The sequence below is a fragment of the Caretta caretta genome, chromosome 5, assembly GCF_965140235.1.
Source record: "Caretta caretta isolate rCarCar2 chromosome 5, rCarCar1.hap1, whole genome shotgun sequence".
Lineage (NCBI taxonomy): Eukaryota > Metazoa > Chordata > Testudines > Cheloniidae > Caretta > Caretta caretta.
In genome coordinates, this window is record NC_134210.1 from 125,900,045 (window position 1) to 125,960,992 (window position 60,948).

The following is a 60,948-nucleotide window of genomic DNA, read 5'->3' on the forward strand; positions in this document are numbered from 1 at the left end:
AGTTTCCACTGTGTTTCTGTGAATGGATTCATACCATCCTAGATAAGTGGGCATGACAGGATTAGATTAAAGAGGCAATAAATGTTGATTTCACCTAACACAGACAAAAATATTTCCATTGAAAAGCGATTGAAATTTACAGGTAGGCAGAAAAAGAAATGCTGCTTGGAAACTTGCAGTCTCATTTCAGGATATTTACTTTGTGTACATTGACAGTGTGCGTTTAGCAGTTATAAAGCTTTAACTTTCTGAATCTCAACATCTTCTGCCATGAAAAATTGTCAGACCCACAGAATTTCCCACAACTGTAAAAATGTACATTGATAAAAATAAATGCTTAAAAACCAAACATTGATATTATCTCTCAAAAAAGAAAACACTGAATTCTGCCAACCTTTATGTAAGGCTATTAACTGTGTATATTCAAAGAGAAAAGGAGGACTTGTGGCACCTTAGAGACTAACCAATTTATCTGAGCATAAGCTTTCGTGAGCTGTAGCTTATGCTCAGATAAATTGGTTAGTCTCCAAGGTGCCACAAGTCCTCCTTTTCTTTTTGCGAATACAGACTAACACGGCTGTTACTCTGAAACCTGCGTATATACAGACACACACCTAAATACCATACTGCCCTCTAACGGTCATTGTGGAGAAAGTAGCTTGATCCTAGCTAAATTAAAAAGGACATTGTGAACAAAAAGTGTCACTTCTGAAAAGCATTTCACTGCTATAGATGAAACATCAGAGTGACAGATCTGGGAGTCAGCATCTTCCCCCTGTTTTCATGTTGTTTATTGTGCACATGTGGCTGTACAGATTTTTCAAAGGGGATTTGGGTAACTAAGCATAGTATTTTCAGGGGCAGCTAAGGTCTAGCTGCTCAACAGTACCTAAAACCCCAACTCCCACAGATTTCAGCACCGAAATACCTCTGAGGACCTGGGCCTAGGTGACTTAGAATCCTAAGCCCTTTGGATTTAGGATTGCACTCCAGCTGCTAAGTGCTTAAGTCACTTTTGAAAAGGAGACTTGGGAGCCTAAATCACATAGGATACCTTTTTTCAAACGCACCTAACTCCTAGTCTCCTTTGCAAATCTCAACCCTTTGGCAAAGCCAGTTGCATGCTTTCCCAAATCAGGCACCTTGCACCACTGAGGGCAATCAGATGATTGCCATAGAGGTCAGTGGGTGCAGATCTAGGCCTGTCCATTACAGTCTGCCCATGTGGATCTCTCACACAACAGCAAAGAATTTTATAGTATAGGAAGATGATCATCAACTCACACTGAGCAGGGCAGCACCCAAGCCTCATTTGTTTTAAATTTGAGAGAGACAAGGGAGGTGAGGTAGCATCTTGTTGGACCACTGTCTGCTGGCAAGAGACAAGCTTTCACACTACAGAGTTCTTAGTCAGGTCCGACTCTTAAAATTCTCACATGTGGAAGAGTTAACAGTGGCACTTCAAAGTCTAAGGCCATATTCTGCACTGAATACACCCAAGAGGGCTAGCAGCAGTAAACGCATCTCGCTCCCCTGTAGAGCTTTCCATCAGCCCATCTGAAAGCACTTTACAAAGGAGGTCAGTAGCATTATCCCCATTTTACAGATTGGGGAAACAATTTACCCAAGGTCACACAACTGGTCATGAGCAGAGTCAGGAATAGACCCCAGACCTCAAGAGCCTCAGTCCAGTGCTCCATCTGCTAGGCCACACTGCTTCACATCTGGAGCAGATTCTCCTCAAGGAAGAGCAAAAAGCAGCTGTGGCCATCTAGTCTTTGCTCAGACATCTCCACACTGGGGCCTAGCTCCCCAGCATCTAGGCCATTGGCACCGTGCTCCGGGGCTGGAGCACCCAAGAGAAAAAAAGAAAGAAAGGTTGGTTCTGAGCACCCACTGGCAGCCCACCAATCAGCTCCTCCCCCTCCCCCCAGCACCTCCCACCCACTGCAATCAGCTGTTCCTCAGCATGCAGGAGGTGCTGAGGGAGGAAGGCCAGGACATGCTCAGGGGATGGGCAGAAAAAGGTGGGGCAGGAAGAGGCGGGGCCTTGGGGGAAAAAAGGGTGGAGTGTGGGTGGGGCCTGGGGCAGAGCAGGGGATGAGCACCCCCCCCAGCACATTAGAAAGTCAGTGCCTCTGATCTGTGCAATTCCAGACCCGCACATCAATTGCGCAAACAATTATACTGAACAGCAGCGTTGCCATGGCCCTTTTCCTGGGTGCGAGCTATTTTGTAAGTGCTCAACTTTCTGGAGCAAACAGTGCTGTGCGGGGGCTTCCTTGGACAGCCTGAGAGATCCCTGCTGAATGGTTTCCAGCTCAGAGACACCGGTGCCAACTCCACACAGGGGAGCGGCCTGTGGATTTGTACAGGCCTCACAGCAAGGAAGAGACACGGGTAGGAAGGAGTGACGCCGCTCCCAGACAGACGGAGTTCACAGTTTTCTGCTCTGTGGCAAACATATTGCCTTTATTCCTCGCATTGATCTACTGGAGCATTACCTGGGCAGACAACAGGGTGGAAGTCACTGGCACCAACAACATGTGGTGACCTGACGTGTTTGTGACACGTCCCTCTGAAGTCAAAGGCATGGCATGTGCTGGTTAGCCCATGGCACAGTCAAACAGGCAGCTAGCAGGGAGCCGTCAGTGTCCCCAAGGGGCATGCCACATGCCAAGAAACACTGCAGGTCTTTCTGCAGAATTTTGCAACTCCTGTAACTGAAGATTTCAAAGCAGTCTATTATGTGTATGTACAGCCCCAAGCACAAGGGGTCCTGACCTCAGCTGGAGCCTCTGGGTGTCACTGCAATACAAATACTAAACAGCCTTTCCTTCTCACAACACTCAAGAGGAACAGAAGACGTATCTCCATTTTACAGATGGGCAAGCCGAGTCACAAAACAGATCGACAGTCTGTTTTTCTGCCATCCTGCTGCTTAAGGCTCTACCAGTTAGGAAACAACTCCCAAAGTTAGACTATGGGGTAAACTGCTGCCATGCAAGTTAGCAGGCAGATTTCCTGTGCGGTATTAAATAACAGCATTTCCAGCACCTGGCTGAGGTTACAACTTACGCCTGGATGTGTAACAAATATGCCAACTCCTGTGCACCGAGTAACCCAAGCTGGGCATTAGTGGGTTACTAACTCATCTTCTTCCTAAGCGAAACCTGACCCTATTAGAGCAGCTGCCAGGGATCTCTGGAGAGAGGCATCACTAGAAGCTGTTCTCCAGTGGACTATAAACGTGAGCCTTGGAAAGATAAAGAACTCTTTCCCTAAGAGCCTCCTCACCGGGAGGCAAAACGGGACACTATGCAATCAGATCCTCACCTGGTATCAGTCAGCATAACTCCACTGCAGTCAGAGCCGAACACCCAACATTGACCCAAGTGTTCCGGCAGATTCTCAGATCTGTCCATGGACCTGGATGTTTGGGGGAGGTTTGACACCAGAGGAGGAAGTTTCCTTCTAGGACTAGAATTTTTAGCATACCAAATGGAAACTCATCCCTCTGACCCTGGGCCCCAGCAAATCTACGCCAGCCCTAGTGACCCTAATAAAACAGGGTCATGACTCACAGTTTGAGAACTGCTGAAGCCTAATCTATACGGATGGGTCACTATGACATTCCAGGGGAATGGGGTGTTTCTCTCCTGATCAGTAACTTGGTGGAGTAACTTTTGATGGGCACCTGCAGAGGTGGTGTCAGTTTTAACATGCTAATCACGGAGGGGAGAAGGCCCCAGTCCCGAGAGGCCCTTGAGCACATGCAAGTGTTACATGCTTGGCTGGATCAGGGCTCCTTTGAACCGGGATTTTTAAAATCCCTAGAGCAGCACTGGCCAAGCAGGCCGGGAAAGAAGCTGTACCAGCCAGCGTGACAGGTGATAGATGCCCACTGCCAGGGAATGGAGGTGGTTAGGCTCAGAGACAAGTGGAGCCGAAACACCAGCTCTGACAGACTAACGGAGTCGGCGCGCCCTCCACAGCCACAGAGTTACTAGGTGGAACGCTCCGGTCTCTCCTCCCCTGCACAGACTCAGCCTGAAAATGGGTCACGCTGGTCTACAGAGCAGCGCCAATTAATTAGCCTGGGCCACGTTCTCTGCTGGCCTACCTACGGCCAAGCCAAGGCCATTAGAGACCTTGGCAGATCGTGTCATTGGTAAGAACCACGTTTCGCTGACTCTCTCCAAGCTGCTCTGGCTGCACACGCTGTGCATTTGTCTAAGGGTAGGAGCATTACATCTTTCCTGGGTTTTTTCTTCTGTTGAAGAGCAATGAAACAAGCATGGCTGCCTCCCAAGCAGCCAGCCAACAGCAGCGGCTCTCGCCCCTTTCAGCTTTTCACGAAAAACGGAAAAATGACACTGTCCCAGGGCAGCACCCTCACCCTGCCCCTCCCTCACGGCGGCCCTGCAGGCCCTCCTAGGTGACGCTGCACAGGCCAAACAGGCGTGAGACAAAAGTCCCCACCTGGGGTCTGCCCTATTTGAGCCCAAATAAACTAAAAAACAACAAGTCTATCCCTGCTCTTCCCCAGCCTCTTGCTGTCACTCAAGCTGCTCACTCTACTTGAGTGCAGAGTCCTCAGCCATCCACCACCCCCTGGGTTAGGTGCAGCCTCTTCCTTTATCCCCTGTAGCACTCACTAGCAGCCTGCAACTGCTGCTGTCGCTGTCCTGGGGGGAGCTCCTCCCCCCCAGGAGCACACTGTCTACTGTCCTTGGCCTGGGGAGCATTTCCCTTCAGGAATTTCCTGCCTCTAGGATCTCCTTCAGCTGAGCCCAGAGAACCCTTTATCAGGCTCATTAACTAGTTAGCTGCCAACCAGCCACCTGCACATGTAATTACTTCCAGGTGGATCTGAGTTGGCTCATTCTCCCTCACAGGAAGGCTGGTCACTGAGGCCTATTAAAGGGCCAGCCCATGACATGTACATTCTGTCACAGCTGGTAAAGGCTATATAGCGTTGTGTGGCAAGCCCTGAAGGAGGCAGAAGATTGAGAATCTTTCACACGACGAAGAGTGTATGTGGGGGACGGAGATGGAGGTTAGCTTCATGCAGACAAAGGGGACGAAAGCCAGTCTTGGCTCGGAGAAAGAATGAAAGACACCAGCCATGCATCCTGCAAACCTGCCCAGCTCTGCAGCAGAGCGAATCGTACTGCTTGTTGATTGCAGCTGATTTGGGGAAAAGAAAGTTACAAATGTCATGAAACTATTGGACATTTTGAATGTATTTCCTCCCCTGAGTTTGGGGGGTTTTGGGGGGGCAAGGGGGAGATATTTTTCTACAAATTTTAAAATTTCATCTCCCCATTCTTCCTCCTTTTCGCCACTCAGTGCAATAAAACGCACAACATGCAGGAGGGTGGGAGTCAGGGGGCCTAGCCCATTAATTTTCCTTTTTCCACTCGGTCATTTTTCCAAAGTTGGAGATATGAAAAGCGATGGGGACGGGGGCGGGGGGGGGGGGGTGGAGGGGAGGAGAAAGGAAGGAAAAGGAAAGAGTGAGGGAAGAGAAAGAATGAACCTAGACCCCACTCTGTTGGGCTCAGTGGCATTCCAACAAAAGCGGGGGAGGGGGGGGACGGAGCAGTAAAAGCAAAAATCCAACACCACAAACAGCGTTTGGTTTTAGAAATTCTCCCTTCATTTTTCTACTGGAAATGAACCAATACCACCATTTTGAAATGTCCCCGCCACAAGCAGAATCAAAGTCACGTTTCCATGTGAAAAATTTCAGTTACAACTAAACTCCATTTTTTTTTCTTTTTTGGTAGAAAACCTATTTCAGGTGAAGAATTTCAACCAGCTCTGGCGACCAGCCTCCGAGTCTGGTGACAGACCCCTTCCCTGAGCTCACCAGGAATAAGGAACTGCCCAAGTCCCACCATAAGCAGTGGATCTACAGATGTTCTGGCCTACTAGGGAACAGTAAACAGAGTCATTCCAAAAAGAAAAGGAGGACTTGTGGCACCTTAGAGACTAACCAATTTATTTGAGCATGAGCTTTCGTGAGCTACAGCTCACTTCATCAGATGTATACCGTGGAAACTGCAGCAGACTTTATATATACACAGAGAATATGAAACAATACCTCCTCCCACCCCACTGTCCTGCTGGTAATAGCTTATCTAAAGTGATCAACAGGTGGGCCATTTCCAGCACAAATCCAGGTTCTCACCCTCCGCCCCCCCACACAAATTCACTCTCCTGCTGGTGCTAGCCCATCCAAAGTGACAACTCTTTACATAATCAAGTCGGGCTATTTCCTGCATAGATCCAGGTTCTCTCACATCCCCCCCACCCCCCCCATACACACACAAACTCACTCTCCTGCTGGTAATAGCTCATCTAAACTGACCACTCTCATAAACCACTCATAAACCATAAACCATTGGCGATTCCAATGTGAGGCTCTAAGTAGGGATGATCCAGGATTAAGTGTCCTTACACCAAGCAGGTGCTGTTACACACTGACTCTGTGTGTGTTTGTAAATGGGCTGAGTCCTTACCTTACCCTACACTGCCAAAACCAAAACTGGTTTATGTCATAAACCAGTCGGAGAACACTTCAATCTCTCTGGTCACGCAATCACAGACATGAAGGTCGCTATCTTAAAACAAAAAAACTTCAAATCCAGACTCCAGCGAGAAACTGCTGAATTGGAATTCATTTGCAAATTGGATACTATTAATTTAGGCTTAAATAGAGACTGGGAGTGGCTAAGTCATTATGCAAGGTAGCCTGTTTCCCCTTGTTTTTTCCTACCCCCCCCCCCCCCGATGTTCTGGTTTAACTTGGATTTAAACTTGGAGAGTGGTCAGTTTAGATGAGCTATTACCAGCAGGAGAGTGAGTTTGTGTGTGTATGGGGGTGGGGGGGATGTGAGAGAACCTGGATCTATGCAGGAAATAGCCCGACTTGATTATGTAAAGAGTTGTCACTTTGGATGGGCTAGCACCAGCAGGAGAGTGAATTTGTGTGGGGGGGTGGAGGGTGAGAAAACCTGGATTTGTGCTGGAAATGGCCCACCTGTTGATCACTTTAGATAAGCTATTACCAGCAGGACAGTGGGGTGGGAGGAGGTATTGTTTCATATTCTCTGTGTGTATATAAAGTCTGCTGCAGTTTCCACGGTATACATCTGATGAAGTGAGCTGTAGCTCACGAAAGCTCATGCTCAAATAAATTGGTTAGTCTCTAAGGTGCCACAAGTACTCCTTTTCTTTTTGCGAATACAGACTAACACGGCTGTTCCTCTAAAAGAGTCATTCCAAGGAGTTTTGGTGTGGTGAGAGGAGGGTTACAAACCTGGGACATGAGTGCCATCTAGTGGGATTGCTTTTTAAAATCGAACATTGCCCACACACTACAAAAATGCGGTGAGGACATTGGACTGTGAACATAAGTCTATTTTTAGGCCTGCTAATGCCACCTTCATGATCGTTTCTATTCTCTTCTTAGGTCACCCAGCATTGCCATTGCTAGAAAATGGTCTGGAAAAAAATCTAGACGATGCACCATATCCTGTGTAGCTGGGAGGACACCAACTGAGATGTCTAATCTGCACTATACTGACTTGCTAGTGGCAGCAATATTCAGCTTGAAAAAGCAGTCTCTGGGGGAAATCCAGGAGGTATTTCTGGTCCTGCTTTGAGCAGGAGATTGGACTAGATGGCCTCCTGAGGTCTCTTTCAACCCTGATCTCCTATGATTCTAAGGTATGTTGGTGCAGGGCCCAGCCCAATGGGCCCAGTCATGGCTGGGCCTCCACGCACTACTGGAGTAATAATCAAGAGTTTACAGCGAAAGGTTTGGTTAGTTTTAGTACTGGTCCCCTGGAGTGTCCTTTTAATAGCTAAAGATTAAGGCTCCCAATCAAGGTGAAATATACCTGGCTGCCAGCATCCTCCTGCTCCAGGTAATCTTCCATAACCCAGCCCCACACACTGCTGGCGATATGCCACAGTGTTAAGCCACAGCCCTCCACACCCCCAACCAGCCCCTCCCTGCTGGTGATGCTGCACTCCAGGCCTTACCCACAAGCCCCTCCTGATGCTGGAGCACAGTGCAGACCCACTGCTCCTACTCACCTGCACGCGCTATGGGGCTCTGCTGTGAGCGGCCTCTGGAGCACAGACTTTCAGCCCCATCTCCAGCCTGCTCTCCACCACCAGGGCTGCAGCAAGTGCAAGAGCAGAGACCCAGGGGCCGTGGGGAAGGTCTGTCAGATACAGCGTTCTCCTTCCACAGGGCAGGAGCTGCCTATGAGGGAGGGTGCTGTTTAGTAGTTGTGCGTGTGCTTTGCACGTTTGAGGCCCTGCATTCAATTCCTAGCATCCACAGCCCTTTCTGACCTGGATTGTCTGCCCCCCACCACGTCCAACAGGGGCAATCTGACCCCAGAGCCCCGGCCAGGGCCAGTACAGAGATCAGGGAGGGGGGAGGAAGGGCTGAGCCCTAGGAAAATGAAGAGGAAAAGGACAGCTGCTGTTTATAAACTACAATTACCAGCTGGAGAAAGTTAATCCAAAGCTACTTCCGTCCCGACAGGGGAGGCTCCTGCCCCACTAGGCTCATCTTCGCTGCCTTTCCCCCTGCCCCCCCAGTCTGAGCCTCTCACATCACTCCTGGTTCAGGCGTTGCCCCCATTTTACACATGGGGAAACTGAGGCACAGGGTAGAGTCAGTCATTTGGGCAAGGTCATACTGCGAGTCTGCTGCCAAGCCTCGTTGCAGTGCTGGGCCCTCGTCCTGGCTACCCAGACTCTCAGCGTGAGTGCCGACCGCCACCCACACCCCGGCGGTCAGCGTGCAGGAGGCAAGAGGTGACTAAATTAGCAACACTCTGCACACTCGATAAACAGCGAGTGTCGCTTGCGTGCATTTGTAACTCAGACTCCTGAGTGCTCAGCTTAAAGAGATGGCGTGCTGACACCCCACCACCCCCACCCAAACATTCAGTCTCCCTCACACCTACATGCTAGGACTACCTGAAGTAATAACAGCCCAAATGAATAGTTTCAGCATCCCACTATAAAAACTGTTCCAGCATCACTGCCCTGACAGACTCCCCCAACGGGCAAACACACTCTCTCAGTCCCCCTCACACAGACATTGTTATTGTTGTTACTTCTTGGTCGAAATGCGCAATGCACATATATTCTCTTCTTTTGAAATTCGTTAAGGATTCCAGTGCTGTTATTTTAGTTTCTTGATGGGTTGTACATTTCATAATTTTATTTTTATTCTTAAATTTAATTCTTTGAGTTCTAAATGCCTAACGTGTCCTGGCTGGAGTAATTATCATGGTTACTTTTATTACCATATTGTGCTTTGTCATTCATTATTGTACGACTTTTAAATCATAGAAGATTAGGGTTGGAAGAGACCTCAGGAGGTCGCCTAGTCCAACCCCCTTCTCAAAGCAGGGCCAACCCCAACTAAATGAATTTCTCAAGCCGGGCCTATAAAAACCTCTAAGGATGGAGATTCCACCACCTGCCTAGGTAACCCATTCCAGCACTTCACCACCCTCCTAGTGGGATAGTGTTTCCTAATATTCAACCTAGACCCCCCCCGCCCTCTGCAACTTGAGACCATTGCTCCTTGTTCAGTCATCTGCCACCACTGAGAACAGCCAAGCTCCATCCTCTTTGGAACCCCCCCCTTCAGGTATAAAATCCCCACTCACTCTTCTGCAGACTAAAGAAGCCCAGTTCCCTCAGGCTCTCCTCGTAAGTCATGTGCCACGACCCCCTAATCATTTTCATTGCCCTCCGCTGGACTCTCTCCAATTTGCCACATCTCTTCTGTAGTGGGGGGATCAAAACTGGATGCAGTACTCCAGATGTGGCCTCAGTGCCGAAAAGAGGGGAATAATCACTTCCCTTGATCTGCTGGCAATGCTCCTACTAATGCAGCCCAATATGCCATTGGTCTTCTTGGCAAGAAGGGCACACTGCTGACTCATATCCACACTGAGTCCACACTGCTGGCTCAAATAATATCCTTCTAGAATGGACAACTTGCTTGTACTCAACTTAGCAGTGCCTGTTTTAAAAAAAACAAACACACACAGTAACAGCAGACATGCAGTTTTTCCCACCAGAGCCCTGCCTCATTCAGTGCACAGGATGGTCATTGCTGACTCTGAGGAGACAATATTGAACAGCTGCTCACATTGTTCAGTGCTTGGCTTCCAGCCTTATTTACTGCACATTATTCAAACACTGCTCTGAACACAGAATCCAAGTTCCTCAGGGGCTTTTCTATGGTGCTGAACACGACAGCATCTGAGTGCTTCACAAATATTAATGTATTTTTGTAACACGCCTGTGAGGTGAGAGGGTCATATTATCCCCATTTTACAGATGGGGAAGTAAGGCACAAAGAGATTAAGGTCAAAAGTACCACTAATTCTGGGAACGCAGCTTGAAACGCCGAGTGGCGGCTTTTTCAGAGTACTTCATGTCATGCAGCACTTTCCATGTTCAGCACACAGCTCCCATTGGCTTGGCAGCAGTGAGCACTTGTTACTTCTGCAAATCAGGCCCCAGGGTTTCAAGCTGGGCACCCAGGAAAAGAGGCACACACAGTTAGCGATGATGCAGGGTCCTACAAACAGTCTCCTTCACTGCAAAGCCATGGTTCAGCCCCTGAGCAAGCCCAGCCTCTGCACTGAATGAGGCAGGGTGTAAGAACCCAGGGACCTAGAACCAGGGTCTGAGGCAGGTGCTGCTTCCTCATCAGGGCCACCTAGGGCTGCTGCTGAGAAACGCTGAGAGGCTAACCTCTGCTGGAAGTCCCACCCTAAGGGGCATGAGTGACAGCTCTGTGATTCCCTGAGTGGCTGGCACTGTCCATATAAACCAGGAAGCCATTTCTGGTAGTTGTCTGAGCAATGAAGACCTCTGGTATGCTTCTGCCTCAGACCCTGCTTTCTGTGATGCACCTGGATCCCAGGCTCTCCACCATGGCCCAGCTCCTGATGCTCATCCTGATTTAACATCTTTGACTTAGGACCATTGCTAACCCCGGGGCAAGACCCTGGCCTGACAGATTCTCACCTCACACTCTTAATTTGGTAACAGACTTAGACTCTGAGGTTTAGACCTGGCCCAGCCTCAGAATGATCTTTGACTCTTTGGTCCAGATACTGAGCAGCGCACCCCGTGCCCACAGGCCACTCACCACCCAGCCCTGACACAGGGCTCCTGTGGGAAAAGCAGTACAGTATAGGATCAAGGAATTAAGACTTATCATAATGCAGATGCACATGGCGGGTGGGGGGGGGGGGGGAGAAGATGTAGGAAATCTTAGTTCTTGGTATTTAATATTTGAGTGCTTGGCTTTTCACCATAATGTTCTTTTAACAGGTTTTTTTGTTTTGTTTTAAAGCGGGTAGTGAGGGGTATATCTAATGAGAGTGTGAATCACTGTCTCCACAAATTGCGTCCATTGGTCTGTTTTGCTTTTGGTGGCCCTCGTTGGCTAAGGCTCAACCCTCGCTTTCAATATACAGAAGCGTTTAGCAGGAGACTGTGCATTCCTCACTCTTGCTGGTGAGCACTTACATACTGGAGTAATCCCATTGATTTCAGAGAGACTGTTTGTGTAAGTAATAGCTCCTACCAGGAGCTGGGGGTGTACTGTAGACTAGAGCCCAAAATAGCTTCCCCCACCCCCAAAAAAACCCAGCCTGTGCAGAACTTCATAATGGAAGTTATTTCCCCAGGTGAACCAAACACCTTTGCAGGGGCTGTGCAAGGCCTAAGCACCATACAAGTCCTGTTTTGAGGGTTTAAGTGTGGCTTATGTGAGGCACTGACTTTCCCAGCTCTCTGCAGAGCGTGACTTGACCCCAAGTGAACAGTGGCATAGAATTTGTGTCACTTTTCTGTACTCAGGGACACCGAGAAACAGACACTATAAAATATTCAAAGAAGTCATCTTTAAGTCTCCTTAACTGGAAAGCATTTGTGCAATTGCTGCCCTGGTTTCAGAGGAAAACCTACTCCACCCTTAGCTATTACCTCAGGGTTTGAAACTTGAGGGGCCAGGAGTCAGCCTTGGTGCACTGTGGAGAATCTCTTCCACTTGGGAGAAGACGCTTCAACTCCCTTCAACTCCAGAAGGCCAATGGCATTTTGGGATGTATAAGTAGGGGCATAGCGAGCAGATTGAGGGACGTGATCGTTCCCCTCTATTTGGCACTGGTGAGGCCTCATCTGGAGTACTGTGTCCAGTTTTGGGCCCCACACTACAAGAAGGATGTGGATAAATTGGAGAGAGTCCAGCGAAGGGCAACAAAAATGATTAGGGGTCTGGAACACTTGAGTTATGAGGAGAGGCTGAGGGAGCTGGGATTGTTTAGCCTGCAGAAGAGAAGAATGAGGGGGGATTTGATAGCTGCTTTCAACTACCTGAAAGGGGGTTCCAAAGAGGATGGCTCTAGACTGTTCTCAATGGTAGCAGATGACAGAACGAGGAGTAATGGTCTCAAGTTGCAGTGGGGGAGGTTTAGATTGGATATTAGGAAAAACTTTTTCACTAAGAGGGTGGTGAAACACTGGAATGCGTTACCTAGGGAGGTGGTAGAATCTCCTTCCTTAGAGGTTTTTAAGGTCAGGCTTGACAAAGCCCTGGCTAGGATGATTTAACTGGGAATTGGTCCTGCTTTGAGCAGGGGGTTGGACTAGATGACCTTCAGGGGTCCCTTCCAACCCTGATATTCTATGATTCTATGATTCCCTCGTGCCTGTTCACACTTGGCTAATTCTAACCAGGCTAAGGCAGATCATTGCATTCCACAGGTGCCACCTCAGGGCCCAACCCTGGGGTCCTTTGTGAGGGCTTGATGCTGCTCAAAGTTAGTAGTGACTCCACCCCTCCAGTCCTTACTCAGGCAAGCCTTCCACTGATTTCCAGATGGACGGTCGGTCTGCAGCACAGGGTAGTTGTAATCAATACATTGTGTCACAGTTCCAGCTGCACCAGAGGTCCTGATGCTGCGTTCCTGATCGGGAGTTTTAGATGAATAAGGAATTCAGTATTGTGTGCGCTAAGGCAGGCGAAGAGGAGCTCTTACGAGACACATTGCTCACTGAAACGACAATTAATGGCAGACATGCCAACACCAGAGCCAGGACATTAAGAATAAGCACAGATGAATAGCTGGGGCTCTGCAAATCCATGGCTGGATACCTTTGTTTGGCCCAGGGTATCCTGTCCATCACATTAGAAGTACAAGGTCTAAATATTAATCCCAGCCCGGCTGCTAGTGGTGGGAATCTGCTGGCTAATACAGTACAATGGAAGCTGCTGAATCCAAGAGGCCATAGAATCATAGGATTGGAAGGGAGCTTGAGAGGTCATCTAGTCCAGTCCCCTGCACTCATGGCAGGGCTAAGTATTATCTAGACCATCCCTGACAGGTGTTTGTCTAACCTGATGTGATGAAGCGGGACTGTTCTTAATGTTTCCTCTGAATATTGTGGGGGTACCTCAGTTTCCCCTAGGCAGTTAAGTATCTAGGTTGTGGGATAAGGGTGTATGATCATTGCAGAGCCCTAGAGGGCAGGTGTGTGCAGAGGTCTGGAAACAGGGAATGGCTGATACTGTGTTTCCTGGCAACTGATGGCCTGGCCCTTCCCCCTGCAAGGTGAGAGCTAAAGGGTTGGAGAACAAAGGAATCTGGTGACCTCCTGGCCCAGGAAAGGGACAAAGACCAGAGAAGGGGGGGGGCTGGAGAGAGTTTCAGTTTGGGGCTAGCTGGGGACATGGAGTGAAGTGCAGACGTGGTTGTCTGGCTCACTGCCCCCCAAAATGGATTCAGCTGAGGGGTCCTGTTCTCTATACCTACAAGCTCTGTTTTAGACCTTGTTCCTGTCATCTAATAAACCTTCTGTCTTACTGGCTGGCTGAGAGTCACATCTGACTGCAAAGTTGGGGTGCAGGACCCGCTGGCTTCCCCAGGACCCCGCCTAGGCAGATTCACTGTGGGAAGTGCACGGAGGAGCAGAGGATGCTGAATGCTCCAAGGTCAGATCCAGGAAGGTGGAAGTTGTGTGAGCTGTGTGTCCTGAAGACAGGCTGCTCACAGAAAGGAGACTTCCCCAGAGTCCTGACTGGCTTCATGGGGAGCAGTTCCAGAGCATCTCCCAGGGACTCCGTGACACCTGCTCTTAAAAATCTCCAACGGTGAAGATTCCATAGCCTCCCTAGGCAATTTATTCCAGTGCTTAACCACCCTGACAGTTAGGAAGTTTTTCCTAATGTCCAACCTAAACCGCCTTTGCTGTGATTTAAGCCCATTGCTTCTTGTCCTACCCTCAAAGGTAAACAATTTTTCTTCCTTCTCCTTGCAAGAACCTCACATACTTGAAAACTGTTATGTCCCCTCTCAGTCTTCTCTTTTCCAGACTAAACAAACCCAGTTTTTTTAGTCTTCCCTCAAAGATCATGTTTTCTAGATTTTTAATCATTTGTCATGCTTCTTTGGACTCTCTCCAATTTTGTCCATCCTTCCTGAAATGTGGTGCCCAAAACTGGACACAGTAGTCCAGTTAAGGCCTAATCAGCACAGAGTAGAGCAAAAGAATTACTTCTCATGTCTTGCTTACAACACTCCTGGTAATACATCCCAGAATGATGTTTGCTTCCCCCCCCCCCCCCCCCCAACAGCGTTACACTGTTGACTCATATTTAGCTTGGGATCCACTATGTCCCCCAGATCCCTTTCCGCAGTACTCCTTCCTAGGCAGTCATTTCCCATTTTGACTATATGCTACTGACTGTTCCTTCCTAAATGGAGTACTTTTCATTTGTCCTCATTGACTTTCACCCTGTTTACTTCAGACCATTTCTCCAGATCATTTTGAATTATAATCCTATCCTCCAAAGCACTTGCAACCCCTCCCAGCTTAGTATTGTCCGCAAACTTTAAGGGTACTCTCTATGCCATTATCTAAATCATTGATGAAGATATTGAACAGAATCGGACCAAGAACTGATCCCTGCAGGACCCCACTCGTTATGCCCTTCCAGCAGGACTGTGAACCACTGATCTCTGGGAATGGTTTTCCAGCCAGTTTTGCATCCACCTTATAGTAGCTCCATCTAGGTTGCATTTCCCTAGTTTATTTATGAGAAGGTCGTGTGAGACAGTATCAAAAGCTTTACTGAAGTCAAGATACCATGTCTACAACTTCTCCCCCCCCCCCAAAAAAAGGTTTGTTATCTTGTCAAAGAAAGCTATCAGGTTGGTTTGACATGACTCGTTGACAAATCCATGCGACTGTTACTTATCACCGTATTATCTTCTAGATGTTTGCAAATTGATTGCTTAATTATTTGCTCCATTATCTTTCTGGGTACAGAAGTTAAGGTGATTAGTCTGTAATTCCCCAGGTTGTCCTTAATTTCCCTTTTTATAGTTGGGCACTATATTTGCCCTTTTCCATTCTGGAATCTCTCCCATCTTCCATGACTTTTCAAAGATAATTGCTAATGGCTCAGATCTCCCCTCAGTCAGCTCCTTGAATATTCTAGGATGCATTCCATCAGGCCCTGGTGACTTGAAGACATCTCATTTGTCCAAGTGAATCATATATTTTTCGTTAGCTAATGTACCAAGCAGGCAGTATCTGCAAGGACTTGAATGACGCAAAGAGAGAAATTCAGAAATAAGAAAGGGTATTTTGGAGGCTGTTTCTATCAGTAGGACTGACATATAGTTTTGAATAGACGTGGACAAGGAGTGGAACCACAATGCAACTGAATTATACAACATATGTGAATAGAGAAGGAGACCTCTCCCTATTTAAATAGGCCACCAGTTTCCCATACAAAGCTCTACCTTCATCCCACTATAACTTTGCATCAGAGCATTGAATTGTCCAGATGATTATTATATTTACTCTGAATACAGAGGGGAATGTTTCTGCAAAGTTCAAAGAAAACTGATCAAAGCATTTTTGAGTTACAGGATGTTCAGAAAGGATCCTGACCACAGTTGCCAACTTTCACGCGGTAAATAAATACCTCGACATTCACAATATGCAAAAATCAAGCTAATCCCATTTCAAAACAAGGCCAAAACAAGCCAATCCCTAAGAACCCCAAACACTCTATGTAACTAGATCCCCCCGGCATGCAGTCTGGGACTGCGGTGGGCCTGCTGTGCGCCCCTGACTCTCTCCCCCCTTGCCCCTGCTTGCCAGGAGCAGATTAAAAAAACACAAAAAGAAAAAACCCAGCAACAAGCTACAATCCCAACAAACTACAAGACAAAAAGCTCGCCAACAAGAACTCACATGCCAATTAAGCCCAAAAAAAGCCCAATTTCTGTTCCCCCCCCCCCACAGGTTTGGCACGTCTGATTCTGACATAATTATTTATTTTTGTCTAATATTTCTAGTCTCCCTTTAGCTTAGAAGAGGCTTGGTCCTACCCCTTCAAGCTTTCCACAGAGTTAACGTTCTTGAAACCCCATACTCCACCCGTTTTTGAAGAAAATAGCCTGTAATTAAGCAGAGTTATTAAAGGTTTCTCTTTGTAATTCCCAGTTCCACGCCATTGATTTCAGGGAGAACTTCAGGATCCTGAGCTCAGTTTTTGCAACTGATTTCCCTTACAGCCAGAATAGGTAATGTGTGGGGGAGAACACATTGGCTAGTGGCTTAGGAGTAGCCTACAGCTCCCTGTTGGCCAGGGGTGAAAGTAATTTGAAGGATTTACCAGTACAACAGAGTCCTGAACAGGGGGGCAGGGCCTAAACCAAAAGGGGGCAGGGCTTTAAATCCCCAGGCCCTTTAAATCAAGATTTAAAAGGCCCAGGCTGCGGTGGCAGCAGCTGGGAGCCCTGGGCCCTTTAAATCACTGCCAGAGCCCCATGGTAGCAGTAGCCAGGGCAGCAATTTAAAGGGCCCGGGGCTCCAGCCACTGCCAGGAGCCCTGGGCCCTCTGAATCGCCTGCCTGGGGAAGCTGCCCCCTGCCGGTACGGTCAGTTGTGTACTGGCTCTTGCCAGTACACCGGACCGGCTTACTTTCACCTCTGCTATTAGCAGAGTTTTCTTCAGCTTAAAGAACAGAGACATTTCTGGAGTGAGGGGCCTCGAGTTCCGGGGCCTCGAGTTCCAGCCCCTACTTCTGCATGTAGAAGGGGAGGTAAAGTACCACACTCCCATTATAAGGTGGATTTTCACATCCCTTGTAATGCAGGGAAATGGCATATGCTTAAGGGCATTGAAAACCTGGGCTCTGAGTCAGGCTTAGACCCAAACCCCACTACTGTCCAGACACAAAGCCTCTCAGGGGATGTGGGCCTGCAGACTCACCCAGGTGTATGGGGCTGGGTCATGCTGTGGTGCAGGTCCAAACCCACTCACTTTGCAGTGTAGATGTAGCAGAAGCCCAGGTCACCAGGCTCATGTTCACAGAGTCCACTAATACTATCCCACGATCCGCTAGGCCTGCATGTGCGAGCCTTTCTGGCCCCCAATTTTCCACGCAACTCCCAAGAACTGGGAGCAATCTCCTGGTTCAAGTACAGCTGCTTGGCATTTAACCCTTCCTCGCCACATGACCTCCTCATCTGTAAACCAAGTTAACCCTCCTGTGTGTTTGCAACACCTCTCACTAATAAGAGCTGCTAGCTGGCCAGAGGAACAGAGCAAGAGTCTGGTCAGTCTGTGATGAGAGCAAGACCTAGGACCTCAATAAGGTCATGACAAACAAGCTTGTGCACACAAGCAGCTCAGAGAGTCCAGCACCACTGGTGAGCCACTGGACCAGCAGGAGCAAGTCAAGCACCTCAGAGACCATCTTGGGAGCGAAGAATGTAGGCCACACAAACACAGGAGGCTCTACTCACCGCTGGACGGCACTGCCTCCTGGTGGTTCTGGGGATTACCTCTGCAAGGCTGACACCCCTGCCTGTGGTTGGATCCAGAGTGATGGAGCGTTTCTCCCCCTGCAGCCCCTCTTGCTCTAAGAGCTCTCGCTTCCCTTTTGCGACTTGGCCGGCCAGATCGCCCAGCAGTTTCCCCTTCCGGGGTGGCCTTTCAAGGTCCCTCTCCACAGGCAGCCCTCATGCCCGCTGCCCTGATATTGTCACTCCTGTAGTCTTCCTATCCACTGCCCTCAATAATACCACTCTGTGCTGGAGGGCAGAGGAACCCAGGCCTGCCCTCTACTCTGGCTCCAGTTCAGAGGCCTGTAGCAAACAGTCAACATCTACACCATCTGACTGCTTTCACCCACCATTCCCTCCTACTGGGCTGCTTCTCCCTTACCTCAGGGAGAGAGACTGCAGGCTTCTGTCCTGCTGCCTTTTTACCGGCCTTATTTATAGAAGCCCAATGTGTTCCCTCACAGGTGAACTGCCTCCTAATTAGCTCCCTCCACACAGCCTAATAATGGGCTTGTCCCAGGCTGGCCAGCCCTTTGAGACAGCGGGGCTTAGCCTGGCCTCTGACTTAGCAGGTATCCTGCAGCCTCACAGATGAGATGAGAACACAAGGGCTAATGAGTGACCCGAGCCGGGTGTAATGGGGTTTGATTAGGCCCTGACCTCAGCTGCGGTGGCAAAGCGGTAGAGCACTATTTAAATAGAGCCAAGCCCTCACTAGAGGAAGGAAGACTCTGGAGGAAGAAATATCTATTGAATTCTGGGAAAGGGGCAGGTATGAGCCCACCCTTATCAGAAGGCCCCTTCCCCAGCCTTAGGGAAGGAGCCACTAAACCCAGGGTTCAACTGATCACGCAGGACAACAAATGATTAAACAGAGATTGAAGTGAGTGTCATAGGTTCAAAATTAGGAATCCAGAGGGGGACATTGAGCAGAGAACCTGGACAGCGCCCACTGCTCCTCAAAGGTGTCTAGGGAGCCAGCAGACACCACCCAGAGGAACTCTGCCCAGATGCGTGAGACCAGGGAGGAGCGGAAATAGGCCCCCACAGTCACAGAGCACCTCCCCATCCAACATCCTCCTGCTGGTGTTGTAGATGGCCATTTTGGCCAGGGGCAGGAGGAGGCTGACGAGGAAGTTTCACGTCTTGGTGGGGCCATGGACTTTGGGGGGGTGTATATGAAAAGGTGTGGGGAAAAGTGCAGCTAGAACTTCAAAAGAAGGTTCTGGAGGAGCCGGAAAAGAGGCTGAAACCTGGTGCGTTCCAAATAGGCATGTGCCAGGGTCTGCCTCACACCGCAAAAGGGACAGGCGTCGGGGACGGGGGTGAACAGCGCCAGGCACACACCCGTGCTCACGGCTCCATGGAGGAGCCACCAACTGGTATCCCCGGCGGGCCATGGGACTAAGGTGGAATACAGGCTGGCCCACCGGGGTTCCTCACCCTCCACAGGTGGTAAAAGGTCCCGACACTTAGTTTTGGGGTAGGACACGAGGGTGAGGAAATGAAATGTGTAGAGCACGAGCGTGTATAGTTGTTTCCTAGGCATGGTTCAGAAGTGAACTGCCTGCAGGTCACGTAGCCGGCTTGGGTGACAGAGGGGAGGGGGTGACTCATGGGGCAGAGGCCCGCTGAAAAGGTCCAGAGGGCCAGAGGTGAGGGGTGGGCAGGGAGCACCCTCCTGCAGGACCTGCTCAAGGAAAACCCGATAGGTCTGGAGGGAGGAACAAGGGGAGGTTTCCTCTGGGAAGAGCCTGAGGAAGGCAGACTGAGCCACCCCCAGAGAGCAGAGCAGGCTCCTGACTAAGGGAATAGGCTGGAATAGGGCAGACGAGCTATTAGTTATAAGTAGGGCCCTTCGTTTTCAGTTTTTATTTTATTTAATTTTTCCAAGGAATGTATCAGCGTTTATTACTACAACAACAAAAACAGGCGAAAATCCGTGCCAAAAGCTATTTTAATCATTTTTCTGGGTAAATATCGGGGCTTATTTTGGTGGACGGAAAGACAGGGGGGAAAGTATGCCGTAGATTAATGCTTTGAATGCCGTTCATCAATGTGGTTTGCTGCAGAACTAGAACAGAACTCAAAACACAACGCCACCGCTGAGTCTAAGAAAACGATACGTCTCTAATCCCCAAATACAACTTTTCATCTTAATAAACAGTTTACTGTTGTAGGCTTAGACCTATTAGCCTATACATATTTACATGTAATAATTGGATCACCCCATTTGCAGCATGTACACTCAACTTCATCCTATTCTCCTGGCTTTTTTTTTTAAATGTTGAATACTTCCTTGTGTTCTGAAACAGATTTTAGTTTTCTTCCCATTTTAGTGCATCAAATCTTTAAACTGTTGTCTGCTAACAGCTTGAAACCTGTACGTGGTGAGTGTGAGATTCATCAGCACGTTCAGATGCGCGCACACGTCAGAGCTTGTGGGCCTGTTTGTTTATTGGGTTTATCTTCTAGACTAACACATAGCCTTACTTCAACAGGCAGCTTTGCATATCCACACAGACTAATGTATTATCGTAAAACATATATCTCATGCCAAGCGTTGTATTTTCCTAATAAAACAAGTTATTCTTGTATAGTTGAACGATACAAAAGTAGAGGGAAAATCAGAAAAAACAGAATAATACTTTTTGTAAAACCTGGGGAATTTTTCGGTAAAAGTCGGTTTAAACTGAAAACGAAGGGGCTTGGTTATAAGAGGAGCTCTGCAGTAGAGAGACTCCTCAGGAAAGCTGCTGGAATCCCCGGGGAAGAGAGGTGGTAGGAGAATCCTGCTGAAGAATACACAAGCTGGGAGAAGCTCTGCAGGGGCCAGGAAAAGGGGCCAAGAAACAGGGGACTTTAGGGAAGCCTATGAGGGTCAGAAGGATTATTAGTATGGATATTTTATTTGGACTTTGAGTTGGACCTTTGGTATCCTCGGAAAGGGACCAAACCACTGTGTGAGGGGGCCAGAGGGCTGAACCACAGAACACCTAGTGAGTGAGTCTGGGGAAGAGACCAGCTGGGGGTGGTCACTGTGGCTGAGAAAGTGGCCACCACAGGGGTTTGTGAGAAGGGAAGCCCCCTGCAATATGTCCAGGCCTGATAGGGCACGGTAGGTGAGGATGTGCAGTTACAGGGCTCTTCAGTTTAGCAGAGAAAGGTGTAATGTGATCCAATGGCTAGAAGGTGAAGCTAGACAAATTGATGCCAGAAATGAGATGTAAATCTTTAATGATGAGAGTAATAAACCACTAGAACAACTTGCCCAGGGTCATGGTGGATTCTCCATCACTGACAATTTTTTAATCAAGATTGGATGGCTTTCTAAATGATACACTGTAGAAATTTTTGGGGGTAGTCCCATAGGATCCGTTATACAGGAGGTCAGACTAGATGATCACAATGGTCCGTGAGCCGTTCTGTTTATGTGACAAATCGGAGGAACTGTCCCAGATTGAGGTGTCAATAGAGGAGGTTTTGGAACAAATAGATAAATTAAACAGTAATAAGCCACCAGGATCAGATAGTATTCACCCAAGAGTTCTGAAGGAACTCAAATGTGAAATTGCAGAACTACTAACTGTGGTAGGTAACCTATCATTTAAATCAGCCTCTGAACCAGATGACTGGAGGATAGATAATGTGATGAAATTTTTTTTAAAAGACTCCAGAGGAGATCGTGGCAATTACAGGCCAGTAAGCCTGACTTCAGTACTGGGCAAACTGGTGGAAACGATAGTAAAGAACAGAATTATCAGATACATAGATGAAAACAATTTGTTAGGGAACAGTCAACACAGCTTTTGTAAATAGATCAGTGAGGCATGATTTCCATTAGAATTCTCTCAAGGGGTCAACAAATGTGGACAAGGGTGATACAGTATACTTAGACTTTCAGAAAGCCTTTGACAAAGTCCTTCAAAGGCTCTTAAGCAAAGTAAGCAGTCATAGGATAAGAGATAAGGGATATGATAGAGGTCTATAAAATCAAGAATGGTATGGAATAGGGCTGTCAATTAATTGCAGCTAACGCCTGTGATTAAGAGAAAAAAAATGAACACGTTAATTTTTGTAATGCGTTAATCGCATACTTCTGGGTGGAAAGGGAGGCACTGGCGGTGGGGGGCTAAAGTCCCAGCCCGCAGCTCCGTGGGCACCCCCAAGCAGGGCTGGAGCCCAGAGCCCATGCAGAAACCCCAGAGCCCCCAGAGCACCTGCAGAAACCCATAGACACTGAAATCAGCTCTGCATAGGAAGGCTCAGCTAAGGAATTGCCCAGGACTCATGTGCACACCCCCCTCTAAAGGATAAACCCCAAAATTTTACCATCTTGCGCTGCACAGAGATCTGTACAGTGTAAGCCCATAAAATTTGCCTCCTCCCTCAATGTGGAGAGGAATACGCACAGCTTTCTGTCCCAAGTTATGATTTCCACACACACTGGATTTAGACAAAACACAAACAAGTTTATTAACTACAAAAATTAGATTTTAAGTGATTATAAGGGATAGCACACAGATCAAAGCATATTACCCAGCAAATAAAACAAACACGCAATCTAAGCATAATATTCTAAAGAAACTGGTATAAATAGCAGATTCTCACCCTACATGTCGATTTAGGCACATTGCAGAGATTTTTGAAGGCAAGCTGCACTTGCTTGCAGCTTAAAACTCCAGTTATTCCTTTCACAGGCCAGACACCCTCCAGCCTGGGCTCAGTCCTTCTTCCCTAGTGCTGTCTCTTTGTTCCCAGGTGTTAAAGCAGTCTCTTTCTTGAGCGGGGAGTGAAGAATGAACCACAATGATGTCACTCTCCTGCCTTAAATAGTTTTTGCATATAGCGGGAATCCTTTGTTTCCCCGTTTGATCCCCACCCCCGGTCAGTGGAAAAAATACTAGTATTGTCATGGAGTCCAGAACCAGGTGACCTGGTCACATGTCCCTGCAGCCACAACTCAGAGGCTGTTTGCAGCGTCTCCAGGAAGGCTTCTCAGGACGGTGAAAAATTAGCATCTTCAAAGACCTATTGTTTTTCCGTAATGGCCCTTTCCAAACGGCGGTCCAGACTGATTGCATTCTGTCTAGTGGGTGTTCCCCAGGTGTAAACACATTTGTAAGGGATGCATAGACAATATTCCTAACTTCAGATACAAAAATGATACATGCATACAAATCAGATAATCATATTCAGTAAATCAAGACCTTTCCAGTGACATCTCATATGACCCATATTGCATAAAACACATTTTAGTTATGCCATAATTATATCATAACCATATCTCTCTGAAGAACATGGGGCGTGGTGTTACTTGGGGTATTTGTCTTATAACACAGTCTTTTTTCTGCAAGTATAGCTGGCCACGCCAGACTGTTTTCCTGGCTCAGCTGAAGTATCAGTTCAAATAGTAGCAGTGGATGTGTTCAGTCCAAGGCTGCCAGACCGGGCTGTGCAGAAATGCAGGGTGGTGGTAAAGAATGTGTCTCCATCCTGCATTTGCATCTTATTGACTTTTGTCTCGAATTTCTGGATGGTGATGCACGTGAACTTCTCCTAGGATAGGAACTCTAGAGGGTCAGTTAAATTCCAGGGCAGGGCATACTGGTTATGTCTGCCTCTCTAGCACATGACCCCCTGCATACAGAGATGTGCTGGTCAGTCACCAGACACCGAAAAATCTCCTGAGCACAGGTGGATGGCTCGCCTCCGCTAGCCTGGAACAGAAGTTCCCATTCCCACTCAGGTGCCCCGCGGATAACAATGCTTCCAGAGCTTGTCCTGCCTGAAAGACACTAAACTGGGAGGAGAGGTAGATATGCTGGAGGGTAGGGATAGGATACAGAGGGACCTAGACAAATTGGAGGATTGGGCCAAAAGAAATCTGATGAGGTTCAACAAGGACAAGTGCAGAGTCCTGCACTTAGGACGGAAGAACCCCATGCACCGCTACAGACTAGGGACCGAATGGCTCGGCAGCAGTTCTGCAGAAAAGGACCTAGGGGTTACAGTGGACGAGAAGCTGGATATGAGTCAACAGTGTGCCCTGGTAGCCAAGAAGGCCAATGGCATTTTGGGATGTATAAGTAGGGGCATTGCCAGCAGATCGAGGGACGTGATCATTCCCCTCTATTCGACATCGGTGAGGCCTCATCTGGAGTACTGTGTCCAGTTTTGGGCCCCACACTACAAGAAGGATGTGGAAATATTGGAAAGAGTCCAGCGGAGGGCAACAAAAATGATTAGGGGACTGGAACACATGATTTATGAGGAGAGGCTGAGGGAACTGGGACGGTTTAGTCTGCGGAAGAGAAGAATGAGGGGAGATTTGATAGCTGCTTTCAACTACCTGAAAGGGGGTTCCAAAGAGGATGGATCCAGACTGTTCTCAGTGGTAGCAGATGACAGAACAAGGAGTAATGGTCTCAAGTTGCAGTGGGAGAAGTTTAGGTTGGATATTAGGAAAACCTTTTTCACTAGGAGAGTGATGAAACACTGGAATGGGTTACCTAGGGAGGTGGTGGAATCTCCTTCCTTTGAGGTTTTTAAGGTCAGGCTTGACAAAGCCCTGGCTGGGATGATTTAGTTGGGGATTGGTTCTGCTTTGAGCAGGGGGTTGGACTAGATGACCTCCTGAGGTCCCTTCCAACCCTGATATTCTAGGATTCTATAAAAGGACTGTAAAGCCAAAGTTAGTAACAGGGCCCCTCATAGGAACAGCCCCCGGGGGAGAAATGCAGGACCGGCTCTAGGCACCAGCAAAACAAGTACGTGCTTGGGGCGGCACAATCCCAGGGGTGGCATTCTGGCCACCCCTTTTCTTTTTCTTCTTCTTTTTTTTTTTTTGGCTTGGGCAGTTGCGCTCTCGGACCTTGGGGCGGCAAAAAGCCTAGAGCCGGCCCTGGGGAAATGAGATTGAGGAAGTATGATAAAACTGACATACGCAAATTAAAATAATGCGTCTTGGCTTGCCGGAGCTTCTGAAGAGGCCAGTGAATAAAGTTGGAATAAAATAAAACCAAATCATAACAAGTATCATCCTGTGACCTTGAAGAGAGACAGTCCCTGGAAAAGGGGAGGAATCCTTCTTCCTCCTGGTCCGACAAGGACCACGGCAGGCCCATCCCCCTCTGCTGGGCTGAGACAGGAGCCGGCGGGGGAGTGGACCGTCACCCAGCATGGCGGAAGGGAGAGAATCAGCACTGAAATGATGCAGAACGTTTTGGCTAAGGCGGAGGAGGAGGTGCCAGAGAACCAAGGAGCCACCCCAGCATGAGGCGCCGTTCTTGGGGCAGACGGCAGGTTGAGGGAGGAGTGAGCATAGTAGAAGCAGCTAGTTTGTCATGAACACCAGGCTCCAGCTTCACATGCTGCCATGTCCTGCAGCAGGGGCTCCCCCAGAAGGCAATCTCACGGTACACCCCAGGGCTCCCTGCCGCCTTTCTCCCGGTCAGCTTGCTGCAGCTCCCTGTACTTCTAGCTGTTGCTGAGCGAGTCCCAGGGTGGCATAGCAGGGGAGGGGAGACAGGCTGCTGGAAGTGGGTGAGGCCAGGCAGGCCTGCTGGGGGGGGAGCCCTGGTGCAGGAGCCAGCCACACGGCAGCAGCCTGATTGCCCATCCCCTTGCCCGGTCAGGTTGGATCCTGCGGCTACCCCACCAGGACAGCAGGGCTGCTGGGCCAAAGCTGAGAGGGACTGACCCCTCCTGCTGTGCACCAGGCCGCAATGCCACTCACTGCATGTAGGCCCTGTGCTGCCTGCCCCCATCCTGGCAGAGGGGGCTGCCAGGCTGAAGCTGCGTAGGCAGTGGGGCAGCCAGCACTGCTGTGAGCAGGGCCCAGTGCTGATGACTTGGCGCCCGCCCTGCCTATCGCTCACATCGTGTGTAACGTGCCTGTAGCTGCAGGTGCCACTGTGCTGCGGCCCGTGGACTGCGTATGGACTCCGTGGCCCAAGCCACGAATGGTACGTGGAACAAGCAAACTCATGTTCTTCACCTCTGAGGATAGGACAAGAAGCAAGGGGCTTAAATTGCAGCAAGGGCGGTTTAGGTTGGACATTAGGAAAAACTTCCTGTCAGGGTGGTGAAGCACTGGAATAAATTGCTGAGGGAGGTGGTGGAATCTCCATCATTGGGGATTTTTAAGAGCAGGTTGGACAAACACCTGTCAGGGGTGTCCTAGATAATACTTAGTCCTGCCTTGAGTGCCGGGGACTGGACAAGGTGACCTCTTGAGGTCCCTTCCAGTCCTGTGATTCTACGTACCCAGTACGTCGCTCCCCAGCTGTTTAACCACAGCCAGGCCTGTAATGTGCTCCAGAAGGGCCAACGAGAACAGGAAGACAGGGAACGCACAGAAACACAGGGGGCAGGCTGTCCCTGCCGGGATCGGGGGGACAGGGGCTGGGCTGAGGAAGGGGGTCAGGAGACCAGGATGTGTTTGTGGGGAGGGGGGGCTGGGCTGTCCCAGCCCAGGGTTGGAAGAGCGGGCTCGGGGGCGGGGGCTGTCTCTACCCAGGTTGGGGGGCTGAGGAACAAGGGGCTGGGCTGTCCCTGCCTGGGTTGGGGGAAGCGGGGAGCTTGGGGGGGACTGGGCTGTAGCAGAGGGGGGCAGGGGGCAGTCTTGGGGGGCTGGGATGTCACAACCGAGGTGGGGAGAACAGGGGGCTGTGCTGTATGGTGGGCAGGGGGCTGGGATGTCCCAGCCGGGGAGGGGGAAGCAGGAGGCTGAGCTGTCCCAGATGAGGGGCGGGAGCTGTTCCAGCCCGGGTGGGCAAAGCAGGGGGCTGGATTGTAGGGTGGGCAGGGGCTGTCTCAGCAGGGTTGGGGGAGCAGGGGGCTGGGCTGTAGGGGGGCAGGTGGAGCGGGGGCTGGGCTGTGGGGTGGCAGGGGGCTGGGTTGGGAGGTGGCAGGGGCTGTCCCAGACGGGGTAGGGGAGCAGGGGGCTGGGCTGTAGGATGGCAGGGGGTGGGGGCTGTTCCAGACGGGGTGGGGGGAGCAGAGGGCTGGGTTGTGGGCTGGCAGGGGCTGTCCCAGTAAGGGCAGGGGGAGCCGGGGGCTGGGCTGTGGGGGGAGCAGTGGGGTGGGTTGGGGGGTGCCAGGGGGTGGGGGCTGTCCCAGCCGGGGCGAGGGGAGCAGGCAGGGGAGGGAGATGGCAGGGGGTGGGGGTAGCAGGGGGCTGGGCTGGGGGGGAGCTGGGGGCGGGGACTGTCCCAGCCCGGGCGGGGGGAGCAGGGGGCTGGGTTGGGGGGTGGCAGGGGGCGGGGGCTGTCCCATCCCGGGCGAGGGGAGCGGGGGGGCTGGGTTGGGGGGTGGCAGGGGCTGTCCCAGCCCGGGCGGGGGAGCAGGGGGCTGGGCTGGGGGGGGAGCTGGGGGCGGGGGCTGTCCCAGCCCGGGCGGGGGGAGCAGGGGGCTGGGCTGGGGGGGGAGCTGGGGGCGGGGTCTGTCCCAGCCCGGGCGGGGGGAGCAGGGGGCTGGGTTGGGGGGTGGCGGGGGGAGCAGGGGGCTGGGTTGGGGGGTGGCAGGGGGTTGGGCTGGGGGGGAGCTGAGGGCGGGGGCTGTCCCAACCCGGGCGGGGGGAGCAGGGGGCTGGGCTGGGGGGGGAGCTGGGGGCGGGGGCTGTCCCAGCCCGGGCGGGGGGAGCAGGGGGCTGGGTTGGGGGGTGGCAGGGGGCGGGGGCTGTCCCAGCCCGGGCGGGGGGAGCAGGGGGCTGGGTTGGGGGGTGGCAGGGGGCGGGGGGAGCAGGGGGCTGGGTTGGGGGGTGGCAGGGGGTTGGGCTGGGGGGGAGCTGAGGGCGGGGGCTGTCCCAACCCGGGCGGGGGGAGCAGGGGGCTGGGCTGGGGGGGGAGCTGGGGGCGGGGGCTGTCCCAGCCCGGGCGGGGGGAGCAGGGGGCTGGGTTGGGGGGTGGCAGGGGGCGGGGGCTGTCCCAGCCCGGGCGGGGGGAGCAGGGGGCTGGGTTGGGGGGTGGCAGGGGGCGGGGGGAGCAGGGGGCTGGGTTGGGGGGTGGCAGGGGGTTGGGCTGGGGGGGAGCTGAGGGCGGGGGCTGTCCCAACCCGGGCGGGGGGAGCAGGGGGCTGGGCTGGGGGGGGAGCTGGGGGCGGGGGCTGTCCCAGCCCGGGCGGGGGGAGCAGGGGGCTGGGTTGGGGGGTGGCAGGGGGCGGGGGCTGTCCCAGCCCGGGCGGGGGGAGCAGGGGGCTGGGCTGGGGGGGGAGCTGGGGGTGGGGGCTGTCCCAGCCCGGGCGGGGGGAGCAGGGGGCTGGGCTGGGGGGGGAGCTGGGGGCGGGGGCTGTCCCAGCCCGGGCGGGGGGAGCAGGGGGCTGGGTTGTGGGGTGGCAGGGGGCGGGGGGAGCAGGGGGCTGCGTTGGGGGGTGGCAGGGGGTTGGGCTGGGGGGGAGCTGAGGGCGGGGGCTGTCCCAGCCCGGGCGGGGGGAGCAGGGGGCTGGGCTGGGGGGGGAGCTGGGGGCGGGGGCTGTCCCAGCCCGGGCGGGGGGAGCAGGGGGCTGGGTTGGGGGGTGGCAGGGGGCGGGGGCTGTCCCAGCCCGGGCGGGGGGAGCAGGGGGCTGGGTTGGGGGGTGGCAGGGGGCGGGGGGAGCAGGGGGCTGGGTTGGGGGGTGGCAGGGGGTTGGGCTGGGGGGGAGCTGAGGGCGGGGGCTGTCCCAACCCGGGCGGGGGGAGCAGGGGGCTGGGCTGGGGGGGAGCTGGGGGCGGGGGCTGTCCCAGCCCGGGCGGGGGGAGCAGGGGGCTGGGTTGGGGGGTGGCAGGGGGCGGGGGCTGTCCCAGCCCGGGCGGGGGGAGCAGGGGGCTGGGCTGGGGGGGGAGCTGGGGGCGGGGGCTGTCCCAGCCCGGGCGGGGGGAGCAGGGGGCTGGGCTGGGGGGGGAGCTGGGGGCGGGGGCTGTCCCAGCCCGGGCGGGGGGAGCAGGGGGCTGGGTTGTGGGGTGGCAGGGGGCGGGGGGAGCAGGGGGCTGCGTTGGGGGGTGGCAGGGGGTTGGGCTGGGGGGGAGCTGAGGGCGGGGGCTGTCCCAACCCGGGCGGGGGGAGCAGGGGGCTGGGCTGGGGGGGGAGCTGGGGGCGGGGGCTGTCCCAGCCCGGGCGGGGGAAGCGGGGGGGATGGGTTGGGGGGTGGCAGGGGGCGGGGGCTGTCCCAGCCCGGGCGGGGGGAGCAGGGGGCTGGGCTGGGGGGGGAGCTGGGGGCGGGGGCTGTCCCAGCCCGGGCGGGGGGAGCAGGGGGCTGGGTTGGGGGGTGGCAGGGGGTTGGGCTGGGGGGGGAGCTGGGGGCGGGGGCTGTCCCAGCCCGGACGGGGGGAGCAGGGGGCTGGGCTGGGGGGGGGAGCTGAGGGCGGGGGCTGTCCCAGCCCGGGCGGGGGGAGCAGGGGGCTGGGTTGGGGGGTGGCAGGGGGCGGGGGGAGCAGGGGGTTGGGCTGGGGGGGAGCTGAGGGCGGGGGCTGTCCCAACCCGGGCGGGGGGAGCAGGGGGCTGGGCTGGGGGGGGAGCTGGGGGCGGGGGCTGTCCCAGCCCGGGCGGGGGAAGCGGGGGGGATGGGTTGCGGGGTGGCAGGGGGCGGGGGCTGTCCCAGCCCGGGCGGGGGGAGCAGGGGGCTGGGCTGGGGGGGGAGCTGGGGGCGGGGGCTGTCCCAGCCCGGGCGGGGGGAGCAGGGGGCTGGGTTGGGGGGTGGCAGGGGGTTGGGCTGGGGGGGGAGCTGGGGGCGGGGGCTGTCCCAGCCCGGGCGGGGGGAGCAGGGGGCTGGGCTGGGGGGGGGAGCTGAGGGCGGGGGCTGTCCCAGCCCGGGCGGGGGGAGCAGGGGGCTGGGTTGGGGGGTGGCAGGGGGCGGGGGGAGCAGGGGGCTGGGTTGGGGGGTGGCAGGGGGTTGGGCTGGGGGGGGAGCTGGGGGCGGGGGCTGTCCCAGCCCGGGCGGGGGGAGCAGGGGGCTGGGTTGGGGGGAGCAGGGGGTTGGGCTGGGGGGGGAGCTGGGGGCGGGGGCTGTCCCAGCCCGGGCGGGGGGAGCGGGGGGTCTGAGCCGGGAAGGGGCCGCGCCCGGCACTGCCTGGCTGCGCTGTCCAGCGGCTGCCGAGCGCTCCCTGCCCCGCACCATGGCCCGGCCCGGCTGGCTGCGGCTGCTGCTGCTGCTGGCGCTGGCGGCGCGGCGGGGCGCGGGCGGCGGGTGCGGGCCCTGCCGGCCCGAGCGCTGCCCCCCGGCGCGCTGCCCGGCGCCCGAGCTGGCGGCGCGGGACGAGTGCGGCTGCTGCCCGCGCTGCCTGGGCGCCGAGGGCGAGCGCTGCGGCGGGCGGGGCGCCGGGGGCCCGCGGGGGCCCCGCTGCGGCCCGGGGCTGGTGTGCGTGAGCCAGGCGCGGGGCGCGGGGGCGCCCGAGGGCACCGGCCGCTGCGTGTGCAAGGAGGACGGGGCGGTGTGCGGCTCGGACGGGCGCTCCTACCCCAGCGCCTGCGCCCTGCCCCGGCGCCTCCGCAAGGCGCACGACGGCGAGTGCCGGCTGGGTGAGACGAGACGGGGCCCGGGGCGGGCGGGCGGCCGGGGCTGGGTCCTGCGGGGGCGCCCGCTCTCCGCAGCCCGGGGATCCCGGGGGGGCTGGATCCGCTGGGCGGGGCGGGGCGGGCGGACCCGCGGGACTCCAGCGCTCAGGTGCAGCGGGCGGCCTAAGCCCTTGCCCCGGGGTTGGGATCACATGCGCCGGCTGTCCGGGCGGTTGTGCCCTGCTCCCCTCCCGGACACTGCCTGGAAACCCTCGGGCTCGGGGGTGTCTTTCAGTCCTTGTGCAGGACCCGGCTCCCTTTGTGTTTGTAATGAGAGCAGTAACCCTTTCAGCACCGATCTCAGGGCACTTGGCAAAGGAAGGCTCGCTTCCCGTGGCTGGTGGTTTAATGTTTGAATTGTTTCCGTGTTATTTAGTGTAGGTTTAAACCGGGCTGGCCTTTGAGGTGCCATTTCAGTCCCCAGCCGCCACTTGTGTGTGCGCGCACTGGAGGTACAAACAACTGCCCACGTGCATTTGAACAAGGCTAAGATGCGTGTGCAAATTTGCACCCGCAAAAACCCGTTCGGACAAGTGAGTTTTGCAGATGCACTTTTCAGCCCCTGTGCGAGGGGTCGAAGTGTTGTCGTGAGCGCAGGCGCGGGTGCGAGCCCAGCCTTGCACAGGAGGCCAGGTGGGGTCTGGGGGGAGAATTTGGCCATGTTTGTGCAGTCTCTTGGCAAGGTGAGCTGGGCAGGATGCCTCACATGTACTAATGTGTTCTTAAGAATTGACTGTCACCATTGTGATGCCCTACAGCAACACCGCATGGTGCGAGCATTACAGTAGCTGGCCTGCTCACTCCTTGTCCCCGTTACATGCACTTCTGGCCCCCAGCGTGAGCTGTGTGTGAGGGCCAGACTGCTGTGGATTTGTTTGAGGCTGTGGGGGAGCAGGACAAGAGCTGCAGGCTGTGGATGGGTTTGGTGGGTCATCAGGGGGGCTACACTCCTCTCCTCAAGATACCCATGGGGGAGCAGAAGAAGCCTTCCTCCCCAGGCAGTAATAGCTAGAGGAGGTCTGAGGGGAGACTGAGGTGAGTGGGTTGAGGTGGGTGGGCCAGGGAGTGCTGTGACAATACTCCACGGGGCTAATGGTGGGAGAAGTGGTTATGGATACAGCCTTATGAACTGATGGGGGGCGGGGGGCTTGATTCACCCTGTGGCTGCAGGGGGTGTATTGTGTTTTCCCCTGCGTCCGAGGGCCTCTGAGGTCCTGCCAGAGGGGGGCAGCTTTAAATCCCAGCATAAAGCTCCGACTGCTGGCTCTGTGAAGCATTGGGATCCTGCTGCCCCTCCCAGGCCAGAGCCCCTGCTAGTCAGCCCGCTCTGGGTCCCCCGCAGTGGAGTGAGAGTCAGAGATGGCATACCCTAGGGCAGCCTCTGCTCTGGAAGGCGTTTCCAACACGGGGAACCTAGAGCAGGAATTCTGCAGTGGTGAACAGAGCCCATTCACTCTGTGTTTTCAACCCCCCTGCCCTCCCACAGCTATTAACGGAGAGAAAGGCAGCACTGCACTTCTGAACTGGCCAGAGACATTTACCAAAAAGTAATAATGCTACTTGTCAATTCAGTGTTCTGGGTTAGATCCTGCAAGGTGCTGAGCACTCATGGCCTGGTCCAGCAAAGCACTTCACCACGGGCTTAACTTTAAGCACATAAAATGGGACTCATGTACTCAAAGCTAAGCATGTGCTTAAGTGCTTTTCTGAATCGGGGCCAGAGTGAGAAAATAATACTGAAAAGGCCAGCTGAGAGTATATAATCTTGAAATATCAGTTATATGGTCTGGCAATGAATGAGTTAAGGTTAGGTGCTGGTTCATTCTGTGTCAATGTCATAATCCAGAATTTTGAAGTTCTGTACCTCAAGCGCTAATTCTCTGGTCTGTCTTGCAAGCAGCATTCCTAAAAAGTAATTTTCTGGGTTTCTTTTTTAAATGGTTCACTGGAGGGGTATAATAAGCACATCTCTCAAAATCCTTTTCTCCAAATGCACATGCAGGATTATTCTGTTCCTTGACTGTAACTTATTCTTCAAATAAACTCATAATACAGCTAATGCCTCTGAAAGGCAAAGGTTGGGTTTTGAACCTTTAAGTGATGAGAACTGGAGAGACATTACCTAGCGTATTAGAGAATGGAATTCCAGATTAGACATGCTCGCTTTTAATATTTTTTTTAAATGGCTCTCTGCCTTCATATAATCAGCTTGTTTGGACAGTTAACTCTGTTAATGTTTCAGTAATTAACCTGCATTTTCAGAGTTGAAAACTTGGTAATAAAAGTTGACTTGGAACTGGAATTTGGCATGCTAAGAACAAAATAATTGCCATGGATTTAAAAGAAAACAGAACCATTTTGGCCACTTCAAAGTTCCTTTAGTGTTTTAAGAAAAAACAATAGAAGTTTACCAGGTTTAGAGACTTTTTTTTTGCACTTGAGTAACTGGAAATTTTGATGTAAATGAACTGAGGTGAATTACTAATCTTATGACGCTTTAATCACATTCAGTATTTCGAAAAGGAGTTTAGATTGGCTAGGAGATTTCAGTCCTTAAAACTTGACACAGCAGAATCTTTTCTTAGGAGATTCTTAATGTACAGTTAAATCTGTATATACTCAAAATGTAAAACTTCCCATGAAAGTAATGCCTAGGATAATTCTCCCTTCCTCTCCCAGAAAACTAAATACACCCCAGTGAGTCAAATCCTAAACCCTGCACAAAGCCAAAAGCACAGGGGACCTCTGCCAGAAATGCACTCTGCTGTCCCCCTCACAACCCCAACAAAACTGCTCCCCACCTGCTCCTGCAGTCTCAGTGGTGCACTAACCTCAGAGACAAGTGCAATTCCCCTATATTGTATAGTTGTAGATTCACTGGGCGTGCCCCATTCTGCCTCCCAAAACACCCCTGCCCATTGCTGGGGATGGAGCCCTTTGGATTCTGCACCCAGGCGCTGCAGAACTCCCTTTGCAGGCTCCCTACATGTCATCCTCCTGCATATTGAGCCTTCTGCCCTGCAGATGGACAGAGGATAGCTCAGTGGGGGGGAGGGATAGCTCAGTGGTTTGAGCATTGGCCTGCTAAACCCAGGGTTGTGAGTTCAATCCTTGAGGGGGCCATTTAGGGATCTGGGGCAAAAATTGGGGGATTGGTCCTGCTATGAGCAGGGGGTTGGACTAGATGACCTCCTGAGGTCCCTTCCAACCCTGATAATCTATGATTCTATAATCTATGATTCTAGGATGGGGCGAGATGTGGGATTTGCTCCTATCCATATAATAACATTAAGGCCCTGTAAGGTTGTGTGTGGCCCGTGTGGAGTTGAAGGGGCCGGCCTGCCTGCAAGGAGCCAACTGCAGGATCGGGGCCTTAATGTTCTTGTAGTTTAGGAGAAAATCTTAAGCAAGGTCACCGCATGGGCGCCAGAGTCTGTCTGCGGATCTGATTGCAGAAACGACTGGTGTAGTACGGCTGTTGAGAGCCATTGCACCAAACTGTAAAATCTACATGTGATGGAAACCACAGCAGCACCCTTAGTTTCAGTCCCTATGTGCAGGACAAAAGCCAAGCAATTCTGAGCATCCCTTATGCTATGCCAGTCTCCCTGTCCACAAGAGTGTGACCGAAGGACTGTCAGCCTTTGCACTTCCTTCCACTGGCAGATTTGTGTCACAACCACCTCATTACTGAACGGTGGCTGTCAGCGTCGAGCAACATTTTCTTGAATCTTCCTCCTTTTGTTTCCATAATGACGAAAATGCAACAAGGAGGGGGTATTTCTCTATAAGTGAGTACCTCGTTATAGTATGACCCTAGGGCACTAATTTATTCAGCTGTAATCAGAGGGATATTTTTTAACAGTTCCCCCTGGGGGATGGGTTGTATGCAGACTGGGTAGGCCTGGGTACCAGCTGCTTCCTTTCCTATTTGTAATCAAGCCATCCCTTTGAGTTTGTTTATTTTTAATGAGCATCCCTGAAGCCCATAGAAGGAAAGAGCTCCTAAATTAAATGTGGTTTTGATTCTCATTGTGTAGCTGGAACATTTCTGAGACAGAATGGTGCCCATGGAGATCTGTTTAAAATACACTTCCCGCTCTGGCTTTTAAACATCCTGAATTGTAGCGGGGAACACTGGGTTATTGAAGGTTTGGACCCCTGGGCGTACACAAACGGTGCTTCCTTAGCTCCGCTCCCTGCCTTCTCATCAGCACTTTAGTTGGGAACAATCACATTGATTCAAAGGCTTTAGACCCTTTTCCAGAGACAAGCCCAGGTTCTTGTACAATCCTTCGGAGGAAGCTGCACTCTTACAGTGAGGAATCGCCTGTCAGATGGAACAGTCCTAAAAGAAACCTTTGAGCCACTGTCACCCAGAGTGTTCTTTACAGTGCTCTGAATATTACAAGAATAAATGCCTGATCTCCTTTCATCTCTTGCAGCGCTTTTGATACTCCCTTTAATCCTCTCGCTGACTCAGCCAGTGAGAGATTAGGCAAAAGCTCTGCTAAATCCAGTGCCAATGTGAGCACAATTTGATATTCATAAATTAGTCTTGTACCAGTAGATCCCAGTGAGCTTGGCTTTGTCTCTACAATATTCTTTCCTCGTGATCTGTTTTAGTACTGTAATATGCAATAACAAGTACAGGTCACACTTGCCGTAGCTAAGGTTGCAAATCAGATTCCATTAAAACTTTGTTACTTAAACTTTTACAAAATAGTCAACTTTGGGGCAGATGGTTTTCATGGTAGGTCTGTGCCCGAAAGTGAGTATTTTACTTGTGCCTTTTAGAAGTATTTGAGAAAAATCCCTCTGGCTATTTTTGAGTAATATAAAGTGGGGAGAGGATTGCACGTTTGTTCAGTGGAAAGACAGAAATGGACCCTGCCCGTGTTTTCCCCACAAAAGCTGAAATGCTTTGAGCAGGCTGTATTCCTCCACCAGGGTTTGCGGGTCAGAGTCAGTTCAGCTTGTGCTTCTAACCTTATGGAACACTAGAACTTGATCAGAGCGTTTCAGCTTTCTTGACTTGTGGCAGTTTGTTATATGGGAAGGTGCTGTCAGTTGCGACTACAGCATGAGTTATTTGCATGTCAATTTTGTGTGAGAATTTGAGCTGGCCTTACGTTAAGCGTGTTAATGAGGCCCCGGGCTTGTCCTTGTCAGCACAGATGAGCATTTTAAGGATGACACGTATTAGAAGAAAATCTGTAAAATCTGAAATGCCACTAAATACTGAGGAATCTAAAGAAACAAGTACAAGCATCCACTTCAGCCATTTAAGACTACAAAAGGGAAGAAAGCAAAGAACTAGCAAGCTGTAAACAAAACCGATCATTAGGTCCTGAGTTCTAGTCTTACCTCAACTACTGACTGACTTTCATCCCTTGGACTTCAACAGCATTGTACAGTCCTTATTTCGGCCTCCTTCCCTCAGATACAGTAACTCCTTTCTTCACGTTTTAGTTATGTTCCTGAAAAATGTGACTTTAAGCGAAACCATGTTAAGCAAATCCAATTTCCCCATAAGAATTAATGTAAATGGGGGGGTTAGGTTCCAGGGAAAATTTTTTCACCAGACAAAAAACTATATTTTATATATATATATACACACACAATATAAGTTTTAAACAAACAATTTAGTACTGTACACAGCAATGATGATTGTGAAGCTTGGTTGAGGTGGTGGAGTCAGAGGGTGGGATATTTCCCAGGGAATGCCTTACGGCTAAATGATGACCTAGCACTCGGCTGAGCCCTCAAGGGTTAACTCGTTGTTAATGGAGCCTCACGTTCTACAAGGCAGCACGAATGGAGGGAGGCGAGACAGCATGGCAGACAGAGACAGAGACACATACCCTGTGTGAGAGAGAGAGAGATGTGCATTGCCCCCCCCCCTTTAGTGCGCTGACCCCACTCTGAGTACACTGCCTTGTTAAATATATCAGGAAGTTGAGAGAGCAGCTGCGGCCAGCAAGTTTCTCCGTCCTGAGCCCTGTCCTGTCATCTCCCCCCCCCCCCCCCCGCTCTATGGAGATGGGGTAAGCAGGGGACAGGAGCGGGGGGAGGGGGATACCCTGACAGCCCACCACTTCGTCCCCTGCACAGCAAGCAGGAGGCTCTGGAGAGCAGCTCCAAGGCAGAGGGCAGGAGCAGCACATGGCCGTGCCAGGAGGGACAGCTGAACTGCCGGCAATTGGTAGCCTGCTGGGCAGCTGCCGCACAGGGAACTTAGGGGAGCGGGGAGCTGATGGGGGGCTGCCGGCCCACCCTGGTTCCAAGCGCCCACCAGCTTGCTGCAACGGACTGCTCTTCCTGCAAGCAGTGAACAAAGCAGGCGGCTGCCAAACAACGTTATAAGGGAGCATTGTGCAATTTTAAACGAGCACGTTCCCTACTTGATCAGCAAAGAAACAACGTTAACCGGGACGACTTTAAGTGCGGAGTTACTGTACAGTTATTTGCCCCCAGTTACAAGATGGGTAACAGAAGCAGAGAGTTGAAAGTTGGTGTCTCGGTTTTTGTGACATGGCAATTCAGCTGGATACAGCGGTGAAAGTAAGCCGGTACGGGCCGGGACAGCGTACCGGTAAAAACCGGTGCAGCAGCGTACCGGCAAGAAAGTGGAGCATTCAGTGCCGGCTTACTTTCACCTCTTTTGGCTGCACAACAAACAGCTTAAACTCAGAGCTAATAAAAGCTTGGAAAGGGAAAACTCACTGTCACATTTGTTTGTTGTTTCTCTCCCTCTCCTCCTCCTGCTGCAAGCTAGTGGGGAGTCACTGCAGCCCCTGCTGAGTGCGGGGTGGGGCACGGTGGAGGGAGCGCGGAGCCTAGCCGCATCCGCAGCCGGATTGGAGGAGGAGGGAGAACACGGAGAAAAATGTGAACCATGAACTTTCACTTTTCCAGGCTTATTCCAATATTAAAGTGTTATTACAGACAGTACTGGTAGGAGTACTAGTAGTAACTTTACTTTCTATATCTAAGTCATGCAATGGGAGGGCTCCATGAAGTGTGTAGGAGAGGTGGGTTGCTGGCGATTGGATCGTACCAGTAAGAAATGTAAATTACTTTCACCCCGGCTGGATATCACAAAGGATTAACAAGCAAAGATTAGTTAGCAGTCCCAGAGGGACACCCCACTCTGAGCTCTGGAGATGGGTCATTTGTGAAAGGTTGCACAGGAAAAATTCCTTCTGCCCTCACGATTACTCACTCCACACCCCAAGTGAATCCATTTTCCTTGTCATGATGCTCCAGTGCTCTTCTTCCCCCCCAGCCCACCAAGGCACCCCTCCTCCAAGAATCAGTCCTCTCTTGGGGCGGAAATCTCTGGGCATCAAGGAGGAGCATGGAAGGACGAAGTCCCTATGGACCCAGACCCAGACCACTCCTGTCTCAGCATCGCTGCATACAGGAGACCAAACACTCCGCTCTCTAGCCTAGGTCTGCAGCCTCACACCGAGCTTGGAGGGGGCATGGGAGACACACAGGGTACATCAACTAACATACTATGGGAGGGAGGGGCGGGTGGGTAGAGGCATCTCCTGGGGAAAGAGCAGGTAACCAGAGCAGCATACGGTTTAGGTTAGGAATGGCCAGGCAGGGGTGGTTTAGAGATCTAAGCATCGCCTTTGGTGTTTCGTCTCCTTGGCTCTAAGGATCACATCCAGGTAGGGTGGGATCAGCCATGCATCTCCACGAGAGAAAAACAGCTCCATTCGGTTTTTCACTCAAGCCCTTCGGATGGAAAGCTCTGTGTGTCCTGTGTGGGTAAGCTGGGGAGCAGGGCTCCTTGTGGGGCTTCACAAAGCGGGCTTTGAAAGTGTGTGACTTGGCAAGTTACAGCCTCTAAGCCTTCGGTACGAGAGGGGCCAAGCCAGATGCTTAGTAGCTGGGAATTATCAAACTCCATTTGCACTTTTCCCTTAAAAATAAAATTATCAGAGTAGGTAATTCCATGCCAAAATCTGACGTGAATGCAGATATTGAAGTTGTATAGCCCAGCCCTCCACACTGGGGATTGGAGAGTTCAGATTGAAAGGGAACAGGGAGCATTTTGGCTTTATCTAGTGGCATGAGCTTGGACCAGGGATGCCCCGGGGACCCTCATGCCATTAGGAAGCAGAGCATGGAATGCAGCTGTACAAAACCAGGCAGCGTCCATGACATTCACCCCAAATGGTAGCAAGTGACAGTGAAATCCTGGGGTGCTCCTGCTCACACGTCACCCTGACTGAGCTGCTGTGCACAAAGGGGGCATGAGCCTTGGCCAAGCAGGTGTGTTTGCAGAATTCAGGTGAACATGGGTGTGGTCTCCCAGCAAGCCATGCCTAGCTCCAAACGAGAGGACTTTGCAAATCAAAGAAACTGGAGGCTGCTTTAAAGTACTTGGCTCAGTGCTAGGACCGAGCGAGCATGTGGAAAGGAAGCAGCCACAGGCAGTGCTATCCAAAGATAGTTTTTGTTGGTTGGCTGCTATTCCTGATCCCTCTGCCACCACTGATGTGTGTCACCTAGATGTGGAGAGGCTGATCTGGTGCAGCAGAGGTTAATCCAGGGCCCTGGGCTCTGAAATGCTCTAAGAATTTGCTGGTGGTTCGTGGCATGGCCCTTCCCCCTCACCTGGGAGATTTCCATTAGGAAATTCATGCTGGACTTAATACTCTTAAAGGCAGTGTCAGTACCCCTCCATGCCCTGTACCCCACTGGGCAATGGGAGGGGAAGGGCAGGGCCCAAGCAGGAATGGGGAGCCAATGACAGCTCGAGGGAAAAAAGCCCTGTTAGCACATACTGCTCCCCACACCACGGTTCCAGGGTACATGGCAGCACAGAATGGTTTCCCACGGAGCCTCGCCCTGGTGAGGACTCCAAGCCCCAGCCCACGTGCTCCTCCCCACGGACGAGGTCTGAAACTCCTCCTCCAAGGTGGAGAATGGGGGTAACCCCTGGAGTGAACCTCAGTGTTTCCATCAGGAATTTCCCTCTGGGAGGGGGTGATTGGATCCTTTTGGCATCATTGGGAGCTGTGGGGGCTCATTGCCTCTGACAATAAATCGAGTGTGGGAGACTTTCTAAAAGAGACTCTGGCTCTGGCACCAGCTATGGCCTTGAACCAGGAATCACTAGGTGAGGTTCTCTGGCCTGGGCTAAGCAGGAGGTCGGGCTAGATGGTCATAATGGTCCCCTCTGGCTTTGAACTATGAAATCAGGCCATGTATTCAGGATCTTAAATATGGAAACGTATGCCCAGATCTTCCAAGGTATTGAGATGCCAATTGATTTCAATGGGAATTAGGTGCCCGAATACTGTTGAGGGTTTGGCCCTTAGAGCCTAACTTCGAGGTGTGGAATATTGGTCTTTGGGTTAGTAAACCTGGCCCTAAATGAAGAGTGAACAGGCCAGCCCCAGGGAAGTCAGTAGGAGCCACAGGTGCCCTGTGCTTTTGCAGATCAGGACTTCCTGACTGTCTCATGTTTTTTTAAAGGTTGGAAGTGGATTAGATGCTAGTGTTTGAAACGTTATGGCTGTCACACCGCATTACTCTGCTGCCGCATTAAGGTCGTTCAGGATTTATCATTTCTCAGCTATTTGTGCGTGTTTCTTTAAACTCTTATTCTAAAGTCTTTATTAGATCAGTGTGTTGGCTGCTGGGTTTACTAGACAAGAGCGCTTTGTTATGCTAAGCGCTCCGTGGCAATTCAGCCTATGAAAATCTTCAGAAATTCTTTCATACCTCGGCATCTGCATGTAAAGCTTCTTGAATGTGTCACATAAAGCGGAGAGAACAGTGCACCCGGGGAGCTTGAGAAATGCCCTCCCCCACACCACCCCTCCAAATCTCAGCATTCATAGCATGGAAATTAAGCAAGGGATTGTTGTGGATGTGAGCGTGGGCTCACGTTCACCCAGGAGCAGTTAGAATAATCCCTGCTTAGTACGGGGAGCTCAACAATGCTTTAATAACATTATTCATAGCCACTTTTGGCATTGCTTGTATATCCTTAAAGAGACACTGCTACCCAAAATAGTCAGCATTTTCCGCCTGCCCTGGGACACACTGCTAGCTGGAACCAATGCCATTGTTACAATTGGGAGTAAACTTTTGTCAGTAGCTAGATGTAAAAATAGCCTTTGGGGCAGATTTGTTCCTGACACAGGTTTGATCTGCTGGGAGATGGCAGAAATCAAGAGGGCCTTTGCCACTCAGTAATGTAGTGCATTGTTATAGGACTTACATTTCTTTGGGTATAATTCTTTATAACCTAGCCCTTTTATTAAGGGGACTCAAAGGAACGGGCGAAAAGTGTACTGTGGAATCCAGTACTGATATTCACAGCTCACTTATGACTATACATCACATAGAACATCTTCAGCTGAGGTTGTGCTGTGTTTCCATTATAACATCCTAGTTTTAGAGTGTGTCAGTTCCCGTGAAATGACACCAGGCTAAGCTCTGGCATGCTAGCTCATGTTTGGGAACGACATCCACTCTACAAAGCTCAAAAGAATTGATTTAACTCACTGGCCCGCAATCCTTCGTTTCTCCATTGCGCATAGATATGGCTGTGGTCTGAGATGAGGGGTGACCTTAATTTCCACCTGTCCTGCGAGGCACACAGGGTGAGTTAAGGATGGAGTTTTAACCTGATTTTGAGTTGGTTGGTATGAATTTTGATTGGTTTGGGCTTTTCACGGCTAACAGGTCCCACAGAAGACGTGTATAACAGAGCTTCTTTTCACTCTGGCGTTAAAGCAGAGCACTGTTCATAAATACCCCAGGAACAGCTCATGGTTCAATTTTTATGCAGAGTAGTTGTAGCTAACTGTGTGTAAAATCTGATATTTCCGTTTGCATTAAATTGGGAATGTGACATTGAACTGCTGTGTCCCCTTAGCTCTCCAGCCTGAGATGCCTTTTACTCTGCTTTACTGGTGAACAGCAACCCCTCCAGGCTCTTCTCACTCACAGCCACTAGCATGTAAAGTCACTCCCAGCTCAGTACATGAATGCTATGCCCAGCCATCTATGAATAGATACAGGGTGACACCCGCATATCCCTCAGTCCCAGCCTTGCCTCCCCCCAGAAATGCATGTCTTGTACTGCTCAGTAGCCCACTGGACAGTACAAGCTCATAGATGGTTCATCATTCCAACACTGGGTAATGATTGTGCATCAGCCCTGTTGCCCTAAGCAGAGATTCCCAAACACTTCAACCAAAACACCCTGGTTTACATAAAACAATAAAACAAGTGTATTAACTAGAGAAAGATAGGTTTTAAGTGATTACAAGTATATGTGCATATAAATCAGGATTGGTTACAAAAGAAATAAAAAGATAAACACACAAGCTAATTCCTAAACTTTACCAAGGCTAATAGGTTTAAAAGCAAAAAAGGAGTTTTTCTCACTACAAGCTTACAGGAGTCTGTACTGTCTGGAAAACCTGCAAGATAGGACCAGTCCCCCAGTTCAGTGATGCTTCTTTTGTCTTTCAAGGGATCTCGCTGCTGTGAGTAGAGATGGAGGGGGAAAGGTGAGGAGGAAGTCACTGTCTCCCATTCTATATCCCACTCCCCTCTTTGAGGATTACCCTACACTGGAGTGCAGACAAACAGTCTCCCTCCCAGGTTTGAAGCATTTCTGGGATGAAATGTAAATTCTTTGTTTATACCATCCCCCCTCCTGGTGGTTGGCCAATTCAGTAGGTAATGGCTCTTTAGCACTTTGCCGGCGTGCTAGTGTGCCTTTGTCTCTGAGAAAATGGTTTGTGGGTGTTACCTAGAACAACAGCATCTTTCAGTAATAATCATATAGCAAAATCTCATAATTTCACATGCAATGATGCTACACACACTTCAACTGGACAATAACGTTCAGTCGATTATTAGTTTTCAAATGATACCTCACAAGGCATACTTTATACAAAATATATCATAACCATATAGAAGTGGTGAACATGGCGTACAGGGTGTCACAGGGAAGCAGTGTCAGGTAAACTTAAATTGAAGACAGTGAAATGTCAATATTTTTGCAAAGGTAGCTTCCTATAAGTGGACATTTGAAAAGACAACCTAAACCCAAACCGTGCTGGCCATTATAGTAACTGACAATCTTGATGGACAGCTACCTGTTTTCATTCTGTTGAGTAGTTAAGTAAGGTTAGTTGCAACTACACTCTGTGACCTAATGCAAAAGACTGCATTAAAGACAGAACTCTAGTGGTGTAATAGAAGGAATGTTATTGTAAGATACAGGCAAACTGGCATTGGTGTTGAAATGTTTTTAGAAATACGGGATTTTGTTTCTTTCTGTATCCCTCTTTATTCTGATAGTGAGCATCGGGGTTCACATTCTGCCTGTTTAACTTGCTTAAACAAAGTCAAGGTATTCCCACCTGTCTGTGAAGACTTCACAAATGTTTCATGATTGCAATACCTCAAAAATCTGAAGACTTGTCATTTTAAAGAGTCTAGGGGCTTGTCTACACTACTGGATGGATCGATGGGCAGCGATCGATCCAGTGGGGGTCAATTTATCGTGTCTAGTGTAGATGCGATAAATTGACTGTCGATCCCTCTAGCATCGACTCCAGTACCCCACCTCAATGAAAAGCATAAGCAGTCAACAGGAGAGCGTCTCCTGTCGACACACCGCAGTGAGTAGATCTAAGTACGTCAACTTCAGCTACGTTATTCATGTAGCTGAAGTTGCGTAACTTAGATCGACCCCCTCCCCCCCATAGTGTAGACCAGCCCTGAGTCACAGTGATGGGGTGGAAAGCAGCCCGATTCACCATAACCTCCTGGCAGTTTTGCACCACTCTAGCAATGCAAAGCAGCCATAAATCTGGTTTTGGGGTGGTTGAAATTCCAATCCAGCTTCAATCCTGAAGGGCCAGTTTATCAGATGCAGTCACAGAAAGCCACAGAATAATTGAGCTTATGCTCAAATAAATTGGTTCGTCTCTAAGGTGCCACAAGTCCTCCTTTTCTTTTTGCAGAATAATCACAGAGTAAGGTCCTGAGGTGTGATTGTGTCAGTGTATTACATTGCCCCAGTAGCGATGTGAGTCCTGGGACTACACACCTTCACGCTGCAAAGGTGACAACGCACCCTGAAGTTGTTGGCTCTCGGTTATTTGGTGTCTGTCTAGTTAGACCTGTAATGGACTAAACACCGATGGTGCACCTCGGAAATACGTGAGACGTGCAGGGTGCGTCGGAGTGTCTGAGGAAAGCACATGTGCTTTTCAATGCAAAGGCCCTGACAGCCAAACGGGAAATGAATGAATATTATGCACACCCTCCAGCAAAAAATTACACAGAGGGTGAAAGGATCATTGCATGCATAAATAAAGAGGAATCTGGGTTAGAAAGAAAACACAAGCGAGGACTAAAACCATGTGCAGAATGAAGAGTATAAATGCTTTATTGGAAGAACACAAGTGTGGAATGGAAGGACTTGACCTCAGAGGTTAAATACATATATTTTTAAAGTAAGGGTAATAAGTAAAAGAACGAGTGGAAAACATTAAACACATTCCGTGATTTGGGGCTCTGTGGTCCAGAGAGGTTGCTATCATTCTAATGTCATGACCTAGTTAAGTTAACAGAACTATGCCTGTTTACACCGTCTGAGGATCTGGGCTGATGGATGCGAAGGATACAACCAAACCTAAATTCCCCTGTGCTAGACAGGAGAAATATTAGAGGGAATCTGGATAATGCTAGAGCAAATGATCAAGAAACTGGAACCATGGGCAGGGGGCAGTAAAGGCCAGGGGAGGCTAAGTCTCCCCTAATCCAGGCTATGGCCCAGCCCTTGCTCCCCCTCTCTCCTGAAGCCAGCAGGGACTCAGCTCCAGCTGGCAGCCTGGAGCTCGGGGCTCAGGCTGGCGGCCAGGGCCTGGGTTGGGGCAGTGGCATCCCGGGGCTGATGGCTGGGACGGACCAGCCAGGGGAGCAGGTTCGGGGCTCCAGCAGGCAGGGGAGCAGGGCCTCAGGTAGAAGAGACAGGGCCAGGGGGCTAGCCTCCCTGAAGGGGCTAGTCATCTGCCGCCCGTGACTGGAACATGTGGAGACTGACGACTGGCATTGAGGAATTGAAAAGGAACCAGGAGCCTTTAGCAAGTTTAATTAAAGCCTCTCTGGAAATGGAAAAGGAGAGAACTCTCAACTGGAGAGAAAATCATGGAACTCTTCCGTATAGGAACAGAGAGGAAATCTAGGTCACTGGAGACTGGCAGCTGCACAATGGAAGAGATAGCTGAAGTCGCTGGGTCTTCACTAGAGCCGAGCAAATAACTTGATAGTTTGGTTCAGTAGCCAGACTGAAAAATGTCCCCCCCGCCCGGCCCCCAGTGTGGTTTGTTTCAAAGCAAAACTGAATTTTTCTTGCTGAAACAAAAAACCTGAACCAGAAAAGTTATTCAAGTCAAATGAAATGTTTTGAACGTCATTTTGAAACGAAATGTTGATTCAAAAATGCAATGTCAGAATGGACTGATATTTCAAAAGACAGGGGTTCTCCAAGTTATTCTGGCTGAAAATATTCCTGAATTCACAAATAGTTCTGATGCCCTGAAAAATGCATGATTTAGCAAACGTACTATTTACTGAAATTGTTTTGCCCAGTTCTGTTCATCTCTCATGTGCGATGGGGCCCAGGTGGGTTAGTAGCTTGTGGCGCAGTCCTGTAAAATACTAGTGGCGTGCCACAAGAAGTGGCACCGAGACACAGCTGTGCGGGTTTCAAACCTCCGTGCTGGTAACAAGGGTCGTGCAACAAGGTGACAGAATTAGCAGCCCGCACTCTGCCTGGAAACTGCATGGAGTCTCAAGCAGAGACCCTGGTGTTTAGGAGCACGGAAAGATGGGGACACCTCAGACCCTGCCTCTCCTCTTTCCACACTTGCCTGATTTGGCTGACCTTGATTAACCCCTGCTGTGCCGCACAGATGCACCCAGTTTTGTACTGCTTGTGTACATCAGAGTCTCCCGTTAATCTCCTTTGTGAAGATCTAACAGATGGAGACTGGCTATGCTGAGAAATCAGGGTGCTGCACAAATTGACGGCCTAGGGCCACCTCCCATCCTCCCATATGCCAAGGAAAGTGTCCTGCTGGCCACTGGTGACTCTGAAGTTCAGGGCCTGTGGCAGGAGACAGTCACCACTGCAGTCTGAAATACAAAACGTGTGTTACGTCAACCTCTTTTGCTTGGAGGCCTTTTGCGTAGGTGCTGCCCAGTCCCCATAGTTTGAGAAGTGAGAGGATCACAGTCCATGGCAAGATTTATTTATTTAATTATAACCAGTGTACCTAACCAAGACACCAACCATATCTAAAGAACACAATAAATATCACACAGAGAGTTCAAACTGACAACACATTACTTTTCTCAAGCCCTCAAAATAAGTGTCACCGTCAGCTAAATGTCAGTAGACAAAAAGACAGGTTTTTTGCATCAGACACCTGGAGAAATGGATGGTTTTTGCATTGTGTCATGAAGGCCACAGAGCAGGTCAGAAAACCGGGCATATTCATTACCCAGGGTTGGAATGACTGACTAACTATGAGTTTGTATGGTCCAGTGGGCTGCTGAACAGTACAAGATGCACATTTCTGGGGAGCCAGGCTGGGACTGAGGGATATGCGGGTGTCGCCCTGTATATAGTTCATGGGCAGCTGGGAATAGCACTCATGTATTCAGCTAGGGGCTGCATGTGAGCAGAATCTGGAGGGGTTTGCCGTTCACCAGCAAAGCTTTATAAAAGACATCCCAGGCTGGTGGCTTAAGGGGACACTGCTGTTCAACAGTCCAGATTGTACCCTGGGGAATGTCACAGTAGGGCAATACCATCACCTAGAATTGTTTGCAGCACTGCATTCAGGGCTGGCTGTAACACACCATTAAATATGCTTCTTGAGAGAGGCACTGCTCAATAAGCTGCCGAAAGACTCTATTCTGTACTCACTGAAGTTTCTGAGTGGTTCAGGTGTAGCTCCAGATATACTGCATTGAAGTCATTCAGTCTGGACATGAGAAAGGTTTAGATAAGCATAGCAAGGTTCACATCCACCAGGAATGGCCCCAGCCTGCTAGCCAAGCACAGAAGGATAAAAGCACTGTAGCTATCAGGACGTCTGGTAACAGCTGAGGAAGCAACAAGAGCTCTCAAGGTGTGTAACACAAGTTGAGCAGCCTCCTTTGGGGAAAGGAAGCCTGTATTGCAAATTTCATCTCCATTGTCTGCTCGAAACAATAGCTCCTTCTGGGACGAAAACAGGGGTTAGAAATGGAAGTGCCAGCTCATCCGTAATTAAGTCGTTGCTACGAAGATGGGATAGTAGTGATGGTGCTAAGCAGTTTCCAGATGTTCATTTATCAGATGTGCAGAGGTGTCGGGGAGAGTCAGAATTATTTGAAACAATCTGTTTCAGGCAAGGATCTGATAGGAAATATTGTTATCCAAGAATTTTAATGTTGCCTTTAAAGAAGCTGTTTGAATGTGAACGGGAAATATCTTTTGGGTTTGTGTGTCTTTTTCTCCTTTTCTGTTCTGAACTGCTGAGATTCTGTGTTGCAAGGGATCATGGTCGTGCCACATTGCTTTATTTTGATTGAAAATATTTAGAGGTTCATCCCCAAGGCCCAAATAACCTTTGGGTTTTTGTGTAGCTTGTAGTATGGGAGTATTTCTGCATTAAGCTGCTCATTCCAGAACAGATCTCAGTCCGTCTCTTTCTTAGACCGTTTGCATTAGCACCTGTCAGCACAGTATCTGCATCGCTCACTCTTTAATTCCTGGAGTTTTCTGCCCGTCTGCCTTCGTTTATGTGGGCGTTGTTTGAGGTTGTGTTGAGTTGTGAATCATTCTGGTTATGGTGTGAAGGCTTTATCAAAGGGGAAGGCCTGGCAGCTTTTCCTGAAGATGGCCAGACTCTGCATTGAGCGAATCTCTTTTGAAGCTGCTGTCACAGCTAGATCCTCTCAGCTGTGAAACCCTTATCTCTGTTTCTCACGTGCTTCATCCTGGGTTCTCTGATCCACATTTTCACAGAGGAGCGACGCTGTCTTGACATTCCATAGATAGAAATGCAGCCTCTATAATGAAACTGGGACCTGGTCCACTAATGACTCCGATGTTCAGGACGTGCTGGCAGTGGAAACAACATGGGGCCACGGAGGTACTTTAGGGCTCATAATGGCCTAGCCCATGCAGGAGGTGGACAGCTGCATTGTTTTAATCTGCTGGAGCCTTCGCATTGCTTTCATCTTCAGTGTCAGGTACAGCAAATTACAGGCATCCAGCTGGCCAGTGATGGATCACTGTGGGCGGGTCCTTGTCTGGCAGGAAGAGGTGACATTTCCTAGCGAGCTGGAGATGGAAGAAGGCATTTTTAGTCACAGATGTTCTCTGATCACATGGGCTCCGTGACGAGTTAGATAGGACCCCAAGCCCTCACGCTACGTTGGTGACTGTGGTCTGTCCGCGTTCAGTGGAAGAGGAGAACAGCATCCTGGCTACTTCTTGAAAGTATTTCCGTCTTTCTGACCAGCACGTCTGCAGTTGTGCGCAGGCTGAGTTAGGCCAGATGCTCGTCTTCTAGGACCTGCTTCTTGGGGGCATTGTGACAATAAGGTGTGCGCTCCTGACCGGTTAATGTCCTGTATGGTTACATTCTTCCAGCCGGCTTGTCTCCGCAGCGACTCTCTGAAGTAATCCGAAGGGTAGGACAAGTGAGATTAAAATAGAATCATAGAATATCAGGGTTGGAAGGGACCTCCAATAGACTGTAGTAAATGTCTAAGAGAGTCATGTTGGGCAAACTCAGTGACGGTACTGGGCCAAACAAAATTACCAAGTGTTTGGGATTCCAAACTGACTGAACCTGAAGGCTGTCCCAAGACACCTGGTCAGCCACGAAGCCTTTCAGCTCAGGTTTTGTTACTGCAGAAGTTTCAGGAACAAGGGGATAAAAGAGGCAAAGAGAAACCCTTCATGCATGAGAGCAATCCAAATGCTATTCAATTTCCAATGCAGCTCTGCAGTTAGCTGAATTAAGTTGCTTCTTGTTTGGCATTAGAACTGTAATTTCAATACTGATTAGCATAGATCATTAGCATTTGCCTTTTTATTCATGTGTCTGATTATCTACAAATCAGTTTATTTTTCCAGATTGTAGATATTACAGCTTAACCATATCTTGAACTGGACAAAACACTTAGGTTTTGCATGATTTTTTTTTTTTATGTTTCATGATAAAACCGTCATCACCATATCAGGAGATTATAGCAGCTGCTGCTATTAACATAAAAATCCCCTCATAGACTTAAAGGCCAGAAGGGACCATTGTGATTATCTAGTCTGACCTGCATATCGCAGGCCACGGAACCTCACCCACTCACGCCTGTAACAGACCTCTGGCTGAGTTACTGAAGTCCTCAGATCTTGATTTAAAGACCTCAAGTGACAGAAAATCCACCATTTACTCCAGTTCAAACCAGCAAGTGACCCCTGCCCCATACTGCAGAGGAAGGTGAACCGCCCCCCCCCAAGGGTCTCTGCCAATCTGACCTAGGGAGAAATTTCTTCCCGACCCCCAATATGGCGATCAGTTGGACCCTGAGCATGTGGGCAAGACATACCATCCAGACACTTGGCAAAGAATCTGTAGTAACTCGGAGCCCTCCCAGTTTAGTGCCCCATCTCCAGCCTTTGGAGATATTTGCTAAAAGCATTCATGGATGGGCCATATGCCATTGTCGGCAACCTCATCATACCATCCCATCCATACACTTATCAAGTTCAGTCTTGTAACTTTTTTGTCCCCACAGCTCCCTTGGGAAGGCTGTTCCAGAATTTCACTCCTCTGCCGGTTAGAAATTTTCATCTAATTTCAAGCCTGAACTTATTAATAGCCAGTTTACATCCATTTGATTTAGTGTCAACATTGGCCTTTAACTTAAATAACTCCTCTACCTGGCTGATATTTATTCCTCCCCCCCTCCCTCCCCGCTCTCCTGCTGGTAATAGCTCACCTTAAGTGATCACTCTCTTTACAGTGTGTATGGTAACACCCATTGTTTCATGTTCTCTATGTATATAAATCTCCCCACTGTATTTTCCACTGAATGCATCCGATGAAATGAGCTGTAGCTCACGAAAGCTTATGCTCAAATAAATTGGTTAGTCTCTAAGGTGCCACAAGTCCTCCTTTTCTTTTTGAGAATACAGACTAACACAGCTGCTACTCTGAAACCTACTTTTAAGGCAGGTTCTCCGTTCCCCTGATCATCCTTGTAGCCTTCTCAGCAACCTGTTTCAGTTCAGTTTGAAATCATCTTTCTTAAAAACATGGGAGACCAGAACTGCACACAGTTTGCCAGATGAGGTCTCACCAGTGCCGTGTATAATGGTACTAACACTTCCCCCTCTCTACTGGAAATACCTCGCCTGATGCATCCTAGGACTGCATTAGCCTTTTTTCACGGCCACATCTCATTGGCAGCTCATAGTCATCCTGTGATCGACTAATACACCCAGATCTTTCTCCTCTTCTGTCACTTCCAACTGATATGTCCCCCGCTTATAGCAAAAATTCTTCTTAGTCCTTGAGTGCATGACCTTGCACTTTGCTCTGTTAAATTTCATCCCATTTCTATCACTTCATTTTTCAAGATTTTCCAAATCTTCTTGTATAATATTCCAGTCCGCCTCCATATTGACAATACCTCCCAGCAGTGGGTCATTCACAGATTTTATTAGCACATTCCCACTTTTTGTGTCAAGGTCGTGAATGAAAACATTAAATAACACTGGTCCCAAGACTGATCCCAGAGGAACTCTACTGGCAACCTCCCCCTCCAGCCGGACAGTCACCTTTCAGCATGACCCACTGTAGTCTCCCCTTTAACCAGTTCCTTATTCACCTTTTTGATTCTCATATTAATCCCCATCTTCTCCAATTTAACTAATAATTTCCATGTGGAACTGTATCAAATGCCTTCGTGAAATCCAGGGAGATTAGATCATCTGCTTTTTCTGTGTCTAGAAAACTAGTTATCTTCTCTCAAGTTAGTCTGCAATGATCTTACCTTTTGTACAACCATGTTGTATTGTATCCCAATTACTGTTTACCTCTATGTCTTTAATTAGTCTCTCTTTCAAAATTTGTTCTGACCTTGCATACAACTGAGGTCAAATTAATGGGCCTGTATTTTCCCAGATCACTTTTTCCTCCTTTCTTAAGTATAGGTACTGTACTATATTTGCAATTCTCCAGGCATAGGATACGACCCCTGAGTTTCTAGATTCATTAAAAACCCTTGCTATTGGGCTTGCCATTTCCCTATTAAAACATCCGTCAAAAGCTTTGCCCAACAAACAGCTCTTGGATATGCTCAAAGACAGCACAATTTTTAATATTTTTCATTCCATCTTTCAAAGAATTGAGTGTCTGAGCGAACAAGCTGTATTCGGTATTCTCCTCCCAGTCCCATGAAAAGCTTGATTCTATCATCTGATGGCCTTATTCTGCCCTCGGGTGCATGTGCTGAACTGCCATTGGTTTTTAATGTTGTATAGGACTTTCCATGGTGCTCATTTCTATACCTGAGAACCTGGGGCACTTTGTGAATAACCCATAACAGAGGGGAATTCTTCCTTCCTTTTTACAGCTGGGGCTGGAGGCAGAAAGATACAGAGTATCTTTACACTACAGTCAGAAGTGTGACTGCCTCCCCTATAGACATACCCCAGCTACCTTGGATCCGGCTAGCGCAAATAATAATGGCTGTGAAGTCGTAGCAGCATGGGGAGCCACTCGAGTACATATCCAGGGTCCTATGAGGAGCAGAACACATCACTGGTCTTACACCAGAGTGCATAATTAAATCCTGCCCAGCGTGGCAGTGTGCCCCAGATGACCTCTTGAAGTCCCTTCCAGCCCTATATTTCTATGATTCAGTGAGTCTGTGCCTGTCTTCTTTTGTTTAAATAAAGGCACAGGATACAACAGCATGTCTTAAATATATGGTCACTGGCATGTTTTTAGAATATTGGATCATAATTTGCACATGATTTAGTGGCTACTTTTGGGTTATTTTTTTCTTGCCTACACGAGGCATAAATAAGAACTCATTGATGAGGAAACAACTAAAGTGTTGCACTGAGGAGGAGTTTAAAACCGTAACCTTTCCTGCCTTGACACTTGCATATTGAAAATCTTTTATAAACGTCGGTGAACTAAAAGCAGGCATTAGGTGCAGTACATCAGCTACGCAATGGACTGCTGGCAATTAATCCTGAAAGCCACAGTGTATCAGAAATCACTTATCATAATTCTCCCGATTCAGTTCTACAATCTGTCATAATGTGCAACTTTTCTCCCCAAAAGCTGCAGTTTACATCCAAGGATAAAAGTATCTTAAAGCAGATGTGTGCCATTAAGCTATTAGAGCATCAGAACGCTTGGAAGCAGAAGGGACTCAGCAGGTATTAATCTTTCAATCCAAAGGGAATTACTTTACATTCTGTATAGGATGCTTTATCTTCTTACAGACTCAATTAAGTAGCATTACTGCAAATATTCATTTGTCAGTGGTAATTTTAAAGATGGAATACCTTGGAACAGATGGTCTTTTTTCCTTTTCTTTTGTTTTCCAAAGAGTGATGTGTCCTATGCCAGCTGCCAAAGGGAAAAGATAGTCTGTGTTCACACCAGCTGAGTTCACACAGTATTCAATATTCTGCATGCGTCCACATACTGAATAGAGATCAAAAGTAGTATCAGGTGCCAAGCATGATGGGTCCGCACAATGGGATCCCATGATGTGAACTCTGGAGATCTGAGCTTTAATTTGGCAGGCATTATTAGAAATCATAACTGGAGTGACAATGAGTTCCTGGATATTGACAGAGCTCAAGGATTTCCTCCTGGGCTAATTGTCTTCTGAGGAGGAGGAGTGTTCCTGGTGGGGAATCCAGGGTGACTGTTTCTAAATTACCTTGCTTTGTAGAGGCAGTAAATGCTCATGGAAAATTGGCTTAATTTGGCAAGGGTGCACCCTCTGAGGAAGACTGCTATTATTCATAAATGTTGCTATAGATACTGATGACAAAGCTGAAAGAAAAATGGGAAATATGGTGAAACTAAAACACCTGAACCTCTCTAAGACCTTGTGTTGTAAGTCCCTTCCTCTCCTCTCAAAAGATGTAAATCTTTGTCCTTTGTTTCAAAAGAATTGTTAGATAGTTTTAATTAGAAATGTAGTCCTGAAATACTCTTGTTTATATTGCACATTTGTTGGCATTGCGACATTTTGTCAATGGCTTTTGTTTAAGATGCTGCTGCCCCTGATAAGAGATTTGTCATGACTGTGTTTTAAAAAGCCAAATAAATAAGTTTGCAATGCTAATGGCTGTACAGCCCTTAGGTCATAATCCTGCAAAGATTTGCATGCATATTTAATTTTACGCATGTGTAAGCCCATTGGTTTCAAAATTAAGCTTGTGACTTTGCAGGATCAAAGCAGAGTGTTAGGTAACTGAGAGCTCTGAATGCCAATTTCACTGACAGTGACCTCTTTCAGGATACAGTCCACAACAACAAAAACTCATTAAATAGCTTTTTTTTTTCCAACTGCCCCCTCTGGGAGCATAGTCCTGTGCGAGAGTGTTTATAGGCCTAGAGCACTATCTGAAATGTGGCACTTCATGATCACTGCGGTGCTCAGAAAACATGGGCCAAATTCTCCTGCGAGATGGCCATTACTTTGAACAGGAATATTTTGAAAACCAAAGTAAATTTGGATTATGTCGCATATAGAACTCTGTAATCCTAAATTTACCAAAATCTCTTATAGTCTTCTAGCCTGTTTTAAGCATTCATTCTGCAACCAAGGTGGATGAGGTAATTCTCTCGCTCACCAACAGAAATTAGTCCAGTAAAAGATATTACCTCATCTACCTTGTCTCTCTAATATCCTGGGGCTGCCATGGCTACAACTGCACTGCATGCAATCTGCAAACAAGTCGGTTGCTCCAGTTAAAGGGGTAGAAAATGGACTAATAACAGAGATCTGGATGCAGCCTTAACTGTGCCATCTCCAGGATAACCTAACATCAGAAATGCATTCTTTCCATTTCCAAATGGTTCCCTGTTTTATTATGTGTGACTGAGATTCAGGGTTTGGTATAGTTTATCTCACAGTGTACTTCCTTCATAGGAATACAGCAGCTGTTCAGTGGTCACAACTAGGCATTTAAGGCCCTGATCCTGCAACAAGGTATATGTCCCATTGACTGCCGCTCACATACACCTCACTTCGGGACTGGAACATAAACAAACTAGGGAAATGCACCCTAGATGGAGCTACTATAAGGTGGATGCAAAACTGGTTGGAAAATCGTTCCCAGAGAGTAGTTGTCAATGGTTCAGTCATGCTGGAAGGGCTTAACGAGTGGGGTCCCACGGGGATCAGTTCTGGGTCTGGTTCTGTTCAATATCTTTATCAGTGATTAGATAATGGCATACAGAGTACACCTATAAAGTTTGTGGATAATACCAAGATGGCAGGGGTTGCAAGTGCTTTGGAGGATAGGATTAAAATTCAGAATGATCTGGACAAACTGGAGAAATGGTCTGAAGTAAATAGGATGAAATTCAATAAGGACAAATGCAAAGTACTCCACTTAGGAAGAAACAATCAGCTGCACACATACAAAATGGGAAATGACTGCCTAGGAAGGAGTACTGCGGAAAGGGATCTGGGGGTCATAGTGGACCATAAGCTAAATATGAGTCAACAGTGTGACACTGTTGCAAAAAAAGCAAACATCATTCTGGGATATATTAGCAGGAGCTTTGTAAGCAAGACTGATTAGGCCTCAACTGGAGTATTGTGTCCAGTTCTGGGCACCACATTTCAGGAAGGATGTGGACAAATTGGAGAGAATCCAGAGAGGAGCGACAAAAATAATTAAAAGTCTAGAAAACATGACCTATGAGGGAAGATTGAAAAAACTGGGTTTGTTTAGTCTGGAAAAGAGAAGACTAAGAGGGGACATGATAACAGTTTTCAAGTACATAAAAGGTTGTTACAAGGAGGAGGGAGAAAAATTGTTCTTCTTAACCTCTGAAGATAGGACAAGAAGCAATGGGCTTAAATTGCAGCAAATGAGGTTTCAGTTGGACATTAGGAAAAACTTCATGTCAGGGTGGTTAAGCACTGGAATAAATTGCCCAGGGAGGTTGTGGAATCTCCATCATTGGAGATTTTTAAGAGCAGGTTGGACAAGCACCTGTCAGGGGTGGCCTAGATAATGTTTAGTCTTGCCATGAGTGCCGGGGACTGGGCTAGATGACCTCTCGAGTCCTATGATTCTATGTTCAGGTTCCATGTTTGTCATGGAGGTCACAGATTCTGTGACTTTCTGTGACCTCCTTGACTTCTGCAGCGGCTGGTGTGTCTGGCCCTGGGGCCGCCTGAGCAGCTCAGGCAGCTCCCAGACCAGGTGCCCCAGCTGCTGCTGGGGCAGTCTCCGGACTCCCCCACCCCCTAGTAGCAGAAGTTTGGGGGGCGGGGCTCAGGGCTGGGGATTTGGGTGCGTGGTGGCGCTTACCTGGAGGGGGCTCCCCTCCCTCAGCCCCTAGCTTCATGTGTCACCACTGCCGGCAGGCACCACCCCCGCAGCTCCCATTGGCCGCGGTTCCCAGCCAATGGGAGCTGCAGAACCGGGGCTTGGGGCGGAGTGGAGGCAGCACGTGGTGCTCTGGAGCCGGTGAGGGGGCCTGCCCCAGCCCCACCAACCCTCCCCCCTCAGCACCTGCGGTGCCCCCCTGCGCCACCCGAGCACTCATGGTGGCCCCCCACCAGCACCCGCATCGCCACCCCAGGCTGCACCCCCCCCCCGGGCTGCACCTCCCTCCAGCACCCGCGTCACCGCCCTCAGGCTGCGCCCCCCCGGGCCATGCCCCCCCCCGCACCTGTGTTGGCACCCCGAGGCTGCACCCCCCCCCCCCCCGAGCCATGCACCTGCAGCGCCCCCTGGTCTGTCGCCTGAGCCCCACCCCCACAAGTTTTAGTCAGGGGTATATAGTAAAAGTCATGAACACGTCACGGGCTGTGAATTTTTGTTGATTGCCCGTGACCTATCCATGACTTTTATGAAAAATACCCGTGACTAAAATGTAGCCTTATCTATGATTCTATGTAGCTAAAAGGAATGGGCTAAATTCCATCTCTGTTTCAGTTTATCTGGTGGCAGATGGAGTAAGACAACAGTGCATTGATTTATATAATGAAGCCAAGCTTCCCAGGGAGAAGGGCTAAAAGCTTTTTAAAATAAAAGCTCAGAACCATTTCTGTTGCCTCTGGTTTAGAGACAGATCCAAACCTTTGCGACTCAATCATCTCTGGCTGAATGGAGGAATCTGTATGTTTTTTCCATTTTAAATTGGCACACAAAATTGAGAACTATTAGTGGTCCCATGTAAAAGTACTAAAACTGAAATGTTCTTGTTATTTCCAGCTCCTGTGATTGTTGTTCCACCAAAAAAGATTCATAATATAACTGGTGCCCAAGTGTACCTGTCCTGTGAAGTGAAGGCAGTTCCCACTCCCATCATCACATGGAGAAAGGTATGCCAAAATCTGATTACATTTTAGCCAAGAGGTTACACAGAATCTGATGCGTGTAGGACAGAGAAACTGACATGGGGCTAAATCCGCTGTTAATGTAAACTGTCTCTACGCCTTTGGAACCAGTTTTCACCAGGAGACAATTTGGCCCATTTCTTTTGCTCTCTTGCCATACCTGATTTCAGATTATTATATTCACAAATAAAATGGCATTCCTTAAAAATGAGACTAGAGGGCAGTAATTCCCTCAGTGCGTTAGCATGCCCCATCCGCAGACAGGGGCTATGGACATCTGCCTGCCTGAGGGGCTTTGAGAATTGAAGTGTTGGTCTCACCAGTTTTGACCAGCTCCTCGGCTGCTGTAAGTCAGCGTAGAACCACTAGGTCAGGAGAGCATCTCTGATTTACAGCAGCCCAGGGCCTGGCCTCAGTACATCCCTGAGAGGGAGGAAGGGAATTAATAACCCAAACCCCACTCAGTGCTCAGGTTGAATATTGGACTGGCTTGGCTGGGGGTGATTCTGGGCTGAAAGCTGATCTGACAACGTGACTGATGACATCTATATAAGCAGTCCTCAGAGCAGCACCAGGGGCAGAAAGGAAGAGTCTCAGCCTAGGGACTCTGGCTGTGGAGAGGAAATCTCTCTCCAAGGAGCCAGCTCTGGGGTTAAAAGGGGGTGGTCAGAGAGCTAGGGCTTTGGGGATGGCCAGAGGAGTGGGATGCTAAGCTCCTGGGAGCTAGGGACAGACCTTGAATGAAGGCAGCTAGGCACTTATGCCAAAACCTTCAAACTAGGGTGCCTAAAGTTAGGCACCGAAACAGAAGGGTCGTGGAGCACCCAGCAATTCCTAACCCCAGGGCTACGTTGGGAGAATGGGGAAGCTACCCTGCATCCTGCACACCCACCAGTTACTTAAGGATCCAGATGGAAGGGGTAAGAGGAGCCCCATGTTGTGGCTGGCACTGGCTGGATGTGTGCAAAGAGAAAAGTCAGAATCTGCCCCCAGTAAGCTAGGGCGAGAAGGACTACAACCAGCTGCATACCACCATGTAAGAGGGAGGCATTGCCTCACGTTGGCTCCTGGTCCTTGACTAGCATCTGCCTCTCGCTCCTCCCAGTAGCTGCAAGAGGTTCTGCTCCATATTCCTTCCCCTCAGTGAGAGCATCACTCTGAGAAGCTCAGGGGTAAGATAATGGTATGTGTTCTTCTGTTATAGGCATCACTCTGAGGAGCACTGGTGCACATTGCAGAAGCTAGTATAGACGGCAACATGTTGAGCTCATACCTGCCAAATGCAGAGGCAACACACTGATGAGCGTGATGCTTTTAAAGTATTCCATAGCTACATTAACAGTATGCCAATGTCATAACACCCCACAGGTCACAGAGTCACCCAAGGGAGTTAAACTCCTGGAAGAATTGCCTGGAGACAGAGTAAACATGGCAGTTCAAGTTCGTGGTGGTCCTTCTAAACATGAGAGCACCGGGTGGGTTTTGGTAAGTCCAACAAAGCAAACTGTACTGAGGGCAGAGGTGGGGAAAGAGAGGGGCAGGCTGATTTTGGAAGTGTTTCCATACAGAACACACAGTACATTGCAAGCACGTGATGGTACAGTTTCTAGGGGAGACATTTGAAGAGAAGAAACTCAGAAGAGTGATTGAGCAGAGTTTAAAATAGAATGAAAGTTCCTACAATCTAGCAGACCGAATTTAAACCAGGCATTTTAGTCCTTGTTTTGAAGGAGGAAATCTAAAATCCTTTAGATTTTTCATTCTTATCAAGAATTGATTTATGGCTGCCCTTTTGTGCTTAGTGTTAATTTGTTGATCGTGTGATATTCTCCCCTTTCATTTTGCCAGATTAACCCGCTGATGAAGGAAGATGAGGGTGTTTACCAATGTCATGCTACCAACATGGTTGGAGAAACACAGGCAGAAGGGAATATTAAAGTCAGTGAGCAAAGTAAAAGTAAGAGGACTAACTTCCTAGAATCAGATGACATGATATAGCAGGGTAAGTTTAACATTACAAATCCACTTCAGTACCACAGAAGCCTGTTACCCTTTTTTGCATTCACTTGCTCTTGTTGGTCTAAAGATACAGAAGTAGAGGAAGCATGGCCTAGAAACAGTGAATCTGGAGGAGCCTGGAGTCAGTTAGAGGTTGAAGCATTGGCTCAGTATTATCTTGAATAAGTCATTTTCTTCTGTTTGCCTTACTAAACCCATGCTGAAGCGTAGGAAGATAAAGGAAGGGCATTGCAATGTGCTAAATACCTTAGATTTTTCAAAAGCAGATACTATTGCACTGAACATTTGTGGGTTGATAAGCGTATAAATATAATTGCTGCTTTTAATTCAACATTTAATGACTGCAGTGTAAATACATACCATACATGATCAGAATGCTTGACATCTTCAGACCAAAAACCAGCATTTGGTACCATATTCTAAAGATGATGCTAATGTTACATGCCAAGGAGACAGAGCAGGCTTCCCTCATCTATGACCGGTTCATCTCAGTCGTCATCTCTTCTCTGTAATATCTTCTCATGTAAATGGATGCAATTCACCCCAGGGCAGAGGGACAGCACAATACCTGTGCCACACTTTCATCCAACTTAAGTCCTCTAAATGGGATTTAAGCAGTGCATATGCCTTGTGCTGACCCTCCCTTTGCACCCCCAGGGTGAATCTCACCCAGAGAAAGGAGAGCAGACACCAAGCAGATAAACAAGCGTGTGGCCGAGATTTAAATAAAACAACCAAAAACTTCCTTCCGCTGATAGCTTCATTGTTCCCAGAAGTTTTAGTATAAGGGCCTGATTCTCCACTGCATTACTCCAATTCTACACTGGTGCAACTCCATGGATTTCAGTGAACCTTTGAATAACTGGAGTAACACCGTAGTGGTGAATTGTGTCCAATGCGTGACTCTAGCAAGACGAGGCTGCGAAGCAAAGAGGGTGAACAGTGATCAGAGTCTTGTGCAGAATTGGCCTGGAAATGCAGCTCTGTGCATGAAAATTAATGCTTATTTCTGGGAGAGATACCCTATGTATTAGCTGAAAGAGGGTTTTTATGAAAAAAGATACATCCAGTTTAGCAAATATATTATTCAAAGCAAGGTATATATGTTGTGCTAGTTGCAGCCATGGCCATGTCTCCATCACAGTTCAGTTTTCTGTACAAGTTATTACAAATCCCTGGATGATAAGCTCTCCAACTGTGCTTTTTTTCTCTTCTAGGGAAAAGTGATTCAGTCGTCACTCCAGGGAAACAAAGATTGTCGAGCACAGGCTAAAAATAAGTCCATTAGTGGCTTCCTTTGCTATTTCATATTATAGAATTAGGAAACTGCATTAATATTCTTGTTATGTGGTTAATGACATGTTTTTTTGTACATTTTCCTATTTAGATCAATTAGATTAATATTAAAAATCTGTAGTTTATAACGGGAATAAACGAGCAATAAAACGGTTTTTTTAAACCATTTAAAAGATATATACCATCTCAGGGTTGCTTTTTGTTGGCATGCTCAACTGTAACACTAGGGGGCAGAAATTATGGAAGAGACCATTTAGTGTAATTTCTGCATCTCAGTCTTGGCCCGAAAGACAAATCACAGCAATGTAACAATTTCCTTTCTTCTTTTCGTCCACTTCTTAGGGGAAAAAGGCTGAACATTTAATGAAGCTTTGGCAATTGTTGCTTTTGGGTACATACAGTCACTAGAACATGACTCTAACTAGAACACCGTGTTTTGAAGAGGTTTATAGTCAAAATGGAGGGCTTCCGATGTCTAAAACAGATACGGGGAGCCCTGATTTTATGAGCCCAGTACTCCGTCTACTGAGAGGGGTGCCGTGATTCATTAGATTCCAAGGCCAGAAAAGTATCAAAGTGGCAGCCGTGTTAGTCTGTATCCACAAAAACAACAAGGAGTCCGGTGGCACCTTAAAGACTAACAGATTGATTTGGGCATAAGCTTTCATGGGTAAAAAACCCACTTCTGCAGATGCATGGAGACAGAAAAGACCACTGTGATTTTCTAGTCTGCCAAGGGCAGCAGAAATAATGTGTTTTCACTGCACTTCTGACCAAAGCAGAGATTCTGAGCAAATGGACTCCACCCCAACATACTGAGGTATAAGAGAGCAGTGATAGGTTCCTTACCAACAGGCACATCCCCTGACCCTTTCCAGATAACCCTTTTGTGTTCTCTGTCTCACACAAGTCATTCAAGAATTAACACTAGGTGGCCCAGTCACGAGTGAGTGACACTGACCCTGTGCAGAGGTTCTGCGCTTGAGTAATGCACCACGTGAGACTTCTGTGATGCATGAAATCTGTGCTGCACATCAGTAAAGACCGGTATAAGGGATGCCTAGGCTGAATGCTGAGACTCTGAACAAGGACAGAAGTCACTCTGGTCTGCGTTAGCCAGGGTTTTAAAAATCCTCTCATACAGCACATACAGCAGCACTGTCAACCCCAAGTGTTCAGAAACTTGTGGTTGACTTAAAAATCGTAATTCTCTTTCTCATTTGCCAGCTGGATTCTGAGGCTGTGGGGGCACTTATGTCACATCGTAAAGCTTTTCTCTGCAACTATAAGAGCTAGAAAATTTCATTTTCAGTGGAGGCTGAGGTTCCTGGAGAAAAGCCTCTCAGAAAAACACCAGGTACGACAAGTGCTAGCATCAATGCATGCAAGGGCTGTGCCCAGCCAGTGAGGGGCCCAGAAGATGCTCCGACGGCTCAGCTGTGGTAGGAAGGGTCCTTTCCTCACCTGAGCGCATCCCCCACTATGGACGTGGCAG

The 60,948-nt window shown here is 49.6% G+C and overlaps 1 protein-coding gene across 1 annotated transcript; it reads left to right on the forward strand.

Moving 5' to 3' along the window:
• The first annotated feature begins 30,007 nt into the window (after positions 1–30,007).
• IGFBPL1 (insulin like growth factor binding protein like 1) lies at positions 30,008–59,630 on the forward strand. The gene is made up of 5 exons (XM_048851251.2): positions 30,008–30,425; positions 56,014–56,123; positions 57,507–57,623; positions 57,987–58,140; positions 59,375–59,630. Exons 1-4 carry the CDS (start codon positions 30,023–30,025, stop codon positions 58,134–58,136), a joined length of 780 nt encoding a protein of 259 aa, XP_048707208.2. The 5' UTR covers positions 30,008–30,022; the 3' UTR covers positions 58,137–58,140; positions 59,375–59,630.
• Positions 59,631–60,948: the final 1,318 nt, after the last annotated feature.

Excerpts from the sequence above, each read along its gene's own strand:
- IGFBPL1 (XM_048851251.2), top strand. The coding sequence starts at position 30,023 with ATGGCCCGGCCCGGCTGGCTGCGGCTGCTGCTGCTGCTGGCGCTGGCG. Across the intron at positions 30,426-56,013 it reads CGACGGCGAGTGCCGGCTGG|CTCCTGTGATTGTTGTTCCA; the intron begins GTGAGACGAGAC and ends TGTTATTTCCAG. Across the intron at positions 56,124-57,506 it reads CCATCATCACATGGAGAAAG|GTCACAGAGTCACCCAAGGG; the intron begins GTATGCCAAAAT and ends AACACCCCACAG.